This window comes from Zingiber officinale, chromosome 3A (genome assembly GCF_018446385.1).
Source record: "Zingiber officinale cultivar Zhangliang chromosome 3A, Zo_v1.1, whole genome shotgun sequence".
In the NCBI taxonomy this organism is placed as follows: domain Eukaryota; kingdom Viridiplantae; phylum Streptophyta; class Magnoliopsida; order Zingiberales; family Zingiberaceae; genus Zingiber; species Zingiber officinale.
The window spans coordinates 159,446,983-159,519,071 of NC_055990.1; the positions used below are offsets into that span (position 1 = coordinate 159,446,983).

General features: G+C 38.7%; 5 protein-coding genes and 1 pseudogene across 9 annotated transcripts; 3 read left to right on the forward strand and 3 right to left on the reverse strand.

Annotated features, from left to right (window-relative positions):
• The first annotated feature begins 2,741 nt into the window (after positions 1-2,741).
• Positions 2,742-5,156, forward strand: LOC122050828. Its single transcript, XM_042611702.1, has 3 exons — positions 2,742-2,745; positions 3,110-4,110; positions 4,624-5,156. Exons 1-3 carry the CDS (start codon positions 2,742-2,744, stop codon positions 4,756-4,758), a joined length of 1,140 nt encoding a protein of 379 aa, XP_042467636.1. The 3' UTR covers positions 4,759-5,156.
• A 154-nt stretch (positions 5,157-5,310) lies between these two features.
• On the reverse strand, positions 5,311-18,368 carry LOC122053064 (bromodomain-containing factor 2-like). 4 transcript variants are annotated; one of them, XM_042614937.1, is made up of 8 exons: positions 18,239-18,368; positions 15,498-16,398; positions 15,327-15,404; positions 14,383-14,614; positions 13,172-13,226; positions 7,373-7,514; positions 5,874-6,248; positions 5,311-5,785 (listed from the first exon to the last, which is right to left on the reverse strand). In XM_042614937.1, exons 2-8 carry the CDS (start codon positions 16,356-16,358, stop codon positions 5,585-5,587), a joined length of 1,944 nt encoding a protein of 647 aa, XP_042470871.1. In that variant the 5' UTR covers positions 16,359-16,398; positions 18,239-18,368; the 3' UTR covers positions 5,311-5,584. The 4 variants fall into 4 exon arrangements, with proteins under 4 accessions (XP_042470871.1, XP_042470870.1, XP_042470868.1 ...); XM_042614936.1 differs by having other exon boundaries at positions 5,874-6,236; positions 13,172-13,268; XM_042614934.1 differs by having other exon boundaries at positions 13,172-13,268.
• Positions 18,369-18,836: 468 nt separating this feature from the next.
• LOC122053065 (TOM1-like protein 5) lies at positions 18,837-24,917 on the reverse strand. Of its 2 annotated transcripts, none has more exons than XM_042614938.1 (10): positions 24,750-24,917; positions 24,178-24,285; positions 23,837-23,915; positions 23,600-23,698; positions 23,372-23,485; positions 22,636-22,793; positions 21,987-22,062; positions 21,610-21,695; positions 20,173-20,334; positions 18,837-19,377 (listed from the first exon to the last, which is right to left on the reverse strand). In XM_042614938.1, the coding sequence occupies exons 1-10, from the start codon at positions 24,764-24,766 to the stop codon at positions 19,002-19,004; spliced, it is 1,275 nt and encodes a 424-aa protein (XP_042470872.1). In that variant the 5' UTR covers positions 24,767-24,917; the 3' UTR covers positions 18,837-19,001. The 2 variants fall into 2 exon arrangements, with proteins under 2 accessions (XP_042470872.1, XP_042470873.1); XM_042614939.1 differs by having other exon boundaries at positions 24,693-24,913.
• An 807-nt stretch (positions 24,918-25,724) lies between these two features.
• Positions 25,725-26,282, reverse strand: LOC122050829 (dirigent protein 1-like). The gene has a single exon (XM_042611703.1). It carries the CDS (start codon positions 26,280-26,282, stop codon positions 25,725-25,727), a length of 558 nt encoding a protein of 185 aa, XP_042467637.1.
• Positions 26,283-40,442: 14,160 nt separating this feature from the next.
• LOC122050830 (transcription factor HEC3-like) lies at positions 40,443-56,470 on the forward strand. The gene is made up of 3 exons (XM_042611704.1): positions 40,443-40,549; positions 51,250-51,280; positions 56,003-56,470. Exons 1-3 carry the CDS (start codon positions 40,443-40,445, stop codon positions 56,468-56,470), a joined length of 606 nt encoding a protein of 201 aa, XP_042467638.1.
• A 4,489-nt stretch (positions 56,471-60,959) lies between these two features.
• LOC122050831 lies at positions 60,960-61,789 on the forward strand (annotated as a pseudogene).
• Positions 61,790-72,089: the final 10,300 nt, after the last annotated feature.

Sequence of the window (72,089 nt, forward strand, 5' to 3'; positions counted from 1 at the left end):
TTCATCTAATTTCAACTTTGAAAGGTTCCTTGAAACCTTATAAGCATCTACGATTGATGCCCACAGTGCAGTTTGAGGAAATGAGTTTAGAGTGTACTTGGTAATGTCCCGTTTCTCGAGTTGACATCCGATCATGTGTAGGCTGTTGAGGATATCCTTGATCCACACATGTAGTTGGCTTGCAATTTCTCCGTCCTGCATTTTGATATTAAATAAAGAATTTAGAAGTAGGCCTCGTATAGTTACCTTGGCATCATTGGTTTCTTCGTGTAATTCGATGAGCTTATCCCATAACTCCTTTGAGTTCTCGTGTGAGCTGACTTGGTTAAGTTCTTATTTCGTGAGTCTGCACTAGATCATGTTCAACGCCTTCGAGTCAATATGGGCCTTCTTTTTATCTTCTGGATTCCACCTTTTTAGATCGAGGGGTACTTTAGTTGCTTCGTCTACAGGTGTCCTGTATCCTCGTCGAATGGTGAACCACTACTCTATGTCCATCGTTAAGTAGACCTCTATTCTCTTCTTTCAATATGGAAAATCGTTTCCATTGAAGATGAGAAGGCAAGCAGTACTGTCTCCTCGAGTTGGGTCATTTGAATTGTCTTACAAAAGAAAGAGAGAGAAAAAATATCTTAAGACTAGGTCTTGGATTAGCAGAATTTGAAAAAATATATATCGTCGACTCGAGTTGTGTTGTACCAACTTCGAGTGAAAATAGAACGGAAAAAATTATTTGAAGAAGTAAACTTTACCAATTAAAATAAAATACAAAAAACTGAAATCTGAAAAAATAAAATAAAATAACTCCCTCGGCTTGATTGGTGGTTGCACAAATTTAGAGCAGAACTTAGTTCTAATACCACTTGTTGGATCGAGACGCATGTGAGAAGGGGAGGTGAATTACATGATTTTAAAAACTTTTCTTTTTCTTTTTAAAACAAAGTACGAATGCAGCGGAATAACGAGAAAACGGGAAAAAACACACATTTATTTTTTACTTAGTTCGAAGCCTTCATCGACTCCTACTCTAAAACCCAGGTCCCGCGGACCTATCGACGGATAATCCACTAATAACTTCTTCCGAAACCGACAGAAGAGGGGATCGAGACAAAGAAAAGTTAGGATAAGTATAACATGTTACACTTTCCTTTATCCAGAAATTAAATACAATATGACATGTTTGTATCCCAACACCTTCGACGATGATCGGAATAGGTTCGGTGTTGGACAGCTCCTTAGCAATAGTCAGGCATAGCAATGTTGTAGCAGAGCAGTAGCAGCAAGCTGGAGCAGTCGAAACACCAAACGGACGCGTAGAATAAGTTTGTAGAAGAGTTGTTGTAAAAGGCTTGGTCGAATGTCTCTTTTATAAGGGATGGAAGGCGCCTTCAACACCACTAAAGGCACCTTCAACCACAAAACCTATCCCTTAAAAATCGACTCATATCGTCATCGAGGTCTTCTGTGTTATCCAATTGAAGGTGCCTTCTAAGCTCCCGAAGGCGCCTTCTGTCACTTAGAAGGCGCCTTGAGTATTGTTCACCCGATGCAACTTGTATTCCTTTTGCCCTGCAAGTTCATGTTAGCCCAAAACAAATAATAATCTGCAAAACAGAGTCAATAAAAATAGTGTTAATTAGTAATTTAGACTTCGCCAATCGGAAATCAAACATCCCGACCTCTTACCAGAATCGCACATTCGGACTTCAACCTATCGAAAATTAAACATCCCGACCTCCTGCCAAAATCCCACATCTGGACTTTTTGTCTGGTTTCAAGTCCTCTTGACCCGTCAAGTTAGTCAACCCTACGCACTCGGTAAAAAGATTAGATCAAAAACATATCTAACTGTAATCCACTTGTTATTAATCAAAACTTAGGTTTGATCATTGGTGTCAACTGCACTAACAACTAAATGTGTAGGAGAATGCGCAGGTAGCCTCGGGGTAGATAGGTGTGGTTGATGGGACATTGAGGGAATCTGCTCGCGACCACCACAATAGTTTCAATACTGATTACGAGAATTCCCTATTGGAGCCACAAGAGTAGTCATTGGCATCAAAGATGGAGATGCTGTCGAGATTTTTAACTGGGCCTCATAGCTGAGGAGTTGCTCGAATAACTCATCAAAGGTAATAGGATGTCACGAACTTGCAGAGCATGTGAAATATTTCAGTAGTCTTGGCTAAGATCATTCAGGACATGAATAGAGAGCTCATCAAAGTCAACTTTGACATTCATAAGCGTAAGAACATCAATATTTCTTTTGATGTTTTTCACATAATCAATGATAGATCTGTTGTCCTGGTGAGGGCTGGCAAAATTTTGATGATATCATAATCCTGCCACTTGAGGGAGCAACGTAGGTTCTCTTCAGCGTCTGCCACGTGTCTCTGGTTGAAGTTGATGAATAAATAAATTGCACAAGAGCAGGAGACATCAAACCTATAATAGCGTTGAGGAGAAGTTAATCCTGACAAAGCTAGAGAATATGATCAGGATTCGCCTGAAGGAGCGTGGTGCTTGTAGGCGTTATCTACGCAGGGGGTAGGGACGTGAACCATCAACAAATCCCAGTAACTCATATCTGAATAGAAGAGACATGAACTGCAGGGTGGTGAGTTTCAACGGTGTCTAAGCATTGACATTTAAAACCACAAGGTCGAAAGGTGAATCAGCAACATTTGTGAGAGATAGTCGACGAGGGATGGCATCAATGATACCATTGTAGAACGTGGTCGATGGGTATTATGGAGAAAAAAAGTTATTATTGAGCTTAACGCTTTGATACTATGTTGATGATAGAATTCATATATTTCATTAATGATAATATGTGTTCTATAAATATCATTATAAGTATAAAATACTGAAAAATAAAATAAATATTTTCTAATAATAAATATTTTCTAATAATACATAAAATATTAAAAAATAAATAAATATTCTTTAATAATAATTATTTCTAGTAACATTTTAATTTTTTATCTTTTATTTTATTTTAATTTTATTTGCTCGTTTAAATTGATGCTTCCATTTTCTTATCGGTAAATTAATTTAATAATATAGAAAATGCTTTTTATTTTCTTTATCAGACTGGACCCACGCACAGGTGGCCAGCTCCTCTGTCGAACAACATGCTCCGCTTGGAATCTGTATTTTCTGTGTGCGCTTCTTCCTGAATTGGCATCGAATCCGCAGCATCCCTTCTCCCTTGGCACCAAGAAAGGTTGCAAAAGGAAACGTCCCGTCTTCACTTTATCTGATTCCATCCTCGCCTTCCTCTCTCGATTGCGAGTGCTGTTCTCCCCGTCTCCCTTTCGCTCCTTCTCGCGTGTCATGGGGGACTATGCCGAGTTCCGCGACTGGGAGGTCCTCGACTTCGACGCCGGTGAGGACCATATGAAAATCTTGCACGAACGCGCCTGCGGCGGCTCCATCTTGTCCGATTACTTCGCGCTCGGTGCTCAAGAGCGGTGCCGTAAAGGAGCCACCTTTAACGGAAATGCCCACGAGGAGGAGATGATCGAAGCAGCTGCGCTGGTCGATTCGAAAAGCCCTAACTGGGTCGACCCGGAGCCCAATTCCCAGTTTCTCGACAAGGCGAAAGAGGATGTTGGTTTTCGTGGAACTGAGTTCTCTCCCGGCGATTTTGGCGGGTTGCGTTCCCATGAGTCGTCAGACGAGCAAAGATCGGATTTTGGCGGTGAAAAGGGCGAGCTTGGTGGCGCCGAAGCGTTCGAGGTTGGAGATATTGTCCATGGAGATGATGGGGCTGATAAAGAAGTGGTTTCCTTGGGAATCGGGGAGAAGCCTGTGGAAGAAGCTCCTCAAGAACTTGTAAAGAACATTGAGTGTTTAAATTCATCGGTCGAAATGACCGATAACGACGGCGGAGCGCAGAAAAAATTGCTTTTGGGAACACATAAGAGAGTGATGGTTTGGTGGAAGTTTCCATTTGAACTCATAAGGTTTTGTGCTTTCAGAGTGAAGCCATTTTGGTCCTTCTCCATTGCTGCGGCTGTCTTGGGGGTTTGGATGCTTGGAAAGAGGCTGTCCGACAGGAAACACAAAACTAGAAGCATTCCTCTAAATGTTCCTTTGGATGTAAAGGTAACAGAATCAGTGTACTGTTTTCTGTTTGCATCTTTTATTTGTTCTTAGGTTCTGTCTTAGAGCACATATTTCTATTATTGCATACATCAAATTCTACAACTACAACTTGCTGAATGCTTGCAGAGTTTCCCCATGAGCTATTAAATTTCCTTGTTTTATATAAAATCATGTAAAGAATTTGTTGCTATATGATTCTTAGCTATACACCTCTTCCATTAGTATAATTCCAAAGTGTAATAAAAGATTTGTTTACGATGTAAAAAAGATATACAGCACAGTCTTGTTCTAAATGAAGTTGTTCCTGATTTGTGCATTATCATGGCTCACATCAACATAAGTTTGATGCTCCATTGCTACTGTGCATGTTTGGTATAAAATGGCATATATGGACTATGATTCATCAGTTACAAATGTCTGGTAGATTACCACAAACACTCTTCGTGTGGTTTAGCAGATTGCATACAGACCTCTGAATACCTTTTCCCTGAGATTTTTAATTCCTTACTGCAGAGAGGATCCCAGATGAAGATACAAGCAACCCGTCTCAATGAAGCCTTCTCGGTCTTGAGGCAGAGTCCTATTTTAAGAGCTCCACTCCACCCTACCAGTGGCTTGACCTCATGGTCTGTTGTGTCCCTTCAGTGAGATGCTTCGTTGATCAATACTAGGAGTCAGTTCGAATAAAGTCATGGGAGAGCTTTCTCTATTACCCTTTATGGCAGCTCAGAAACACCTATTCATATGCGATATTTGTTATGGAAGCTCTGAATGTTATGCATGACGTATCAGCTCTAGTTCAAACTTGTATGTCACTAAATTTGGTGTCTGGGCATGTTTGTCATCCTTGTGTTATTAAGTCTTACTCATAAGCAGGCCGATGTCTGTCAGCTTTCGAGATAAGTGATCAAAGCCATGTATATTCTGCCATAACTATAGTCCCTTTTGTAGATATCTAAAGAAAGTTGGTTCTCGTCTTACAAACTTTGGATGTATTTATAACATCTGCAGAGTAATAAGATTGTTAGTGATATTGCAATTAGTCATATGGTGATAAGATCCTCGTCCTTTATTTCTTTCGCTCTTTTTTTTTGGAAAATATATACCACAACATATCATGTGATTTCTTATGCTGTTTTGAAACATTCCCATTGTTTCACTGTTGCAATTTTCCATTTTTCCTATATTGAAAAGGCTCAGTGAAGACAATCATATTGTGCACCCTTAATAGGAAGTTCTTTTCCAATCTACCTCAGTATACATTGAGAATAAGCTCTAGTGGCAATCTTGAGTATGAATTGAGAATAAGCTCCTGTGACAATCTTGAGCATAAATTGTCTACAAATCAAATGAAAGGTATGTACAAATATCAAATTCTCGAATCAGTTCTACCAATGATACCTCGGCAGACATGATACATACACTAGGATTTGACCTCTAGACATGGTCATGAACAATGAGCAAAAGGAAATATTTACTTCATCAAACTTTCGAGTGCATCATGGATGGCGCTGTTCCTAAAGGAAAGACTTCCTCGATTCAAAGAATGAGGGCCATTCCACACGGACCTGCGATCACTTGGGAAAAGGCTTTTGCACAATTGCAACATCAATTTGTTCTCTTGTAATTGAGGGAATTTTTGCGTCTTAGTGAGATGATCCTGTCCATGTGATTCCTGCAGTTGCCATTCGCATATCAACTTACGTATATTCATATCCTTTACTGCAATGTGCAAATTTCAAGCAAAAATCAACTTAACCAACCTCTTGATTTTGGTTCATATGTGAATAGTGGTATGATGCTTCAACGTTGAGAGTTGTATCATCTTTCTGCTCTCCGGGTTGCATGACTTCTCTAAATTGTCCCTGGAATTCTGATTTAGAATTCTTTCTTCCATTCTCAAAAGAATGCTGTGATGATTGATTATTCCCACCACTATCATTTTGCTCAAACCCCAATTCAATATCCATTTCCTGCTTCTCCATCTGGGCAGAGTTCACTCGGCTAGGTGTAGCAAATTTTTCTTCATTGTCATCTTCTCCATTTGCATTTGTATCAATCTCAGGCAAGCGGTCCATACTAGAGGTTGCATCCTCACTACAAGGAATATCTTGAGCAGAGCTCTCCTGCGTTGCAAACTTTTGTCAATTATAGTTACTGATGTGAAGCTGAGAGAATGTTAAGAACAAATAAAGTGCTGAGCTCTCCTGCATTGCAATCTTTGCTAACCAAGTTATTTATTCAAAGCTGGGAGTATTTTAAGAACAAACAAGGATGGCACTTATGATGAAAAAGCAACGCATAAATCATAATATTGGATGAAAACAGCACAAGAAAGATGATAAGTTTTTTAAGTGATTTAGATATTTTCTTTGGTCCCCATCTACCCCTTACAGCTCCACTCTAATACATTAAAATCATCCAATAAAATTTATCCGTAGCCTTTGAAGACAGACACTATCTCAATATATTTCTCTCTCTGTATCATCTATTAGTGTTGCACCTAGTTGATCAGTAATTCCACAGGTTCATTTTAGCATTCTCAACTCTGCTATCCTTAAAGTATCGTGAGTCATATAACAGCCAGAGAAAATTCACTTTTAGCCTATAGTAGTAAGCAACACAAAAGAATTCAAAAGCTTTCAATTGCTACCATACCATTAATGACTGCCTCAACCATATCCTGATGAATATAATTGAAAATACAGGATATTGTTAGAATAAGAAAGTTCAGAAAGACAGCTGAATAGTTACTGAAAATTGCATGTAAGAGGATATAAGGCATAACTAGGGCCCAACAACCTCCTAGAAAAGAAGATTGCTTACAGAGAATTGACCAGTGTGGAATCCGGACTATTTGAGTTGGGCTTTGAAACCAAAGCAAAAAACCCAAGCCAAGTGATTCAAATCATATCAAATGATTCTTTGTATTCCAATCATGTCAAAACTGACCTAACTGAATATGGCCTCCAAAGTTTCCAATATCACCATAGGAGGCTCTTCAAAATGACAAGCTGATGCATCCAGCACTTTTAATTTTCCTTTATAAATTGGGAAGTAATGATGACATAATTCCATGTATAAGTCAGAAAACAGTCCAAATAATATACTTATGAAACCTATGTCAAATAAATTTCAAATGTTTGAGTACCTTTAGAAAGTTACATTATGTAAATTATTTCAAAATAGTAGCTCATGTTAAAATAAAGAAAGATATCTTTAACTAAAAGATATAGCATCATACGGTAGTTCATGTACCAACCTCTATCTTTAACTCTCGTGACATATTATGATCACTTGTTTCTGCTTGATTCTCAACAGCTATTGAATTTTCTTCTCTCTCCTTTCTGCGTCGCCTAACAGCACACACAGCACAAAGGCAATCACTTTTGTGCTGATCGATCCTGCAAAAGCACAATAAGAGATATGAGAAATTCCATACAACAGGGCCCTAATATCAATTGAAAAGCATAGTTCATAGCATTAACACGCATGCAAAACAAGGTAACTGCAGACTTTATGCAGATGAAGCAGAATGCATCTTATCAGAAGAGCAGGACAAAATCAGAATATAAACATACATATAAAAGTGTAATGGTTATAAACGATAGTAATTTAACTGTTGTAGAAGATTTTAAATTTTTTGCATGTGACGTTTGAAGCACGCATATCAAACGAGGAAGAGGAAGACCAAAAAAGACTTGGTTAACAACAATAAAATAAGATAAAATTTATTTAAATATAGATGATGATATAGTAAGAGATAGAGCTCAATGACGTAAAAGAATTCATACAGCCGACTCCACCTAGTGGGAAAAGACTTTGTTGTTGTTGACGTTTGAAGCATGGGTTTTCTAATATAACAACTTTAAATTGTTTTTAAGGACTTATTATTTTGATTAAGCTTTAATCTGTTGTTTAGATAAATTTATGGCTAATCAACATTAAGTGTTTCTTAATAGGAACAAATATGAGCTGCATAAGTGGCTGAAAAACTGCACCGACACATGCACAGAGAGAACTAGGAATTCAGCGACCTTAGAGCCTAGACACAAGAACATGCCTATGAAAAGTGAGACAGTACACCATCCTAGTGACAAAATCACACTAATATACCATCTAAAATCATCTATTAGTAAGCATCATAATTGTCGGAATCATATTGATTCACAACTCATCTCATAAGATATGATTCACATATAGTGTGATTCAAAGATTCAATACGAATTGATATGAAGGTTGTCAAAAATCAAGGTTCATATAATGAATCATTTTGATAAATTATCATGAATCATATCAAACAGTGTGAGTTGTATTGTAAGATTTAGATTAAAAAAATTATAAATACAAAAAATAATTCTACTTTAATCAGAATAGTTGTGGTATCTAGAAGTCTAGAAAATAATACAATATTTCATTTAATAGTATAAAATAGATGGACTAATATAATGTTGTTTCGTAACAAAAATATATAAGTTCATATCTTTCATTAATAATAATGCAGAAATTATTGTTTATTTCATTTTGGAATTGAAACCAGCTACCAATACAAAATTTTCTTGTCAGATACATAGAAAAATCATTATTGTCAAATGTACAACAATTTAGACATGACACAATTTCTATCGATTTTTCCTTTATTATCATTTTACGTATGGATATCACAAGACTTATTTTTGTTAGGTATTGAGTCCACAAAAGAATAATAAATTCAGTAACAAGCAGAAAATGATTTCCTGAAGTGCATGCCACATCCTTTTTTCCATTCCTCTCCAGCTTATTCTCTCAGATGTTTTAAAGAACAAGAAATTAAAAAATGGAAGTATTGTTCTTTAATATGTAAAATTACATACCATGAACATGACCCAGAAATCAAGGAACAACAGGAGAGATGCTGAATTAATAAGGATCATGGATACAAAATGAATTTGAGAGAGAGAAAGAGTGCAAGGTCAGTTTTTATCGAGGTTTAAAATTTGGACCCGCGCCGAGGTTTCAGTCTTGAACTGGAACGATACGATTTCGGTACCGTATCTTGCCGTGCCGATATAGTTTCAGTATTTTTTTAAAATATAAAATATACAACAACAACAACAACAATAACAACAACCAAGCCTTTTCCCACTAGGTGGGATCGGCTGTATGAATCCTTTTACGTCATTGAACTCTATCTCCTATTATATCATCATCTATATTTAAATAAATTTTATCTTGTTTTATTATTGCTAACCAAGTCTTTTTTGGTCTTCCTCTTCCTCGTTTGATATGCATGTTTATCATAGTTTCACATCGCCTAACTGGAGCATTTATTGATCGTCTAAGTACATGTCCGTACCATCTTCAACGTGTCTCTCGGAGTTTGTCCTCAATAGATGCAACTCCGACTTTCTTTATAATGTTCTCATTCCTTATTTTGTCCATCTTCGTATGTCCACGCATCCACCTTAACATCCTCATCTCTGCAACTCTCATCTTATGCTCATGTGCTCAAGTCATAGCCCAACATTCAGCTCCATATAATATAGCAGGTCTAACAGTGGTTTTATAGAACTTACCTTTAAGTTTAAGAGGTACTTTACGGTCACATAAAACACCCGACGCTCCCCTCCATTTCACCCATCCTGCTTGTATTCTATGTAAGACGTCTCTCTCAATCCCTCCATCATTTTGTAAAAATGATCCTAAATATTTAAATCTCTTGGTTCCGGACAACTCGTACTCTCCTATCTTAACAATTGTTTCATTACTTCTAATATTGCTAAACTTAAATTCCATATATTCTGTCTTTAATCTACTAAGCTTAAAACTTTTCCCTTCTAGTGTTTCCCTCCAAGATTCTAGCTTAGCATTTATTCCTTCACGGGTCTCATCTACCAAAATAATATCATCTGCAAACAACATGCACCACGGTACTGTGTCTTGAATGTGCGCAGTGAGTTCGTCCATAATTAGTGTAAAAAAATAGAGACTTAGGGTCGATCCTTGATGTAACCCTATCTTTATTGAAAATGCTTCAGTTACTCCGCCTGAAGTCTTTAGGTCGTTACATCCTCATACATATCCTTAATTAGTTCAATATATGTTATGCTAACACCTCTCTTTTCTAAAATTCTCCATATAATTTCTCTGACTCTATCATGTCTTTTTTAAGTCAATGAAACCATGTAGATCTTGTTTTTGCTCCCGATATTTTCAATTAATTGTCTAAAGGAGATGTATAGCTTCTATCGTCGATCTTCCGTAACCCAAATTGATTTATACGCTCCTTCCTTAATCTTTTTTCTATTACTTTTTCCCAAAGTTTCATAGTATGACTCATTAGTTTAACACCCCTATAGTTTGCACAATTTTGTATGTCTCCCTTGTTCTTATATAAGGGAACTAGAGTACTTATCCTCCATTGATCAGGCATTCTTTTCGTTTTCAATATCATGTTAAATAATTTTGTAAGTCATTCAATACCTTGTTTCCCTAAACACTTCCATACCTCTATCGGAATATCACCTGATCCAACGGCTTTTCCATTGTGCATCTTATTTAAAGTTTGTTTTACTTCTGAAGTTTGAATTCTACGATAAAAATTAAAATTTCTATGCTCATTTGACCTAATTAAATTACCTAAGTTAAGTTAGTCACCTAAACCTTCATTAAAAAGTTGATGAAAATACCTCTTCCACCGCTCTTTTATTTCTCCATCATTTACTAATAACCTATTACATTCATCTTTAATACATTCTATTTGGCTAAGATCTCTTGTTTTCCTTTCTCTCACTTTAGTTATTCTATAAATGTCTCTTTCCCCTTCTTTTGTATCCAATTTTTGATATAACCGTTCAAAAGTTTTATTTTTTGCTTCACTCACTACTTTCTTAGCTTCTTTCTTGGCTATTGTATATTTTTTTAAGTTTTCCTCGTTCGTACAAATATATAATTCCTTATAAGCTATTCGTTTTTCCTTCACTTTCTCTTGTACTTTCTCATTCCACCACTAAGATTCTTTACTTAATAGAGCATGTCCCTTTGACTCACCGAGTGCACTCTTAGCTACTATTTTCAACTTTGATACCATCTTATCCCATGTTGTATTAAAGTCATCGTATATTTCACCTAATGCTTGTACTTCTACCTTCTCCTTAAATATATTTTGTTTCTCATCCTTTAACTTCTACCACTTAATTTTAGGAATTGTATATATTTTCTTTCTATTGATACTATGTTTGAGGCGTATATCCAACACTACTACCCTATGTTGGGTAGTTAAGCTTTCTACAGGGATGACTTTGCAATCTTTACAAATTTTTCTATCCTTCTTCCTAACCATAAGAAAGTCAATTTGTGATTTATTATTCTCACTTTTGAATGTGACTAAGTGTTCTTCTCTTTTCTTAAAAAATGTATTAGCTAATATAAGGTCATATGCTATCGCAAAATCTACTATAGTTTTCCCTTCCTCATTCCTCGTTCCAAACCCATAACTCCCATGTACTCTCTCATATTCCTCATTTTTCACTCCGACATGCCCATTTAGATCACCTCCTATTAAAATCATTTCATTTGGTGGAATATTATGTAATATTTTTTCTAAGTCCTCCCAAAACCTTGATTTGGTAGCTTCATCTAATCCTACTTGTGGTGCATATACACTAATTATGTTCATAGTTTCTTTCGCCACAATTATCTTAAGGGCTATAATTCTATCCCCTTTTCTAACTATTCCTACAACTTCATCCTTTAACAAATTATCTACAATGATACCCACTCCATTTCTTGCTTTACTCTTTCCAGTGTACCATAACTTAAAACCCGAGTTCTCTATCATCTTTGCCTTCTCGCCTATCCATTTTGTCTCTTGTACACACAAAATGCTAATTTTTCTCCTAATCATCATATCTACTACCTCCATTGATTTACCAGTGAGAGTTCCTATATTCCATGTTTCAAATCTTAGATTATTAGTTTTCCTATCATATTTGTTCTTATCTAACCTATGGTGTGAGAATTTTTGCCTATTTAGCACTACACCCAAATTCTCATGGAGATGTAGCGGTCCTTGCTGAGACGTTACAGTCGGACCCTGTAACGCGAACTCTTGCATATTTATCACTACACCCGAGTTCTGGAGATGTAGCGGTCCTTGCCGAGACGTTACAGTCGGACCCTGCAACGCGTTCCTTCCAGGGAACAACCTAGCATTAACACAATAGTTTAATGGATTCATTCATTGAATATTTGCCATAGTTTGGCGTTGGCTGGCAACCTAACGCAACCCTCCTCCTTTATCCGGGCTTGGGACCGGCCACGGCCGGTATAAAATATATTAATTAAAAAAATATTTAACATAAATATTTAAAACATAAACAAAATAAACAATATAAAAAGTAATCTTTTAAAAAAGGAAAAGATATGAAAATAGATAGATAAATAAATAAAAAAAATTATTATAATTTTAAAATTAAAATAAATTAAATATAAGATTAATTAGATAATTTTATTAGGATTTAATAAAGTCTCTTTAGATTATCTCCATCATAGCTAGGAGTTGATTAAATAATGAGCGTAAGTTTAATTAAAAAAAATCCGAAATCCGACTCTACTCGCGAGCTCGCGCGACTTCGGCGCTGCTGCAAGGTTACACGACCCCTCAGCCATGGCCACGATGATCGCGTGACTCCTCCGGCACAATCGCGGTGGTCATGCGACCCCTCTGCAGCAGCTGCAGGGTCACACGACGCCTCCGCGGTGGCAGTGGAAGAGTTATGTGACCCCTCCATTGTTGTTGCGGGGTCGAGTGACCCCTCCGCTGCGGTCATGGGGCCGCACAACACATTGCAACTGTCATGGGTCTGGTGCCGGGGTCATGTCGGTGCCGGTCATCGGGAGGAACGAGATGTTTTGCCCGTTTCGATTGTCTCGACACGACATTTAAACCATGATTTTTATTATCTAATAATCTACCAATAACACAACAATGTAATATTTTCTTTATTATCCAATAATCTCCAATCAACAAAAAGATGAAGTCTTCAATACAGTTTATGTTAATGCTAGAAAGTTAACCTACCCATAACGCCTGCGTTTATGCTTTGATTTGCTTTTTGAATACTGCTTGTCCTGACCTGATCGTGAAATATCCTCAGTTTGAGTTTCATCAACTATTCCTACATAAGTATAGATGATAAAGAATCCAACAAAAATAAGTTATCAATTCCTGTAAAATAATTAAATAAAAATCTTCCAATGCATCATGATAAGAGTTCACAATTGGTTGTCAAAATTTATGCTTCACATGAATCAACCTTGAATTTAACTCATAAAATTACCTCAGTGTGGATATATTGAACTTAGTGCCAACATATCTGGAAAGTCTTGCTAAAGAAAGAGTGTAGCAATCAAACATGACTTATAACATCAAATAAGGCATAAAGTACATAACATGAACTTTTCAATGTTCAGCACCAATAGCAAATGCTCAGCTAAGCCTCATAATGGATTCCTTCAACCATGAATCTAATATAACTAGAGCACCAGAATGCCTTGATGACCGTATGACCCTACTGAAGAATATAGTGCCAGATAAAGAGAAGTTGGTGGGCGTAAAGAACCATCCATATCCTCATGCAAATCTTTGGATTACAAACAAATAAGTGATAACAGTGAATTTTGAGAAAATTTTAATTTGGCCTTAAAACTTCAAGAATGCTAGCTTAGCCTTGCTCAGAGATTGCTGAATCAACTCAACTTCATCAAAGTTGTCCTAAATTATCTGATATTACATTAATCAAATTTGGAATTTCGGAATGATTTGGATAAATTGAAAATGTTCACTAAATTTTGGGCTAAATAAATTTAAGGAACCATAATGAGACAAACTAAGGTTAAACAATCATTTTTCATTGTTTTTTTTTTTAATTCTCCACACATCACGGTACTTGCATGTATAAGTCTAATCCCAAACACCATACAAACAGCTAAGATGGTTAATACTAGGACCCAAAACACAAATATGAAAGAAGACTTCCTGGTGCCTTCTGTAATTGACAAATATGAAACAAACTGAGCTAAATTCAGTGTATCCCATCCCATAAGGTCCAGCAATGATCCATGTGTTGTGGAACTAGAAAGGTTTCAGAAGATTTACCAACATGAGCAAAATAAAAGGCATGTTAATTTCTGACCTGATGACATTCTGAAGGCAGCAAAAAATAACATTACCTCACCTCCTATCTAGAATCAAATTTCAAGAGCATGCTCTTAGACAAAAATGACTATTACCAGAAATATCAGAATATAAACCAGAAGCCAGCCAGTACTTCATGAAATTCTTTTTCACTCGTTTCATAAGGTCAACAACATAATCACCCTTGTTGTTGTATTTGTAACAATTATCCCAGATATATTGTACATCCTTGAAAACGCCCTCAGAGTTCAGGTACTTGAATCTACTCTCAAGGTTTTGGACTATTGTGCCAAAATCCATAGGAGTGTCAATTATATCAAAATAATCCTGCAAAAATAATCAAGAAAGATTGGCAAAGCAACATGATAGAATAAATTATGTAATATAAATTAAATAGGAGGTACTGTAAATTGTTTACTCAAAGATACAACTCGCAGAGTAAATGAAAGCATAAGTCAAGCCAAACATGACTAATGACCAGGGTCCAACAAGAAGAGCTAAGTTATCCACCTGGTATGATCATAGCATAGCAAATCATCTGAATTTCAAAAAGCATATAACCTTTAAATAAAATTCTCGATAGAAATTTTAGGTCCTAAATGAATGCATAAAACTTCCTTAAATCATTGATATCGTAAAGCACCTGGATTTTAATCATGTATGTAATCATAGGGAAAGGGCTAATACTAGAGATTCCAATGGGTCATGATCAGACTCAGGGAGCTCAAGTTGGTCAGGCTCTAGGTGTGTCATGGCGGCCTAGAAAGGCTTCATCAAGTCATGCCCAACAGAGGCCTATGGCAACTAGGCAGGTCAAGCCAGATATGTCAGGTTTATGCCCACCCCAACATCCATAAAGTATTTCATGGAAGTGAGGTTAGCCCTTTTGAAGCCAAATGACAAATAAGAGCCTTAGTTATAAATAACTGCAGTATTTAAAGGTAGCGACACAGAAACATTAAGATGAGAGCAATGGCTCGATGAGTAACATTGACATGTCCAATACTTGTGTAATGATTATATCTCGTGATATACTCACAGGTATTCCCAAAGCAACCGGATCCACTGGAGTGTTAAAGGGATCAGCTGCTTCCATTTTCATTACTTTCTTTATCACCTGAACAATAAACAGATCAGAGAATATATGTATTTTCTGCCTCACATAGAAAGAAGTGATGATACAGAACTCAAATGTTTATTATCTACTTACAACCAAGGCAGCATTCAACTCTTTTTCACTGTAACGAGGGTCATTAGAAGGAAGTGTTCTTTCTCTTTGTATCTTGTTCCTAGGGACAGAGGTATCCACTGTTCTTGCAGTTTCTGCAACAACTGATTTTTTCTTGCTCGGCAGCTCTGAAGAAATGACAAGCTTACTAGGATTTCTGTCTTGCTTAATCTCACTTGGAAAACCTAAACCAAGTGAAGATTTTATCTTAATGCTTCCTTTTTTTTTACATAATTTATCAGAAATTGTATTGTTCATATCTGATGTCTGCCCATCCGAGAAAGTACTCTCCTCCTTTTCAGCAGCAGATTCAACCACACTTGGAGCAACTTGTGGATTGCTCTTCTCTGTTTCACTTGGTGTTTGTGCATCTGAACCACTTTTATAAGGCTCAGATACTCTTGCAGACTTCAGTTTTACTTTAACTCGAGGATGGCCCTTTTTATCAGATATTCTACCAATAGGTGCCTCAGTATCAGTATTTGACATAACACTGGGTGTATTAGATCCATTATGGGGTTCAGGCTTAACTTCAGAACCATGCTGGTTATCATCAGAAGGTTCTAAATTTAAGTTATCTTTTGTGTCAGAAGACACCAGGTCGGAAGATAGATCTTTGGTCAATTTAGCCTGTTTCCCTTTCCTCTGATATGTTTTGTGACCACGCTTCCTTTTCATGTTTTTCCTGTTACTTTGAGGAATATATTCTTCAGAAGATGAAGTTATCTCAGTGACTGCAGTGTCCTTAACAATTAACGTGGCATTGCCGATATCAAGAGGACTATTGATTGTTAATGGATTCCCAGGAGCTTTTAGCTTGATTCTCAGAATACACTTCTCCATAACCAAGTGCCCAAATATGATGGATCCATGAGAATTCGACCTTCTCAAACACCAAAAGGAAAGTATTTCTGAATAGCATTAATGTCAATATAATAAAGAAACTACAACTTAACTGTCAAACAACATTAAAAAAAATAAAATCATCCACATACAGAGGATAAAACATCAAGAGTCCTATAAGTAAACATCTAACTAAGATGCTGAACTTTTGTAATTCTGTTTAATAGCACAAATAAGTATAAATAAGAGCACTAAAAACTTAGAAATAAGTTAGCAAGTAACAAGATGGATCACTGACGATAAAGAGCTCTGAGCCTCGCATGGTGGATACGCAAACAGTGTGCTTTATTTATAACCATACCAGTGGGAAGAAGAAAGAAACACACACACACATAATGACTAGAAAGGGAAATATAAGGAGAAATGTGCAGGCATACACAAGTTGGATATGAAAATATACGTTGTTAAAAGTATCCAGATAGGGCATCCAACAAAAGTGTAGTAAGGTGGTAATGTAGGTAGTAAATTTACAAGAAAAGGATATCCAAATATAGTACGGAAGAGGGCATCTGCTGATATTATATTGCTCAATGTTTGCAATACCAACTAGCATAACAAGTGCTGTTGAGAATGAACAGATAAGATTGACATCTGCGGACAAGGCAACAAGTTACCTAAATTCTATGATACGTGCAGAATTTTATTTATAGTAACTCAACCTCCCAATCTAGGAACTGATAATGAAATGTTATGAATAGCAATAATATTCACAGATACTGCAATGATTAAATTGGTACAAAATAAATCATTACACTTCTTTTCCTTGTCAATAAGCACTAAGATGCAAGTCAAATTTAATCAGAAATGTGACAACATCAAAGATGTTCATATATTATCACGATTCATCATAATCTTTTTGATTAAACAACAAAAAACATAGCAAATCAAACCCTCTATGAAACATATTGAACCCAGATCTAGTCTCTTTATAATCACAATGAGGCATTTCAGCAATCTACTACATTAAAGAAAAAAAATCCTAATCAAATGAAAGAACAATTGTGATATAAAAGTAATCTACTACATTGTTAAGAAAAAAATATCTGTGCAGCTAAACATGCACTTTATAACTCGCACGCTAACAATTCTGTACACAACAAAAAAAGCCAAACACAATGATACTAAATCAGGATTCAGAGTAAAAGTAGGAAACTCAGGATGCATGACATAATTTGAAGTGTTTGATACTGCCATGTTTTTTTTCCTTCTTAATTCATAAAATTATAGTATTATACGGAAGTCAGGAAAGCCAAAATAAATAATATTTCAACGCTCAGTATTGAGGAAATGACTGTATGACTTCATTATAGAACAATGGAACATTGTACCACTTCTACAGTAGATAGAGCCGTAAGGATGGAATCTAAAAATCTGAATGAAGTACCAAAAAGATGATACCACACAAAGACTGTAATCGCATGAAAACAACATCAAGAAACAGTAAAGACAATTCAAGGATTTAATTAAAAAAAAATCTTGAGGATGTGAATTTAGCGACTGCGCGATCTAGTTGATTAAATAAAACGACGAATTTTATACCAAATCGGAACCATGGGTTCAAAGAAGCCTCGCTTTTGAACCCCAGTCCCCTTTTGGTCTTCCCAGGGCTTAGAGCCCTTTTTTTTTGTTGATAGGTAGCATAGAACCCTATTATTTAGATAGAGAGTGCGGAGATAAGATGATACAAACACTGCAGCCAGATGCATCGACCGAGGGTTTTTTTCCCCGGAGGGACGAAGATTCCAGAAACTCTCACTCCTCCCACAATCTACGGATGAGAATAACAAAAGATAGTGTGAAGATTAGAGGAGACAAATTACCTGAGGGATCGATAGCGAAGGCGGAGGCGGCACCGGCGACAAGCTGCCGACTGCGGTGACTGTGGCCGGAATTAGGGTTCGAAGTTCGAACTATGAAAGGGAACAATTTAAAATAAATTTAAAAAAATGGAGAGTCAAAAATCCAGACAGGTCCATGATTAAATAACGGCAAGCCGAACCTATCTCACGTCATCAAGTCTGAACCGAAAAGGTGCGACCCGGGAATTGAACCGCGATCCATATTATGAACGACGACCAAATTGTAAGCTCGTCGCTTGGATAGGACACACATTAAACTTACACAACTAAATATCATTAGAAATATTTTAAATCGAATTTATATAGAATTTGAAGTTCCAATGTTTTAATAAGATAAATAAATCTTATAAAAATTCATTATCACCCATATGTTATACAATTCTTACACAAATGTAAATTAACTTAATTCGTACAATTTAAGAATATTAAATCAAGAGACCGATTATGAAAAATTTTGCAAGTTTATGTAATACATAAAAGAGTTTGAATTAACAAAGCAACATGCTCCCAACATTCTATCTGAACGTCAAGGTCTGTGAGAGAGCTCGAAAAATGCACATGAGATGGTAACCTGATAAAATAGCCATTGATTTTCCTGCCATGTTATATACAGCACTCACTTCTCCAAACCAAAGAGAAGATAAATTACAATGAATGGAATGGTCAGCATGGTCTAGGGGAAAACAATTGCAATTTATCATAAGCATTAGTCTTCTAACGGCCATCAATCACGAAAACCAAATACATCTCTTTCACTAGAATCAGTGCTGCAACTTCCAGAGCTGTTGCTGTCGTGGTTGTGCAACGATAAACCCCTGACATGAGCTGCGAGACCTGAACTGTCCATGGCTTTGTTGTTAAAGAAGCTCTCCCTCTCTCTGTGTTGAGACGGTGGAGGTGGTAAATCGGCTCTCGAATGTTGTTTGCTTCCTAAACCAATAGACTGATTGTCAGGTGGGCAAGGTTTACCATCTAGTTCAGATGGTTGAATGAATAGTGGTCTGATGATAGGTCGGCTCATCTTTTCCTTGGGAACGGATCTGAAAATATTTACCGACTCATCTGAATCCTCCTCAGCACATGCTTTTCCTTTCCTTATTCTGTAAAAAAACCAATAAAAAAAAAAGTGAAGCAAATATTGCACCCAAGATTGCCAGGACAATAAAAAAAAATATGCGTTCAACTGAAATTGGCTAGGATGATTTAACCAAATTAACCTCTAACATACTTAGAGAACATCAATAATAAATCGAGTTATTTGGTGCCTGTGCAATTCAATGAGTAACCAAAATAATCCAATTAACTTCATAGCTTCAAAGGATATTCCTAGGTTTCACTTAACTGTTCTTACAACACCAACTTGTGCAACACATTCCCTCTATTCTGGCCACCCCACGCAACCATTTGAAAAATAACACCGCCTTAATAACATAGAAATTTACACAAGTTTAGGGATTAGGATCATGTGTATTTCACTTACCCTTTTCACCTCATGGTAATAAAAGGAATAAGGGTTAATGTTTGACATTGTACAAACCAAACTATCCTAGTAGTTAAAAAATCAGTTCAGAAACACTTCGTAACTTAATTTATCAACAACAATTTTTAAGCTGAGACAAGCAACATGACCGCACCAGATATAGCCAAGACCTATTGCCGTGAGTGTCTTTATTGCCGTCATCGTCATCATCATAAAGAATTTATGATCATTATGGCAACAACATACAAGCAAACCTATTTTACTAGATGAAGAACTCTATTCGGAAATACTAGGGTCTTCCAATATCAACATCAATCAAATTTATAACAAGATAGTGCCAACTACAGCTGACACATATTATCTTCAGGATGTTTTCAGCATATGCACACAAAAAAATGAAGCTAATTAACATTACCTTCGCCATAGGCTTTCGGCATCCTCTTCCTCCTCCCCTTCCCCATGGGCATCACAAGCTGGAGTAGCTGTAGCATTAACTGAGAGAAGTCTATCATGGTGACATAATACCTGATGTAACTGCTCGTTCAACTCAATGGCTTGAGTAACCAACTTCTCATCCCTGAAGTTAAAAAAACACCAGCTTATATTTGAGGTAGCAACATGTAATTTCTTTTACAGAACAAACTCTAGAGTCAGATGGCAGCAAGCACTCTCTAAATTAAAAAGCACTATCATTGAAGAATTAAATCCTCTAACTGGGGGTCATTAGATAGTAAATAAGAGGATTCATTATGTCAGATGATAAGATGGTTGTTGCTTTAACCATAATATGAACCATGTATTTGGTAAAATGTTTGATTCTGGAGAACAATTATTGATTGTGGTAATAAGACTAAGAGATATAAGTCTCCACCTACTTGAGAAATTCTACTATTTCTCTAGCTTGAATCTTGTTACACAAATATCCACCTACCCTTCCTCCTACTAATGATATATTCACTAATATATTTTCCTTGAAGAAATTCAAGATAGCTAAATCACTAACATGCAAGGATTTCCTGTTCATCCAAATTAAATATTCCCTTTGATTTGCAAATAACGTATGGCAACGAAAATTATATGGAATCTAACTAGTAATTTCATCTGCTACTAGCCTGAAAAGAAGCTTAGTAGTTTTAGCACTAGCAATTGTATAACAATATATGTTAATAAAAATCAGTCATATCTTTATTCTTTAATCGATATTACTCCAATAGTTTTCTTATTAAATAAATAAGATCGATTGTAGAGTTCCAGACACAAAACCAAATTAATTTTATAAGTTTTTTGTTTCATCATTTATTCTTCTCTTGATTACATTTCTCAAAAATTCTATGGCACAACTCAACTAACAAATTCTTCCATCATAAGAATAACCTTAATTAGAATAAACATATATTTACCTAGTTTCCAATTATTAGTCACCTTAATTCTCAGTTTAGTTAAACAAATTATAAATGGACGTTACATATTTTTACAGGTAGACTAGCAAGGTATAAGGTTTCATCCCATGTGCCAACTGGCACACAAAATGGCACTAGACAAGGCTGCTAGCTGTGTTTTGCAGGCACTAGAAACATATGAAATATTGTGTTTCACCCCATATGAAATATTATTCATGAAGGAACAAGAAGCATCCAAACAATGAATAAAAGAAGTGATCAAAAGAGAAAAATCATATTACTCCACTGTGTTTTGCATTTCATATCTATTTTGATTTTTTTTCACAAAGACAAAAAGGTGAAAATTGTTTGTAAGCTTTGAAAGAGCAAACAAAATAACCTTGTCCAAGGAAAAAGTTATGAAAACGTCTGTCTAAATAGATTTTTTAAAAAAAAAAGGATTGGCATTTTACCGTGAGGTCATCACTAGCTGCATGATTCGTTGCTTCTGAAATGAGCATTGTTCCACTAGATCCAATATAAATTCATCAGATGCACCCTGATCACATAGCACAATTTTATATGCGAATATATATAAAAAATTCACTAATGCAAAATCTTCCCATATTTCAACAATCATATTGTCACCTAAATTCCTAATTTTTCAAAATCATAATTTAGTGATCTAGTCATGATCGAAAATGTCACACTTATTGATACACAAACCAAATTATGAATACTAGTGACTTCAAAGTAATGACCAACTTAAACCACTTGACATGTTGAACTAAGAAAATCATACATTATTATATAAGAGATGCACAAGGAAAGCAAGTAATTTAAATGATACCAGTGGAAGCTTGGGATCTAGAGCATTCAACACATCACGCAGTACTTCCAAGACGCTAGAAGCTTTATGTATTACGCTGAGAAAACAAGCAAGGAAAAGAAGAAATAAGCATGCCACATCAGTTGAACATTGTAATCCTTTGTTGGAAGAGTAAGAATAATGATCATTGATGTTCCAAGAAAAACAGTGCTTTAAAAAAGTCTGTTGAATGATTTCAAGCTCCAATATAGCATGAAATGTTTGATAAAAAAATGTGTAAGCTTCATGCTGTGTGAAAACCAATGCTTCGTCACTTCAAATAATATTTTAACTACATACTTTCCAACCATGAACATCTCAATTATTTGTTCTCAAACTTACAGATTCCAGTTACCATTTACAGCTTTCGTCTTTTAAACGACCAAAGAATACCAAACAAGCAATACATTGCATACAACATATGATGTCCCAGTGTTATAGATTTATGTGGTTCTATATAAACATTGAGATAACATCATGTGGAAACTTCTAAATTAATGGAATAAAGCTTAAAACATTCACTCATCCACTTTATGACTTTAACCATGCAGGTAAACAACTGCCGTAGTCTCCAGCTGCTAATGGCACAATAAGCTAAATTATCCGAAGTAAAATTACCAGCTCACTGTACCTCGAGTCAGGTATGGACTGAGTGGTTAGCTGTTTCACAACATTCCCTAGTTTCTGAGACGGGAATTCTTGAGATTGAAAATTGTTTGCTTGCTTTTGGGGAGAAGATTTTTGAGGTATGACAACATGAGGCTGCTGAGAAAATTGTACTCCAGAAGACTTGTTGAGGAAGAGAAACCAAATTTCAGTAATGAATCAACTAAACAATCATACTGAATAAGCTAGATGGATTGATCAAACTAAGCAAGCACACTACTACAACAACAACAACCAAGTTTTACCCCACTAAGTGTGGTCGGCTAGGCACAGTATATATATATAAAAAAGAAGGGGATGAGACAAAGGGAATGTAAATATCCAACAATAGCCAGTTCTGCTGTCTTGTCTTAACTGTCTTATTCATCTACCTGGAGGTTAGGAAATGCTATAAAATAAATACTTCTAATAAATTTTGATTTTAGTAAAAATAAAAGTTAAATTATGTCAAAATGTAATCTATATTGCATCTCAATTATAATTAGCAGCAAACTACTAAAACTTGGACCTTCGAAGAGATTTAGCATCTCACCGAAAAAAAGAGACAAAGTCTAATCACAGTGCAATTATATAGGATTGATTTAGATAAAAGTTCAAACATACACTAGCATCTTTGAACAAAATCACTGGGTAATTGATTTATAAGATTTCTTGATGAGAATCACTTGCAAATGGATAAAGTTTGAGCTTGCATTACTTACAACAAGTTCAAAGTATGCAGCATAGTACTGTGGGTATTTTCCAGAGGCTCCTCCAAGGGCTGTTTGGGTTGCATCAAGAAGAAGAAATATTCTTTCTCGAACAGGCAAGTCAGACTGACACCAAATGAGTCAAATTAGTTATTAGTTATTTGTTTGTCCAAAATGACAAAAATATATTATCAGCATTTAGTAGAAGATATATACACAGACAAAATATTAAGAAACAACCTTTTTCTTCACGATCTTTACTAGAATTGACAAAATTTCATTATCAATCACTTGTTTGTGAACTTGCTCTCCACAGTTATTCATTACCATTTCCAGCAACTGCAATAACAATCAAGTAATATAGACATATAATTCATCCTCTTGAAGAAAAGAAAAGCAATTACTGACATTCATAATGTAGATAAATTATTATTTGGAAGAAATTATATTTCAAAAAGGAATATAAAGGGGACTTACCATAACAGAGAAATATTGCGTATTAACATTTTTATTCTTTAACTGTTTTTTTATTGACTTGATGACAGCGTTGGATTGCCTGCAAAAACAACCAATTGTAGTAATAACACATGAGGATGGTGCTTTAAGATTGAGAGTGTAATGGACAAACAAAACACATGCACAAAATGGAAAAAACATCGGGGAAAAGAAGTTTTAATCTTTTACAATTTCATATGAATATTGACATTATAGTGAGAAATACTTTGCACCTAAAATAGATAGTCCATAGATATACAAAGGCAATAGGAGAGTTGTAACTTGTAAATGGCAATCACAATGATTTAAGAAAAATGGTATACAATGGATCATGTGTAATAAGTTCACAAATCTCGATATTCTTGGCCCAATCCATCTCTTTTAATTTCTCACTTGTTGCCGAATTTACCATATCAGCAGCCATTGATGTCCTGCAAGCCAACAAATGATACGCGTGAACACAAAGTAAATATCAAATCTATTCCAAAATAAGATATGCACCTCCGTGCATAAGTTAAGGAACAGGTACAAAAAGGACATGAAATTGAGCAACAATTTTCACTTAAAATACAACGATTTGACGTAAAAGTAAATAAAATTATCAACTCAGCGTCACAATAAAAAACGATTCTTTTCAACGAAAGCAACTTGATCCGCCATACGAAGATATCTTTTCATCCCAAAAACCTAAAATGAGGAAGAACGGGGAAAATAAGCCAACTTAGAGGAGCGCAACCGCTAGTAAAACAACGTAAAGCTCCCAGAGAAGATATCTTTCACATACTAACTAGATAACAGGAAGAACGTAAAGGAAGAAGATTTAGGACACCCAAAATACCCTCACAAACGAGAACCAAGTCAAACGACAATTAGGGTGAAGGTCGGAAAATAAAACCGCAATAATCCCCGCATTTCGCCACTATTACTGCTCGATCCAACAACTCCTCGCCTCAAGCCTTTCTGATTTTCCGATCTCTGGCCAGGGGAATCACGGGCTAGGAAGAGAACCAGAGAGTGAACTGTGGAGGTCGAGAGCGAGAGAGAGAGAGAGAGAGAGGAGAGGGCGAAGAAGGCACTGACAGCTATAAGACAGGGTGCGACCGGTGAGGCCGAGGGCCCAGCTCAACAGTTGCACTGCTCCTTCTCCCTTGCCCGTCTGATACGACGGTGAAGTATCCATCGAGACCGTCCGATGGAGCCGGTAGGGTCCACCGAGGTGGAACCAGGAAAATACCACCATTGCAAGAGTCCACATTCCCTGGACCGTGCCGCCGGCGTGAACGGGCGACACGTAGAATCAGAGCTGGAGCGACACCAGACGTGGAGCGCACATGGGATTGGCGGCTGCCCGGGACCGACCCAGTTGGCTGGCGCCGACTTGAGGGCCCCGCGACAGCTTTAGGATTCGTGCCCCCCTTGCAATAAACCCGGAAAGGGAAGGACGGAACGCTTTTTATGATCGTTCATTCACTACTTGCAAAATTGGCCACAAAAAGTTTACACTTCTAAAAAATATTTTATTTTAATTAACTACTTGGAAATTCTGCGGGTATATTTTATTTAATGTTGAGGTTGGCAGTTGGCACATGGTCAGCAGGTGTTTCTTTATGAATTAAAAACACGCGTAGGTACGGCCTTGAATAATCTAATTGGTTAGCAGGACACTTGTCAGTTCTTTCTCCGTATAATCCAACTCCAACTTTGATCCTTCGTTGGAAAATATAGCTGTATAAGCCATTAGATTAATATGAACAGGGAACTATTATATATATAGACTGATCTCCAGTTTCCATCCTCAAGAATTATTGAATAATTTATTTAATATTCTGGGAACATATATCATAGAAGATAAACTGATTAACGAACATCATCAACGGAATGTGACGTAGGCATCGAGTTGCGCGGTGAGTGTCGTGTTGGTGCTACGAATTTCTCGTGTCAAGAGATACCCTCTCGCCGATCGGAACCGGCCGGTGCCGCCGGTGATCGCTCGTTCGAATAGGGTCCCAAGCGGAGCCACCGGGAACAGCCCCTGCACGGCCAGTGAGCTCCCGTCGTACTCGCCGGCCGTGAACACCAACTGGAAGTTGGTAAGACCAGAATCCTCGGCGGTGCTCGAGCCGACTCCCATGCCCTGGTTCCGGCCTATGATCGGTGAGTCGGGGTCGACACTCTCCCTCAGGAGATTGTCATAGACGATGACGTTGCCGAAGCCGGCGCCCGAAGTGGAGGTGCGGCGCTCGACGGCGTACACGACGGTGGCGTCGGGGCCTGATCCGAGGACCCTCTCGTGGTTGTAGAAGCGCAAGTGCAAGTAGACGTCGGGGAAGATGGAGCGGGAGGAAAAGGCATCGACGGATGCCAAGAGAGCGACGGAGAAGAGGAGGAGGAGGAAGAAAGAGTTAGAAGGTGCCGAGGCAGGTGCCATTTGCAGGGAGACGATGAAGTAATTAACTGAATAATGTGTGCCAATTCTGGATGTTTAGGCGGATGGATGTTCGAGTATATAAAGAGAGAGAGGTCTTCCTGTCAAATCGTGTCGTCGGAGAAGGAACCATCGTCGTCTCCGGCGTTGCTTGCTTGCCTTAGCAGTATCACATGAGTGACTTCATCGTTCATCAAGTTAATTAATTATCTGTTAGATTAGAAGCCACACGCTGCAGGAAAATTAAAAGAACTTGAAATCAACTTTGCATCTCTATTTATCAGTATGACTAAAAACTGATTCTATTATATAATTTGCATGTATTGACACATAATTTTATTATGATATTTGTGCTTTATAATGACTAATTCTGTTTTTCCCATTTATTCTCTCCGCATGGTTGATTTTATTATTTTTTTTAACGAAAATACAGAATTATGATATTTATCTATTTTTAGGGGAATATATGAGAAAAATTCTCTTTCCTTTTTCTTCTTTTCAGAATTAATGTCATATGAAACCTACAACCTCGAAGACAGTAAGGATCGATCTAGAAATCTTCCTAGCGGTCTCCGGATGCATTGCACCAAAAGATTTCTTTAAATAACAAGAACATCCAACAGAAAAACCAAAAATACACCATTCGTCCATTCTGCTTCTTCCTTGTATCATCATCATCTTCATGTCTCCCAATTTAGCCAATTAATGATCAGCAGCCATCGACCTTGACAGAGTATGTTCGATAATTCTTATTTCTAAACTCTCCCGTTTCCTCTTTACCTAGTATAAAAGGATAATTTGTGATGCAGATATATCTGCATCACCCAAAGGAAATTATGGAGAAGTAGGAGGGTATTTTGATCTTTGCACAAGGAAAGGGTTTTCGTTTTGATTTTGCTCTCCGCCGGAGTAGGTGTTGGTTTTGGTTTTGCTCTCCGTCAAAGGAGGTTTTAAGAGGGAGGCCGCCGCGGAGAAGAGAGGTCTTTTTGGGCATTTTGGCTTCCGCCGCCACAAAGAAGGGGAGCCTTCGCATTTTTCGCCACGATCACAACCACGAGGCAGGCATGTCGCTATCCTCGCTCAGTACCACCTCGCTAGAGGCTCTCGCCGCCACCTCTCCAGAAACCTCGTACGCCTCTCTCTCTCTCTCTCTCTCTCTCTCTCTTCTTCGCGTTTTTCCAGCGCTGTCGCCTCACGTTGAAGATTGCCTCACTCTCGCGAGCGTCGCCTTCAACGTCATCCGCCGTCGATGCCTGCTGCCTCCATGACCAAATTAAACTACTCCTCCTCTCTTCCTCTCTCCCTAGCGGCAGCCATCGCATCCAGCAACCAAACGTCACTCCCCGCCTCACCTCCTTCATCGTATACCCCTCGCGCCGCCTTTGCCGTCGATCGGACCACACAACCCATGCACCGCCCTCCGGTGCACATCCAGTAGTTTCTGTCGATCACCCAGGGGCCTCTCCAATGTTGTCGTCTCTAGCGTTGTCGTCAGAGGCTTCCCACCTCCAGCGACTGCCTCCTCCAGTGGCTGTCCGCCTCCAGCGGCTACTGTTGAAATCAATAAGTAGAGGAAAGAAATAATATAAAGTTTTTTGATAATCTTATTACTAAAACCAATAGGCTTATTTATACAAATTATCCAACACAATAATAGAAAGATTAAATAAAGCATACAATCATAATAATTATAAACATAGTAATATAATAGACTTGGAAATATTATTTTTCATATTTAATTCATGTCGATCTTGATTGTGTGTCAAATATAATAAATCTCAATTGATTGAAATCAATTAGAGATTATTTCCACTATTATCATTACCTCCCGACAAACCCAACAGGAGTGCCTGAACGTTGAGTTTGAATGCTAACTTGGTGAAACGTTGTCTGTATAATGACTTAGTAAATATATAAGTAATTTGATCTTTCGTAGAGATATAAGAAATCGAAAGTTGTCGAATCGCCACACGCTCACAAACAAATTAAAAACAATCTCTACATGCTTGGTACGAGCATGAAAAACAAGATTTGCCACAAGATAAGTTGCTCCAATATTATCACACCATATTTTAGGTGTAGCAGTTGGGAAAAAGTGTAATTCTGAAAGAATAGATTGTAGCCAAATAATTTCTGACGTTGCATTAGCAATAACTTTATATTCAGCTTCAGTACTCGAGCGAGAGACTATAGGTTGCTTCTTTGAAAGTCAGGAAATAAGATTTCACTCAAGAAATATAGCATATTCACTAGTAGAACGTCTATCTTTGTGAGATCCAGCCCAATTTGTATCACTGTAGGCACTCAACTCTCGTGAAGACTGACGATATAAAAGAATACCATGTAGAATAGTGTCTTTGAGATATCGAAGAATTCACTTAACACCTTCCCAATGATATTCAGTAGGAGCATGCATAAATTGGCAGACACGATTCACAGCGAAAGCAATATCAGATCGTGTAATTGAGACATATTGTAGGGCATCAACAATACTACAGTAGATCTGGAGGTCAGACATCAAAAAAGAGGATGAAGGTGCAGTGAAACCACTCTCAACGATTGGTGTGGAGATAGGACATACATCATCCATTTTAGCTCGTTGTAGGAGTCCAGTAATGTATTTGTTGTAAGAGAGAAGGCAACCTTCAGAATGTGAGAGAACCTCTATGTCAAGGAAAAAACGAGCATTGGTAAGATCTCGAGTAGGAAACTCTTGACGAAGAAGATGTAGTAAAGTAGTAATGTCATTTTGATCACTACCAGTTATTAATATATCATCCACATAAATCAGAACAAATATTGAAAATTCCTCATTACATTTGTAGAATATGGAAGAGTCTGTTTTTGAGTCAGAAAATCCCTGAGTATGAAACCAGGTAGATAGACAATAAAACCATACACAAGGTGCTTGTCGAAGACCATATATAAACTTCTGAAGTTGACACACATGTGTTGAAAGTTGCGGATAGATGAATCCAGGAGGTTGCTCTATATAAACAGTTTCTTCAAGATGTCCATGAAGGAAAACATTGGAAACATCTAATTGGCGTATTGGTCAATTGAAGCTTACAGCTATAGATAGTAGCAATCTAATAGTTGTAATTTTGACGACTAGACTAAAAGTATCATTGAAGTCAATACCTGGTTGTTGATTAAAGCCTTTAGCAACAAAGCGAGTTTTATAACGTTCAATAGAACCATCTGCATGATACTTAATTCGGTAAACTCATTTAGAGTCCACAATATTCATAGATGGGGTACGAGAGACTAAGCTCCAAGTTGCATTACGAAGAATAGCATCAAATTTTGTAGCTATCACAGCACGCCAATTTGGATCTTTGACTGCCTGTGTAAAACTAGAAGGTTCAACAAAATTTGAAGAAGCAATAAGAGCACGTGGAAGAGGATAACGAGTGGAAACTGGATGACATCGTGTATAAATATCGCTTAGAGGAAGCATCCGTCGAGAAATTCAAAGAACACACTATTATCAAGAGCAAACTAACGGACAAAAAGTACATTTTTAGTAATAGAAGGAACATGAAGAGTGTTGCACATGCGAAAAGTACGACCGCATGAGTGAAAAGATGTGTTTCCAATGTGGATAATTTGTAAACCTGAGTCATTACCTATCTGTACCATGTCGGGTCCATCATAAGGCGAAGCTTCTGTGATCATATTATATTCCGGTATAACATGATGAGTTGCTCCAGAATCCGGATGACATCCTGGGTTCTCAAGAGTCGATGAAACTATATTAGGAGAAATAGAATATGAGAATGCTCCAGAATGAGATAATTGGGTTATAGAATGCCAAGAAGGTGGTGGTCGATTTGAAGATGCGTGCTCTCCTTGTGAAATAGTTGGTTGTCCCAATGCTGCAGGACCACCAGTAAAATTTGAGTTAAATCTTTTAGGATATTGAATACCAATATGTCTAATTCTGAGATAAATTTGACACCCTCTCCGACTATAAGACCAATCAAATCTTTTAGAACAATGAATACCAATATAACCAACGATGTGATAAATTTGGCATCGGTCTAAACTTTGCTTTTGACCACCTTGATGTTGTTGAGTATCTGACATCGAAAATAAATAACTCATCCCTTGATAGTAATAGATTTTACTGGAAGAATTTTCGGTGGTCGGAAATAATACTTGGCACCGGAACCTTGTTGTCCAACGGAAGCGATAAATTAGAAGCTTGGTGGATGGTGACGACCACTTATTGTGGGTGGTAGAGTAACTTTTTATCGACGGCGATAAGAAAGCATAGGGCTTTTCTGCGTTGGCTTAGGCAACTATCGATGGTGAATAAAAGCACTTGTTTGTCATGCTACGATTAATGTTGTCGAAGTTGCTACTGTCGATAAAAAAGAGTTATTGATGAAAGGAGAAGAAAAGTTGTGTTGGATCGTAGACGTTCGATAGAGGGGGTGAATATCGAAAAACGTTCGAATAGGAGTAAACACAGCGGAAAAGTAAAACAATGCTAACACAATTCACTTTACTTGGTTCGTAGCCTGTGTCGACTCCTACTCCAAGGCCCGCGGTCGTTGATCGCTTTCGGTGGACAATCACTATCAATTCGAATATTATAGAGTTTAAGTACAAGAATTGACAGAGAAAGAAAATACCGACAACATAATGAAAATAAAACCAGCACTGAGTCGGAAAGCTTTTCGCGGCGTCGCGAGAGCACAGAGGAGCAGATCTTGGATTCTTAGTTGTTGTTGAAGCTCTATCTCTGCCCCTTCTTTTGTAAGAGGCTCGGGGCGCCCCGGATCCCTTCTGGGCGCCCTGGTAAGACGTGGCAGGTCCAACCAGCGAGCTCCACGTGGCGACGGCGCGATCAGGATAAAGTTGCCTCCCGGGCACCCGGATCTCCTCCAGGCGCCCGGACCACCTTTTTCCAAGGAACACCTTTCCTGCAAAACAAGGTTAGTCCGAGGTAAATAGATAATGTATATCCTGCAAAATAAAGTGTTAGTTCAGTTTATAGTTTAACAAAAAGAGTATGACTTAGATTCCGTCTTTCCGAGACCGGAATCTAATCACGATCTCAACTTAGATATCCGAAATGGATCTAAGCCGAATCGACGCCTAATGTTCCCTTCCCGGGAACGCGTCCTCACAGTCACTCCCTTCCAGTGACTTACCTTTACTCACCTGTCAGACGTCTGGTCAGCCCTTCGACCCGTCTGGACTTCTCGCCAAGCGTCCGGTCAGCCCGTCAACCCGCTTGGACTTCTCGCCAGCTATCCGATTAGCCCGTCGACCTAGCTGGACTTCTCGCCAAGCGTCCGGTCAGCCCGTCGAGCCGCTTGGACTTCGTGACAAACATCCGGTCAGCCCGTCGACCTATCTGGACTTCGTCTGTACACTCGGTCAGAGTGTTAAATGACGACAAACCTAACTTAACCTGATTTGTCATTCATCAAAACCTGAGTTAGACCGTTAGTGCTAACCGCACCAACAAGTTGTTATTACCGAAGTTGCCAAGGTTATCGCACTGTAGACGATGATTTCAAACCTCGATGTAGAAATTCCTGTAGTTGCTGTAATACAAATTCGGAAGAGGAAAATTAAGAAGAAGAGAAGATGCCTCTTATACCATGTTGAAATCAATAGGTAAAAGAAAGAAATAATATAAAATTTTTTGATAATCTTATTACTAAAGTCAATATACTTATTTATACAAATTGTCCAACAAAATAATGGAAAGATTAAATAAGATATACAATCATAATAATTATAAACATAGTAATATAATAGACTTGGAAATATTATTTTTCCTATTTAATTTATGTCGATCTTGATTGTGTGCCCAATATAATAAATCTCAATTAATTGAAATCAATTAGAGATTATTTCCATTATTATCATTAGCTGCAGCCTCCACCTCCTCCACAGCCACCGCCCTCCGAGCAGCCGCCTCCTCCGGCGGTTGCCTCCTCCAACGGATATCGCCTCCGGCGATCACCACCTCCACCTCCTCCACAGTCGTCGCCCTCCAGGCAGCCGTCGCTTGGGTTCTTAGACTTGTCCACTATCCCTATTCCATTTCGGTGCTATACCACTTGGTTCACTTCGACTTTGTATCGCCTATTTCCGTTCCGTGTTGTTTATTTGCTCCGGCCTTCAAGTCGATGTGGTGTCCGGCCGATGAGCCGATGTGGTTCAGGCCTTTAAGTCATTGATATGTTCCAGCTCATTGGCTCCACATGACCTTTGGCCCTGTATTGCCCCGGGCTTCGCGTCGACTCCGTTCTCCATCCAGCCCGACCCTTCAGGCTATATAAAGTCCCGCCCCTGCGAGCCAATATATAGGGAGACTACTGCTTCCCTTTTCATATATGACATTTATATTCATCATTATATTTTTATATCAAAGGAGGCTAACATGAGATGGCTCATCATCTCTGTTTGCTCCTGCGGGCTGAGCATTACGATCAGTTCATCAGTCTACCAGAGGGCGTCCCTCAGATCAGGGTACGCCACCGTACTCATTTTTTATTCATATTATTGCTCTACTATTATTCCGTTGCTTATATATTTTTAGGACATGCCTCGAGCATCAAGGTACCAGGGGCTGAGATAATTCGGTCGCTGGCTACAGGTAGAGTTGACCAGAGGTCTCCTGATTATTTGATCAACATAGAAGACAGTTCATCATACCCTCTACCTCCGAGGCATGGCGACTTGGTCAGCATTGCAACCACATTATCACCGACAGTTCCATCTTCTCAGATTCCCGAAAGGATAAATCTGATTCTTCAATCTTGATTCAGGGGTGACATAGGGAAAACTAGACCTCGAAGATTTAAGGTCGACAAGTTTAGAACGTTATTTGCAATGAGGTGTTCAAGGAGCGAGTTTTGGCTTTTGAAGCTTGCGGTGTTTGTTATTATATGTTGCCTAGCTTTAACACTCGCTTACTCATCAAGTATTTACATTGAACAACCATGGCATTCGAGTTACATGGTACATGTGTTTTTTGTCGACTAAACTTGTATGTCATGAAATTATAACATCAAAACTTCTCCATGCGAACTTTTAGTTTGAACTCATTATTGATCAAAAATTGAACTCACTATTGCTGCTTTGTCGGCATCAACCTGCAAATGTGTCACACCTTTGGAGAAAAACATTTGCAGATCCACGATATGCATTGGACTCGGTTGTAAATTGGGAAAAGATTTCTCAAATTCCAGAGATATTGTTAGAGGAGGAAACCGAGAAACGACTTAGTAAATTTCAACTTATCGGAAGTTAGACTATGGCACCAAACACTACAACAAACAAAGTTTTCTTGAGGTAGATGAATCCAAAGATTTTTATTATTATTGATACGGTGCATAAAGATGGTGTATGGTAGGACCAGATAGTTAGAAGTCAAGGGGACTTAGCAATCAGAAGTCAAGGGGGTGTGACAGTCAGTAGTTAGGGAAAGAAGGAGTTGTACCGCCTGACGTCATCAACCGCATAATTCCTGATCGGGTGTTTATAGATCGGGATTCCAGATCAGAGACATAAGGCATAACTTGGAGCAAGGCATGACCTTCCTCGACTGGTCTGGTTCCTTCAACCCGATCTGCATAGACAGGCATGGTACTTTCAGTAAGACAACCCCCAACCGACCTTCCAGTACTCCAAGCATGGAGGAGGGGACCCTAGTCACAGCTTGTCTCTCTCATCAAGACTTGAGCTAGGTACCACATCCTAACAGTCATCCCGAGCTGTCCGTAGCTAAACTCGGGAGGGACAGAAGGCACTAGGCGACAACAATATTAGGGAATCATAACCGTCTGTCAGAGAATAGTTGTCAAATGTCAGGGAGTATTCCAATGGTATGTTGTCATCTACGAATGGAACCTTCTTTCAGACCATAGGAGGGTGCCACACTCCCTCCATCACCCTGACAGACCTTAACACTCTACATTCTCTGACATCGGTCAGTCTCCAGAGGTACACGCGATCATATAAAAAGTGAGGTCCTCTCCCTTGAGTAGGTACGCTTTCTCGCACATTTACACTTGTGTTCTACAATTCTCTTTCCTTCGTACACTATTCTTCTGGGAAAAAGTACTTGACTTGAGCATAGAAGGGCCTGCGTCGGGGACTTTTTCCCTGGTTTCTGGTCTCAAACGTTTCGTGTGCTTGTCTGAGTATGCGTAGAGCCTAAGTATCGCCAGGTAGGTCACCACCATCCTTCAGTTCCATGTGGGGGTTTGTTTTCTGGTGCATACATGCCAGGTACCCCTGAGTCGCCTCTCCATCAACACCGATGACACCTCAACCGACCTTCATCTGACTTAGATTCCGGACAAGATTAATTTGGCACCGCCCGTGGAAACTTCCTTCACCTGTTCTGGAGTGTGAAGACGGAGGATACCGGAAAGATCAACGTCACCATGACAGTAGGAGACTATGAACTATTCAAGGAGGCCAAGAGGCAGGCGACTTCCGAAAAATAGATTACTGCTTCACACTCACACAAGATGCCAGCAGTTTCCAAGGATCCGACTCGTGTCTCAGATAGGGGATGTAAAAGAAAACAGTCTGAGGATTTCTCTCGAGCCTTTTATTGAGAGCTCTGCCCAGACTATTATAATAAGAAAGAGTAACCACAGGCCTCCATAGCCGAGAGTTCCCCGCCTAGAGATTCAAAGAAAAGGAAAGTCATAGTCCTCCAAGAGGAGCCGAGGGAGCTGCCTAAGGAGCAAGTGCCCTTCTCTCTAAGGGTACTCGAGGAAAAGCTACTGAAAGGGTACAAGCCCTCAGCTATTGGGGAATATAATGGTAGCAAGGACCCGGAGGATCACCTCTGAAAATTTTGGAACGGTGCATTGCTACATCAATACAGCGAAGCCATCAAGTGTCGCGTGTTCTTAAACACTTTATTCAGCTCGGCACAAAAATGGTTTGATGGATTGCCGAACGGGTCCATCACCTGCTTCCAAGACTTCAAGACCGTTTTCCTGTGTCATTTCGCTAGTAGCAGGAAGTATCAGAAGACACTATTGTCTATTTAACCTCAAGCTGTTAGAGTGTATACTGAAAGCCTAAGCTTTTGTAGACATTTATTTTGAATAAAGAATCACATTTGGTCAAATTATCTACATTTATATGTAGTTGTTCAATTAATTTATATTGTAGATAACATAGTATGTGGTGTTACATATAGAAGATAATGTTATCAGCACCTTATAAATTATAAATAGTAGCTCACGACCAAGATGGAAAGGAACAAACCATTGGAAGGTCGTAGTGTAATTAGGTATTAGTTTATCTTAACTATATAATTACACTAGTATACTTAGAGTGTATTGAGTAGGACCATTAGAGGTCGTTTCTTTTATACTGACTTTATAAATGAACAAAGACCTCAGTTATTATGGAAGTATGTGCTCTTAATTCTAATATAATAACAAGCACATATATTTGATATTTATTTCTTTAATTTATCAATGGGTAAGATTTAGTTTGATAAATCAATAAGCCCGATAAGTTGGGAGATGATATCACTTATAGCGTGTGTTGTTGATTATAAAAGGAAACTGTGTCCTAGAAATTTAGGTTGAGAATGCCCCCAAAAGGAGCTCATAAGGATTGTCATGTTAAGCCTTGCAGGTGGACTTAGTCCGACATGATAATAAGGTTGAGTAGTACTACTCTTGGACTAAGATATTAATTAAATAAGTTGTCAGTAATTCATTTAATTAGTGGACATTCATTATCTTAAACACAAGGAGACTAACACACTCATAATAAGAAGGAGCCCAAAAATATAATTTGGGATTGGTGCGGTAGTTCAATAATAGTTCTCTAGTGGAATGAATTATTATTGATAAAATTAAGTTGTGTGTTCGGGGCGAACACGGGATGCTTAATTTTATCAAGAGACCAAAACCAATTCCTCCTCTCGGTCCCTATCGTAGCCTCTTAGTTATAGATGTTGGTGCAATATCCCTCAGGTCAAGGTTGACCTGGGTAACCAAGCTGAGTCTTGGTTTGGATTTAGATGTTTGACAATAAGATATTGATTGAAGAAGAGTCAAGTAGGTCAAGGTTGACTGGATACTTGACTGGGAAGTCCTAACTGGGATGTTAGGCAAAATGAAAGTCCTGGTGAGTGAAGCCAGGCAGAAGAAAAGTCCTGGTGAGTGAAGCCAGGCAGAAGAAAAGTCCTGGTGAGTGAAGCCAGGCAGATGGAAGTCCTGGTGAGTGAAGCCAGGCAGATGAAAGTCCTGGTGAGTGAAGCCAGGTGAAAGTCCTAGTGAGTGAAGCTAGGCAGATGGAAATCCTGGTGAGTGAAGCCAGGTGAAAGTCCTAGTGAGTGAAGTTAGGCAGATGAAAGTCCTGGTGAGTGAAGCCAGGTGAAAGTCCTAGTGAGTGAAGCTAGGCAGATGGAAATCCTGGTGAGTGAAGCCAGGTGAAAGTCCTAGTGAGTGAAGCTAGGCAGATGGAAAACCCTAGTGAGTAAAGCTAGGTGAAAGCCCTGGTGAGTGAAGCCAGGTGAAAGTCCTAGTGAGTGAAGCTAGGCAGATGGAAATCCTGGTGAGTGAAGCCAGGTGAAAGTCCTAGTGAGTGAAGCTAGGCAGATGGAAAACCCTAGTGAGTAAAGCTAGGTGAAAGCCCTGGTGAGTGAAGCCAGGCAAGGGAAAATCCAGATGGATCAAGGATGACCAAACATCTGGTGGAAGTCCAAGTAGGTCAATGGAGTGACCGGATACTTGGCACGACGAGTAAAAGTCTAAGTGGGTCAAAGGGATTGACCGGACACTTGGTGGGGAGTCCTGGCAGGTCAAGGGAGTGACCAAATGCGAGGCATGATGTACCAACAGGTCAAGGTTGACCGGATGTTGGTTAGGGAGGTTTGGAACTTGGTTTTGGGCAAAAACCAAGTGCTGGATCGATCCGTGGATCGATCCAGGCTGTGGATCGATCAGTGGATCGATCTAGATTCTTCCCAGCGAACAGAAAGCTTCTGGATCGATCCGTGGATCGATCCAGAGGTCCCGATCGATCAGCCGATCGATCGGGACGATGCTGCTTCGCGCGATAAGCGCTGGATCGATCCGTGGATCGATCGGCAGCGATAAGCGCCGGATCGATCCAAATCCTCCCCGATCGATTCGGAACATTCGAATCGATCGGGATCCGACCGTTGCGTCGGGTTTAAAGCCGCAGGCGAGCGTGGTCTTCGGCATCTCTTCACGAGCTCTTCTCAGATTCATTCCAGCTCCTCCACAGCTCTCTACAAGCACGTGATCGCCAGTTCTTGAAGGTTCTTGGAGGCTTTCCAAGTCAAGAGGCGGATCTATTGCAAGAGGAAGAAGTTAGGGTTAGGGTTTTTACGGCACATCTTGTAAGCTTTTGCTTAACTTGTATTTCCCTTTCTTCTTCTTGTATTGAGAGTGTTGTAGGGCTTCTCCGCCTTTGGTAGTTACCATAAAGGAGTGTTATTCATAGTGGAGGGTGCGTGCGTGGTGTGGATCCTTGGACTAGTCACCTCTTGTGAGGTGGATACCAAGTAAACTTCTAGTGTTAGCGTGTTTGTGTTTGTTTATGTATTTTCCGCTGCGCATTCTTGAAGAAACAAGCAACAACAAGCAACACCGAGCACCGAGCGAACACGACAAGCTATTCACCCCCCCCTCTAGCTACTTTTGGTCCTAACAATAGAGTACTATACCCACCTTTATACCCATGTTATAGGGACCGACCAAGCTAGCTTGGGGATCAAGCTAGGGTCGGCCAAGCCTTGGTCCATGGGTGGTCGACCCTAGCTTGAACCCAAGCCTAGGTGGCCAGCCATTAAAAATACAAAAGGAATTTTAATTTTTAAATTTTTTTCTTATGTGGAATACATGATTTAAAAGAGAGTTTAAAAATTAAAATATTTCCTTTTATAAGATTCTACAAAAGATTAAGAGAAGAGTTAAATCTCTTTCCTTATTTGTAGATTAAAAGGTTGATTTTAATTTTGGTAAAAACTTTCCTTGTTTATAAATCATCCACAGGTTGAAAAGATAAATTTTAAAATTAAAGAAATTTCCTTTTATAGCATCAATCATGAAGGAATTATTAAAGAGAAATTTTATTTTTAAATTTTTCCAGAAGCAAATTAGGAAACTTTAATTTTTCTAGCGAAAAATTTCCTTGTTTGCTTGTTTGATGTGGCCGGCTATAAGCATGTAGAAAAGGATTTTAATTTTAATTAATTAAAATTTTCTTTTTCAATGGAAAAAAGAATTAAGGAAGGTTTTATTAAATTTTCCTTATTTGCCAAGACTAAGGAATATAAAAGAGGGGTTTGGGTGCCTTCATGGACACAACCTCTATTCTATTTCTCCCTCTTTTCTTCCTTAGTGTGGTTGGCCCCTTTAAGTTCTCTCCTCTCCTTGGTGTGGCCGAACCTCTCTTCTTTCTTGGAGATCAAGTGGTGGCTGGATCCAAAGAAGGAGAGAAAGCTTGCATCCCTTGGAGCTTGGTTGGTGGAAAAAGTTCTTCATCCTTTGGAAGTTTTGTGCTTGGCCGAAACTTGAAGGAAGGAGAAGAAGGTGCTAGGTGGTTCTCGTCTCGGAAGATAGTTGCTCACACAACGTCCGAGGTTAGAAGAGAAATACGGTAGAAGATCAAGAGGTCATTATTCTCAAAGAAAGGTATAACTAATAATTGTTTTCCACATTATGTTAGTTTTGTTTCTTTGTAAAACTACCAAATACAAGAGGCATGCGATTCTAGTTTTTTGAATTATTTTTCGAAGTTGTGTTCTTTTGTTTTTTCTTTTCCTTGTGATTTGATTGTTCTTAGCGGTTAACCTAGGGCTACTATAGGAAGGTTAAATATTTAATTTCCTTAAAAGGCTTTGTCTAATCGGTGGTGGTTGCTCCCATATCCAAGAAGGCCAAGTGTCTCGCCATGCAGTACTGGAAGCCGATTTTGGAAATAGATATTTAATTGTCTTCGTGACCTAGGTAATTTGGATCGAACGTGTTAAGTTCCGCAGGAGATCCAAATCTAAACCTAAAAGAACAAATAAATTAAACTTAGGATCAAACGTGTTAAGTTCCGCAGGCGATCCAATTTTAATTTAAAAGAACACATGGTAGCTAGGAAAAGGTTCAGACCTTTGTACAAAATTTTTGTACAGTGGAACCATTAGGTTTTCCGAGTAGCAACCAACACAAGCAAGGGTATGCCGAACCCTTGAGAAGCTATATTAAATGCTTCAACTAGATAGCTCAGAACGTCCCATCCGCTACCTCAAAGATATTGATAGGCGTCTTCTCCCATGGTCTAGTAGAGGGGGAGTTCTTCATGGGCATGTCTTCTTCTAATAAAGGTTGGAAGTCCCATTTTTTTTATGTGCAGCTACTCGCCCCTGTGGCTTGGCCCATTGAGTGACTCTCTGGTCTTCCTCCTCTTTCTGAATTGAGTGACTATCAGCACCATCCAAATTGCTTTGCTGCTTCTGAAAAACTGGACAGGGTGCAACTCCAACTCCCTTCCTTACTACGGGAGAGTGTGCTATATACCTTTGGGCTGAGTCCCATCCGAGCGCCCTTGACTGCACCTTTTGGTAAGATCAACCAACTCTTCCGTTATATCTTCACTAACTGAGGTATTTTCTTTTACCCGCAGAAGTCATCATGTTCAAAGCTTTCGCCCTCGACTCCTCCACTCTGTCTAGCGACATTCTACAGAAATGCAAAAGAGAGATCACTTCTAGCCAGGAGGTTCCCCAAGCCTCTCAACAAATGGGAGAACAGGAGGTCCTGGAAGAAGAATCTCGCCCTTCAGTGGAATCTCCTATCGTCACTGCTGCTAGTGGGAAGACTGCCTCTCTAACTTCGGAGCGTCCCTTATGCCTTTAACGCAAGAGGTGTCGTGTCACTCCTTCAGTCCAGTCATCCCCCAGGAGACCGCCCATGTTGCGGGTGTCTGCCTAGGACAAGACTCCTTCTCGGGGTAGCACTCCAGTCTCCTCAGAGGTTACAACCTCTTCTCCTAGCCCTGCTCAGGTCACGGAGCAGACGCCCTCCCGACCGGGAGGCCCGCCCACGATTTCCACGCCTTCCTTGCCTCCCACATCCATGGCTCAGCCTTCTTTTGTAGCTCTTGCGCTTTCTTCCCTCTCTAAGGACCACTCGAATGGGTGTTATGCATTCACTTCCTGCTTCCAACTACCGTCCCTCCAGGTGCCCGGGCAACCCCTTCTTCCAGCGCTTCCCCCAACTGTGGTCAGGGGCAACTGCATGGTGCCCTGGTCGATTCATGGAAGAACACCGCTAACCAGATTTTAGAGAGCCCCCAGTTTAATATGTCAGATACCTTCTCCCAACAAATGGTATCGGTAACTTCAAGTTCTAGTTGTACCCTCTCCATCTCCACTAAGCACTGCTGATATGACGTTCTTTGCAGACCTGTGTCATGGGACTGAGCATTTCTCAGTTTGTAGCCAGCATTTGTTGAGAGAATGAGTCCTTAAGGGCTCACATTCAAGAACTAGCGTCTCCTACGATCGCTAGTCGCATTTTTGATTGGACATCACCAGCGAGTTTACTACACTCCCACCTGCAAACGGTAGAGGACCAAACTTGTATCGCCAGGGACTTAACCTGTGTTGAGTCTGACAAGGTGAAATCCTTGGAGTTCGCTCTAAAGATCAGTGTGGCTAAGCTTAAGTCCGAGGGTCTGAGACGCGTCAAATCCTGGCCGACTTGGACGCGAAGCAAACGAAGGTTACCAACCTCTCCTCTCAACTTCAAGACCTGCAAGAGGCTCAAGCCTTCCTATGGACTGACTTGGCCACCAAAACGATTGAACTGTCTGCCAGTGCCGATCAGGAGGCGACTCTTCAGAAACAAGTGGATGCAACCCAGGCCACTATCAAGTCGATGTAGGTGGAGCTTCTGGTAGCCTAGACCGAGGCAACGTCAACACGCTAGGAACTAACATGGGCTCTAGCTGATTTAAGCAAGATACAGGAAGAGTTGAAGGAGTACCGAGCAAGGGAGGGCTCTCGTCTGACAACTCACAAAACCTCTTTCTTAGCTTCCAAGGACTTTGGGGCTAAGGTGGGCCACCTAATCTACCAGATGCTCTACTACGGTGGAAAAGGTGCTCTGGTGCAGCTATGAGAGAATGGTCTCTTGCGATTAACTCCTCCTGAAGATTTCTTAGATCGCACCTGCCTACTCAACGAATTCCCCGAAGAAGCTTTCCCCATTTTTGAATAGTCTGGCACTTCCTGTAGCTATCTTCCTTTGTTTTCCTTAACAATGATATGTTGTCCTAAATTTTCTCTTGAACCTTAGCATTATGGTCGTTCTATTGCGCAAGTGTATATGTTGAACTGTGTTGTCTGAATGTCCGCCAGACCTACGTAGGACCCTTCATCATCTCTCCTTTTTTGGATAAGTGATAGGCCCAACACCTAACCACTTGGTATATGCCCGATTAATCCATCCATCCGGGCAGGTACCATTACAGGGGAGGTAACCATCCATCCGGGCAGGTACCATTACAGGGGAGGATCACTCCCCTTAGTTATGTTGTACCAGTCATTCTCTTCTCCTAGGCGAGTCACCCTATGTCACTATCTACTGCCTACTTGGCTATGAGTGATCGTGATTTTGGAGTCACCCACTTGCCTGAGCAAAACTACTATAACCTCGCTTATTCCCGATGTCATAAAGGCTTCCCTCCCTTTCTACCATGTGCCCCTCTGATCCCTCTTTTTCCAGACAAAGCAAACCCCAGTGCGATTTTCTATGATGATCCAACGGCTGACGCAACCACCTTTTTCTACGAATAACATGATTGGTGTTGATGTCGAGGCTACACGCATGGTGTCCTTTCTACTAGCTATAAATAGTCCACTTCAACTTCTTTCTTGGACTTGTCGCTGATAGCCAGAGGCGTCTTCCCTTCCCTCTTCTCCTTTTGTTTTTTCCTTCCTGGCCTCCTTCTGCAACTTCTCCATGGATCCTTCAGAGTCAGGGTACACTCCTGGAGTTTCAACTTTTAGCGGTGTGGATCTAGACGATCTTCATTTCAAGTACGAAGTGTCCACCACTATGCACATTATCATACTCTCCGAGATCCATCACTTTCACCAACCCCCTCAAGGATATGTGACTTTCTTTAAGGAGCAGATTGTAGTAGGTCTTTCTTTTCCTATCCACTATTTTTTCTCCGACGTGAGTTGCTATTTCCGCCTTTCCCTTTCTTACCTTACCCTTAATTCCATCCGGATTTTGTGCGAGTTCGTCTTCATTTATAACTTGTGTGACATTCGCTCGACTCCTCGCCTATTTCATTATTTTTTTTATCCCTCGTCGCTATAATGAGAGTCTCTTTTGCTTCCAGACTCGCACCAGGACTTCCTTTTTTTACTACGCCACCCTCTTCAGAACTAGAATGGAAGACAAATATTTCTTCCTCCGCTTTCCTTATGTTGTAGTGTGGCCCATCGGTCAATTCTTCATTTTGCGCCTTTTTTGGGATATTATCATTCAAACCCTGCATTTATGGAGGCGTCGACGCAACTAGCGGGCTGGCGCTCTGATTTGTGCGTGCTATTGACAAAAAAATGTTCTGTATTTATTTGGACTAAGTTTCGTTCCTTCAAAGTAACCCCACTCTCTAGGTAAGTACTATTTCTACCCTATCTTATTTTTTTCCTTCCTATTCTGACCCTTACTTTATTGCAGCGGACACTATCGCCTGGACATCTATGATTATGCCTCTTCCGCTGAGTGCCTTGGAAATAAATCACCAAGGGCGAATAATCTTGAGTGATCGAGGTGTCTTGCCTTCCACTCCGACTACTCCCCGGATGGCCACAGATGTTTCTGCCTCTCGTCTTTCCGCCCCTCAAGGGACGTGGCCTATTCGTTCTTTTCCTGGTTCTACTCAACGAACTCCACTCGCTTCCCGCGCTCGTTGCCCCCGAACTCCGGAAGAGGGGTCAGACTCAGACAAGCAGTCGCTTGTGCACCGACCGAGGTGCAGGTCTTCTAGAGCCTCCCCAAAGACTCAAATACTCAAGCTGGCTCCAACCTCATCTCCAGAGTCCCGACCCTTGAGCGGCCATACTGTTCCTCCGGAAGATAAAACACGGCCTGACCGAGGGAAAGCCCCGGCCGATCAGGAAGAGAGTGTAGGGGATTTTGCGGCTGGCTAGAAGGGGGTTGGATAGACGACGCCCCCAAATAAATCGCTTCCTATGTATTTCTTAGTTGCGTAGCGGAAATCTAATACTAAATACAAATACGAAAGCTAAAAACTAAAGGAAAGAACAAACAAACTGACACGCCGATTTACGTGGTTCGGAGATAAGACTCCTACTCCACGGCTGTCCGTAAGGTAGACGATCCCTATCCGTCTGTGGATTATTCCCCGGAAGATCTCCGGCCAGCTCACGTAACTCGTTGTGGGTGGAGAAATCTCACCACAACTCTCACAAGAACTCTTGAGAAACTAGGACACTGGTATACTACTAATAGGGGTTAATCACCTCTATTTCATCAGCCTTAACCAAGCTCCAAAACCTTGATTATATAGGCCACGGTTTGGAAAATCCCGCCTACCAGTCGATTGCCAAAAATCATCAGTTGTCTGTCCTCTGTGCAGATTCAACCGTTACATCCCAATGGCTCGATACCAGTTAATTGGTAAAAGTACCAGTCGACTGTTCTACACTAGTCGAGCGAACATAAGCATTCTGTTCACTTCCAGTCGACTAGACCAGTCGACTGATGTAACTATCGACTGGTACCCGAGTACAATCTCTCAGCACTCACCCTTACTCTTACGACTCACTTTGATTCTTCGTTGCAGCTTTAACCTCTTGCCTTCAAGCCTACTTCCTTTAACTCTCGTCCCTCGGATGCACCCAAGCCCGCGGCTCATCCCAATGTCATCATTCGTATATGCCTCGAAGTCACTTCCCTCGGTCCTTGTCCTTGCTGCCTTGTCTACGGTCCCTCAGATACTCCATCCTTCACCGGACCCGAAGCCATCAACCTGAGTTATATGTGTATCCTACAAACCTGTATACTTATATACACATATCAAATACAAGAGTGAACCTAACTTAAACTCTTTGCTCAAACATTAAAACACATGGTCTCACGGACCATTGGGATTGCTCAAACAATGTCCCACTTTTTGATATTTGGCAATACATTTAAATTAGGAAAAAAATAGTAAATAAACATGCTAAAAACAATGGACTTACATTGTCAAGGCTATACAATAGGACTTACACTGCCGAATGGACTTACGTTGCCAAGACTACACACTTGGACTTACACCGCCGAATAGACTTACGTTGCTCAGGCTACACACTTGGACTTCACCGCCGAATGGACTTACATTGTCAAAGCTACACACTTGGACTTACACCGCCAAATGGACTTACATTGTCAAAGCTACACACTTGGACTTACACCGCCGAATGGGTATGCAAACATGCATTGGAACCTATCACGAGGCTTCCCCTACGCAAAGACACTAAAGTTTTCCCAACTAAACCTTACTTCTCCCCCTTTGCCTAACATCCAAAAAGCTTTCCAATAATATCCCAATTGTTGAAAATTTATCATCCAACTGATCCTAAACTCGTGTATTTATCCTCCTAGGATCTCATACACCTATACGAGCTGACCCAGTCAGAATCCAATGCTGAAAATAGTTTCAGGCTGGTATCAGTGAACTGCCAGAATTAGGGTTGTAAACAAGTCGAGTCAAGCCGAGTTTTAGGGTATTCAAGCTTGTTTGATAAGGTAACCAAGCCGAACCGAGCTAAACTTAAAATGAACCAAGCTTTTGAAATGAGTATTCAAGCTTCGCTTGGTTTATTTTTTATGAGCTTGAACTTATTTGAAGCTTGGCTTGAGCTTGGTTCGTTTAGATGTTATCAAGCTCTCAATTCAAGCTTGGTTTGAGATTACTTTCGAGCTTGGCTTGAGCTTGGTTCAAGCTTGGTTCGTTTAGATATTATCAAGCTCTGAATTCAAGTTTGTTTGATTGTTTGAAACTTTTGGTTATTTGATTAGTTATTGAGTTTGATAATTTAAATTTATTTATTTATTTTATTTTATTTTATTATTTATTTAGCATATTGAAAATAGTTTTATTAATGAATATGGTTCACGAACATTGTTCATGAACGTTGTTCACGAACGTTAACGAGCTGAACACATATGTGTTCAAGCTTGTTTATTTAGCTTAACGAGCTATTCAAGCTTGTTTGTTTAATTAATCTTATGTATATTGAACGAACATAAACAAGCTCTTACCAAGCCGAACACCAAGCTTGTTCACGAATGCTTGATTCATTTACAATCCTAGCTAGAATCACCAGTCGACTGCTCCTATCGAATTCAACACACATAACCATTCTGTGTTCGAAATACACTGTTACCAGTCGATTGGTAATTGTACCAGTCGACTGACACACTGATTTCAACCTATTCTATATTTCTGACCGGATTTCAAAAATGCACCAATAATTCCACAGACATCCAAAAATCTCTAAATTTTGTGGAGATGTCTGTTTTACCCATGTCTACTTTAGAAAAATACATTATAAAATGTATCTATCACCAATCCTAAGATTTACACAAAATCCAAAACTAGCTAAATGGTTCAATTGAACCTTGATCTAAAATCCTAGTTTTGGCTTCCTCTTAATATATTTGCTCATACTAACCCACAATGCATCCCTAACATTGGTTTATATGGCATCTATACATCCAAAACTAATTATCATGCAATATGCCCCCCAATGTTATATTCCTAAGCATGAAACACAACCCAATTGTATCAATTTCTTTACCATGGGTCCTAACTTGACTCTTAGAGCTCCCCCTAGAGCTCTTAACCTTATTCATCTCCCTAGGTGACTCATCCACAATTACTATGTCATATCGGTGCACCTCCGGTGACACTTGGCCTATAAATCTGACCTTTTTAACCTTGGACACCTTGTCCTTGGTTAATTTAACCTTACCTTTAAATGACATTCTCTTGCCATTTATTGGTTTCTCCTTGCTATAGTCATATGCAACCCTAGTATAAGACTTTCCCTTAGCATTGGAGACAGTAGATCGGTATCCTAGACCCGATCTATCATTGTTGGGTCTTTGACTACCCAACACCATACCTAAAGCCTTAGATCCAACATTGAATCTTTCTAGGGGTTTCTCCAACTTGTCAAGCTTTGCCTTCAAAGCTTGATTTTCTCTTTCTAGGTTCATAACCCTAGAATTGACTTGTCCATATTGGAGATTCCTAGACCTACCCTTTCTAGGCATGCGTCTCCCCTTCTTGGGATTAATGCTTTGGTTCTCCTTAGGTCTATCATTTCTAGATTTGTAATGAATGGTTCTCCTAGAGTTATGATATACAATTACCCTATTCCTATCATGATATCTAAATCCAAAGTTATGCATGGGTAAATAATGAAAATTATTTCTAGCATGTATGGAGGAATTTAAATTTGACTTCAAATTTAAACTCGGGTTTACCTTACCCTTTACCTTTGGAGCTCTCCCTTGACATGAGCCTCCATTCTTCCTCCACTTCTTCTCCCACTTCTTCAAATGTGCCAAGTTCTTGAACTCTTTCTTCTTTGGGCATTTGGTGTGGTAATGACTCATCTCACCACATGTAAAATATGTAATGTGCTTCTTTTCCTTCTTCTTCCTACAACTCAAATTAGGTTCTAAAGAAATTGAATTGAGTTTAGGAGATACCTCTTTCTTACCTAATGGGCACCTACTCTTGTAGTGCCCCTTCTCATTGCACCCAAAGCATATTATGTGTCCTTTAACTTCACTTCGGTGGAGGTGCTTGCTAGGTTGACTTCTTCCTGTTGGATCGATGAGTTTCGCTAGGCGGGGCTGAATAGCGATTAAAAAAATCGAGTAAGAGTACGCAGCGGAAAAGAATAAACGAAAAGACAGAGCAACGCTAACACAAGTTGTTTTACTTGGTTCGGAGCCTTCGGCGACTCCTACTTTAAGGCTCACACTCGTTGAGTGCTTTCGTTGGGCAATCACTAATAATTCGAAGAATAATTACAGAATTGAGGTACAGGAATTATATATAGAAAACAAAAACTGACAATAAAAGAGACGGAAAAGAGATAACACTTTATCGGAGAGTTTTCGCAGCTTCGCAGGAGCACTGGAGAGCATATTGTTCGTTATATCATGACTCCAGCCTTTACCCTCCTTATATAGGAGGTTTGGGGTGCCTGGATCCCTTCGGACGCCCTGAATATGACATAGCCGAGCCAACCAGGGATCTCCACGTGGCGAGGTGACGTTGAGGATAGATTTTGCATTCCGGACGCCCGAACTCCATTTTCCAACAACTTCATTTTTCTGCAAGAAAATGTTAGTCCGTTGCATAAATGCAAAATATCCAACAAAACAGAGTGTTAGCACAGTTTATGATCAAAATAGGATAGTAATTAGATTCCGTCTCCTCGAGACCAGAATTTAGTCACGATCTCGACTTACATATCCGAAATGGATGTAAGTCGGATCGACGCCTAATGTTCCCTTCCGGGGAATGGGTCCTTGTTGGTTGCTACTCGAAAAACCTATCTGTTCCACTGTACAAAAATTTTGTACAAAGGTCTGAACCTTTTCCTAGCCACCATGTGTTCTTTTAAATTAAACTTGGATCGCCTGCGGAACTTAACACGTTTGATCCTAAGTTTAATTTATTTGTTCTTTTAGGTTTAGACTTGGATCTCCTGCGAAACTCAACACGTTCGATCCAAATCACTTAGGTCATGAAGACAATTAAATATCTATTTCCAAAATCGGCTTCTAGTACTGCATGACGAGACACATGACCTTCTTGGATATGGGAGTAACCACCACCGACTAGACAAAGTCTTTTAAGGAAATTAAATATTTAACCTTCCCATAGTAACCCTAGGTTAACCTCTAAGAACAATCAAATCACAAGGAAAAGAAAAAACAAAAGAACACAATTTCGAAAACTAATTCGAAAAAACTAGAATCGCATGCCTCTTATATTTGGTATTTTTACATGAAGATAAAACTAACATGATGCGGAAAACAATATTAGTTATACCTTTCTTAGTAGATAATGACCTCTTGATCTTCTACCATATTCCTCTTCTAATCTCAGACGTTGTGTGGGCAAGGATCTTCCGAGACGAGAACCACCTAGCACCTTTTTCTTCTTCCTTCAAGTTTCGGCCAAGCAAGACTTCTAAAGGATGAAGATCTTTTTCCACCAACCAGACTCCAAGGGATGCAAGCTTTCTCTCCTTCTTCTCCAAGCTAAGATCCGGCCACCAAATAAGACTCCAAGAGCATGAAGAGGTTCGGCTACAAAGATGGAGAGAAGAGAAAGGGAAGAGGCCGGCCACACCAAGGAAGAAAAGAGGGAGAAAAATAATAGAGGTTGTTACCACAAAGGCACCCAAAACCCCCTCTTTTATAATCCTTTAGCCTTGGCAAATAAGGAAAATTTAATAAAACCTTCCTTTGCCATTGAAAAGGAAAATTTTAATTAATTAAAATTAAAATTCTTTTCTTAGTGTATATGGTCGGCCACAACAAATAACCAAACAAGGAAACTTTTCGCTAGAAAAATTAAAGCTTCCTAATTTGCTTCCGGTGAAATTTTAAAATAAAATTTCTCTTTAATAATCCCTTCATGATTGATGCTATAAAAGGAAATTTCTATATTTTAAAATTTAACTTTTCAACATGTGGATGATAAATAAGTAAAGTTTTTACCAAAATTAAAATCAACCTTTTAATCTACAAATAAGGAAAGAGATTTAGCTCTTCTCTTAATCTTGTGTAGAATCTTATAAAAGGAAATATTTTAATTTTTAAACTCTCTTTTAAATCATGTATTCCACATAAGAAAAAATTTAAAACTAAAATTCCTTTTGTATTTTTTAATGGTCGGCCACCTAGACTTGGGTTCAAGCTAGGGCCGGCCACCCATGGACCAAGGCTTGGCCGGCCCTAGCTTGGTCCCCAAGCTAGCTTAGCTGACCCCTATAACATGGGTATGAAGGTGGGTATAGTACTCTATAACTAAGAGGCTACGATAGGGATCGAGAGGAGGAATTGGTTTTGGTCTCCCGATAAAATTAAGCATCCCGTGTTCGCCCCGAACACACAACTTAATTTTATCAATAATAATTCATTCCACTAGAGAACTATTATTGAACTACCGCACCAATCCCAAATTACATTTTTGGACTCCTACTTATTATGAGTGTGTTAGTCTCCCTGTGTTTAAGATGTCGAATGTCCACTAATTAAGTGAGTTACTGATAACTCATTTAATTAATATCTTAGTCTAAGAGTAGTACCACTCAACCTTATCGTCATATCAGACTAAGTTCACCTGCAGGGTTTAACATGACAATCCTTATGAGCTCCTCTTGGGGACATTATCAACCTAGATCACTAGGACACAGTTTCCTTCTATAATCAACAACACACACTATAAGTGATATCATTTCCCAACTTATCGGGCTTATTGATTTATCGAACTAAATCTCACCCATTAATAAATTAAAGAAATAAATATCAAATATATGTCTTGTTATTATATTAGGATTAAGAGTACACACTTCCATAATAACTGAGGTCTTTGTTCCTTTATAAAGTCAGTATAAAAGAAACGACCTCTAATGATCCTACTCAATACACTTTTAGTGTACTAGTGTAATTATATAGTTAAGATAAACTAATTCCTAATTACACTACGACCTTCCAATGGTTTGTTCCTTTCCATCTTGGTCGTGAGCTACTGTTTATAATTTATAAGGTACTGATAACATTATCTTCTGTATGTGACACCACATACTATGTTATCTACAATATAAATTAATTGAACAACTACAAATAAATGTAGATAATTTGACCAAATGTGATTTTTTATTCAAAATAAATGTCTACAAAAGCTTAGGCTTTCAGTATACACTCTAACAATCCTCACAGTCATTCCCCTTCAATGACTTACCTCCACTTACCTGTTAGACATCCGGTTAGCCCTTCGACCCGTCTGGACTTCGTGTCAGCTACCTGGTCAGCCCATCGACCTAGTTGAACTTCCCTGCAACACTAAGTTAACACAAAAACCAGTGCTAACATAAATTCAAGTATAGCCTAGGGTTACCTCCCTAGGGTTGCCTAGCTTCACTCACTAGGACTTCCATTGCCTGGCTTCACTCACTAGGACTTCCTCCACCTAGCTTCACCCACTAGGGCCTGACTTCACTCACTAGGACTTCTACCACCTACCTTCACTCACTAGGGTCTGACTTCACTCACCGGAACTTCCACCACCTAGCTTCACTCACTAGGGTCCGACTTCACTCACCGGAACTTCCACTTTTCCTAATCTTTGGTTAGGACTTACCTTTGCTAGTCATCTAGTCCTGACTAGACTTCTCTCTCTCAAACATCAAGTCTTATTTGGGTTAACTCTTGGTCATATTGTCAAACATCGAAACCCTAGAGGTCGATTGCACCAACACTTCCAAGACTTCTTCTCTTTCTTTACTTGTCTTGGATTCTTCTTCAACCCTTGAAGATGTCTCCTCATCCACACTTGTGGATGACATTTCTTCATCTTTCTTCTCCTCCTTGGAAGTTGAGTATGAATAGACTTCCGGTTGCTCCTCCTCTACTTGAGTCACTTCTTCCTTTTATTCGGATTTTCTTTCTTCTCGTGTAGGCATGAGTTCTTCTCCTAGAACCATCTTTATCTTGCTCCACAACTCATGGACATTCTTGTATTCACCTACATGACTTATCACATTAGAAGGCAAAATTTCAATCAAAATTGATATTACCTTTGAATTTACCTCCGATTGTGTGGTTTGCTCTTCCGTCCAATGTCGTGGTCGGAGTCTCTTTCCTTTCTTGTCTCTTAGGACTTCAAATGATTCCTCGACGACCATGATTGTGTCCCAATCCATCTCGAGGAAGTTCTTCATTTTCACCAACCAAAAGATGATGTCACATAAGCTTCCTCCTTCGAACTTTGGTGGTTCTATCAAGTCGGTCATCCTTGCTTCCTTGGCGGTTAGTCCAATGGAGAGCGGCCTCGCTCTGATACCATTTGTAGGAGATCTTGCGGCTGGCTAAAAGGGGGGTTGGATAGACGGCGCCCCCAAATAAATCGCTTCCTACATATTTGTTAGTTGCGTAACGAAAATCTAATACTAAATGCAAATACGAAAGCAAAAAAACTAAAGGAAAGAACAAACAAACAAACAAACAAACAAACAAACCGACATGCCGATTTACGTGGTTCGGAGATAAGACTCCTACTCTACGGCTGTCGGTAAGGTGGATGATCCCTATCTGTCGGTGGATTACTCTCCGGAAGATCTCCGGCTAGCTCACGTAGCTCCTTGTGGATGGAGAAACCTCACCACAACTCTCACAATAACTCTTGAGAAACTAGGGTATTGGTATACTACTAATAGGGGTTAATCACCTCTATTTCGTCAGCCTTAACCAAGCTCTAAAGCCTTGGTTATATAGGCCATGGTTTAGAAAATCATGTCTGCCAGTTGACTGCCAAAACCATCAGTCGACTGTCCTCTGTAGAGATTCAACCGTTACATCCCAAATGCTCGATACCAATTGATTGGTAAAAGTACCAGTCGACTGCTCCACACTGGTCGAACGAATAGAAGCATTCTGTTCTCTCCCAGTTGATTGCTCAATCGACTGATGTAACTACTAGTCGATTGGTACCTAAGTACAATCTCTCAGCACTCGTACCCTCACCCTTATGACTCACTTTGACTCTTCGTTGTAGCTTTGAACTTTTACCTTCAAGCCTACTTCCTTTGGCTCTCGTCCCTCGGATGCACCCAAGCCCGCAGCTCGTTCCCATGTCATCCTTCGCGTATACCTCGAAGTCGCTTCCCTCGACCCTTGTCCTTGCTGCCTTATCCACGGTCCCTCGGATGCTCCATCCTTCACTGGACTTGAAGCCATCAACCTGAGTCATACGTGTATCCTGTAAACTTGCATACTCATATACACATATCAAATACAAGGGTGAATATAACTTAAACCCTTTGCCCAAATATCAAAACACATGATCTCACGACCATTGGGATTGCTCCAACAAAGAGCGATCTGAAGAGACAATCTCCGCCAGCTACCCCTGCCGGACCTTCGTCTGCTCGACCTTCCACTTCCACCCATCCCGCTACCAGCAGGACTGCTACCGGATCAACCAGGTTATGGTTGTTCCGTTTTCATGCCACTGCACCTTCCCAACGGGGGATACATCATGAGCCCCTTCATGCTGGTAGAGTTTTGCTATGGGAAAAACTAGCAGGGGCTTGGATGGACTTTATGAAGCAGATAGATGCCACTACACTTCCCGCCCAATTAGACGTGTTTTCTAAAGATGCTACTGCCATAAGCCTTCTCCCTCCTCTATTGTTCTTCCGTTCTATTTGATTTTGACTAACCTTCTTTATGGCTAGTTCTTACCGTGAGGTTACGCCTGAGCCAGATGTCCCTAGACATGTATCAACCGAATAAAATCTTGAAAGATCGCATTGAGGACCTGGAATCCCATTCTTCTGACTCTGCTCCAGCAGTGAACCAACTCAAGGCGGAGGTGGAGTCTTTAAAGAAGATAAATGCAACTCAGGAACAAACCCTTAGTGAGGCCTTACTAGCGATCAATCTTTTATGGGAAGAAAAGAAAAAACTTGAAGCCCTCCACCAAACAGATGATGCTAAGTACCATGAGGAGCTGGCCCTCCAGGAGAAGGCATTGTCAGAGTTGGCTCGGCAAACCAAGGCTTGGATAACTGCAAGCTTGCGCATAAGCAGGAGATGGACCACTGGACTAATGAACTTAATTCCAAAGACTTGCCCCTTATGGACTATCGAAAAGATTTGGAATCCTAGACCATTGAATTGGGTTTCTTATAGATGAAGTTATCTCAGGTCTAATCTGTCCTATCTAACTCGGCCATTGCCCTGGAAGCTTACAAGGTGGAGGAAAGCGATCTCCTTCAGACCGATCGAGAAGAGTACATGTGCTCTCTAGAATTCGACTCCCAAGTGGGAGATCGCTTCGTCCAATCGCTTGCCTATGGGGCAATAGGAGCAATCCAGCAACTTAAGGAAGGAGGATATCTATCATCTGACCCTCCGGGGGACTTCCTAGACCATTATCGGATTATTAAAGAAATGTACGATGATGTTTTCAGAATCAAATGATTCATTGTCTAGTACTTTTATCGTTCTATAAAAGTTTTACTTTTAGCTCTTTAATCCTTGCTCTTTGCTAGTTCTTCACGACTTTTCCCTAGGCTAGCCCCCGTTGTGGGAGGGATACAAGGGTTGATTGTTAACGAATTCAAACACTTACCTGACCTAGCTTGGGTAGGGGTTTGCACAAAGAGAGAGTACTAGGACCCGACCATGACTTGTGCATTGAGGACTTTAAGGGTGCCTCAGTCTTTATGACTCTCCGAAAGACTTAAGCATGATCCTGGCTGGTTTCTCCCGACCTAACACTTTATTCATATGCCAGTAATGGTAATGCTTACTTCCCAACCTGGGATCTTTCTCTCAAATAAATGTTAGTACAAGGAATACCAAACTCAAGTACGATAAGGTTGAAGGTAGTTAGCACTCCATGGGTGGTCCAACTTTCTACCCCGAGTGTCTTTCAGGTAATAGACATCTGACGCTAGATTTTAATGATTTTATATGGACTGTTCCACTGAGATACTAATTTAGTTATCTCTTTTACCGACTTGATCTTTTTCATACTAAATCTCTCTATGAAAAAACTTAATAAACTTAACTCAATTACTTAATAAATTTCTACACCAAAAAACTTCATGTTATTTGAGTTATTTATGACTCTATCTCAATTATTATTTTTATCAATGTAAAATCATATAAAAAAATAAATTATATTTACTTATAAAATCATCCATCAAGAATGATTAAGCAAACTTTTTGAATTTATAGGATTAACAAATATTACAGTTAGGTAAATAAAGATTTTTTTAGTTAACTCTTTTAACAGATTAATCTTGAAATAATCAATTTTATCCTATAAAAATTTTTCATCCGCCATTAAAATAATTCAAGAAGAACTGCAGAGATCCTTATGTATTGGAGGACCTAACTATTGTGATTTTTTTTTCTTTAAACCTTGATTGTGAAGACCGATCACATATATTAATGGATGATAACAAAGTAATAATTCTATTATATCAAAACCCATCTCTATAAATTTATATTTAGCAATCTAAAATGTACAATAATCTCTATGTAAATCTTTATCTTCTCGTAGGAGATAGAATTTTCCAAACATATAAAGAAAAAAAAATAATTTAAAATAGTTTGACATAAGACTAGGAATATTAAGTATATATAATATGAGAACAAATGTATAATAAAAATCAAGTAAATAGATATTTACACTTTATGCACAAGCTTTTTCAATTTATCCTAGATTGTATATATAAACCAATGGATAAACAATGGAAAAACCTCATATAGCATTCTCTAAATGCTAAATGTCTACTTTGAAAAAAATATGCATCTCTTTGTCTGTCACCATATGCATATTTTAAATGCCTCTTAGGCTTTAAAATCACCTACTATAAATAATTTGTCCCATAGCATAACGTATATAATGGGTGCATGATATTTTTAATATAATTAATAATCAGAGATCGAATCTAGTAGAAACTCATGACTTAGAATTCACTCTATCATGTATTTTTCAATAATATACCTAAATTTATTTCACTTCATATCCATGGAGTCAACTCTAGGGGCGGCTGAGATGGCAAATCCACCCTATTTTATTATAAATAATTTTTAAATAATAAATGCATGCATGAATTTAAATGCTCTATTTATTTAAAAATGCATATCCTTTTTTCTATTTATCTATTATAAAATAATAAATAGACAAATTAAAAAAAATCATCCATGAATATAATAACAATAATTTTTTATCTATCTAAAATCATCCCCCATAGTTCCCTTCTTCTAGGGATGTGCAAAAGCGTGCAATCCTTCTTTTTGAGTTGATCATACTTAATTCTTATCTTCTTCTCCCCATTTGTCGTTTCCACACCTTGCTAATAAACACAAGGCCAAACGCAGCAGTCATTGTGACAAATTAAAATTTTCATTATAATATTTTTTTCCCCAGCATATTATATGCATACAAGCAGAACGGGATATAAATTTCTTGTATTCACATTGATCATTTAGGTAACCAATTTCTTGTAGCATTACTTTTGAAACTTTGATATCAAGATAACAGAGTACGTTAGAATGAAAATTCACAAAAATAATATAAAATATGAAATATAAATATAACAAAGTTATTATTATTTATTTCTTACAGCTTGACATATAGAAGAATCTCTAGTCCTGTCTCTCTCTTTCTTTCTGTTTTTCTTCTCTGCCCATCACCGATCTTTCCGATTCCTCTTCGCCCATACTCATCGCCTTTTTCTTTTCTTTATGGCTGATAACATCAGCAGCGGCTCGTGGGATCTCGAGATGATGATGAGCGTGGGGAATCAGTTCGCTCTTGATCACGCCTCCCAATTCTTTCATCCCCTCGATCCACGCCCCTTCATAACAGAGCACCAGCAGGGCGCCATGGAGTCCGGCCGGGAAGACGAGGATGAGGAAGAGGCGGCGGCGGCGGAGGAGGAGGAGGAGGAGGAGACGAGTTTGGGCGCGATGAAGGAAATGATGTACCGGATCGCGGCGATGCAGCCGGTGGACATCGACCCGGCCACCATCAGGAAGCCGAGTCGCCGCAACGTGCGCATCAGCGACGACCCGCAGAGCGTGGCGGCGCGGATCCGGCGGGAGCGCATCAGCGAGCGGATCCGCATCCTGCAGCACCTCGTCCCTGGCGGCACCAAGATGGACACCGCCTCCATGCTCGACGAGGCCATTCGCTACGTCAAGTTTCTCAAACGACAGGTCCATCGTCTGCAGTCTTTTAGTAGCAATAACCAACCTCCGCCGTCTCCGTTCGCCGGCGCCGCTGCTTCGTCCTCCGCCATGGCAGTGCCTCCTCCTCCTCCCGGGTTATGCTTTGGCTTTCGTGATTCCACGCACTAATTAAGGATATTATGCGTTACTAATTATGTGATTTCCATGAAGAAGAGAGTATAAATTAAGAATATTTAACACATGGAATAAGGGTTGCTAATTAACTAGTTCTAGAGAAGATTAGATGTGTATATATAAATATATATAATATTGCATGAATATGCATGTGTTCGATCCTGACTTTTTTATTTTATGAACATATAATATTAATATATTTTTATTTATTGCTCAGAAGATATACTAAAATATATAAATATAATTTTTAATATATTTTAGCACAGTGCTTTACTTGGTTTTTTTTCCCATTAAGCCTTGAATTGAGAAAACAATAACCATACTATAGTAATATAGCATTTACTGATCTATGTGAGTGATGATATATGTTATTTACATTGTTTAATGTGACAACACATGATTAATTATATTGGTTATTCTTTGGGAAAAACAAGAACCGGATGTAATTTTTAGTAATTTAATTATCTAAATGATCATGAGAATTCTTTTTTATTGTTGGAAAGTATACAAAATGAATCAACGGACGTAAGGAGAAACAGAAAGGTGCATTATTTAGCTTGAGCTTTATGTTTGTGTAAAAATTAAATGTTTGCGTGCATGAGAAATTAGTTGTATCTCATCTCTGAACACGATTACTTTTCTTTTTTTGGCAGTGAGACTGCAAAAAATTAAAGAATGTTATCTGTAATGTAGTTATTAATTATTATTATTTTCTTTCATCTGGCATTCTGGCCGCCTGATTTCATTATCATTCTGAAGAAGGTTAAATCCTGTCTTACAACAAATATACAAGAAACAATTATATGAAACAGGAAATACTCAGTTCAATCTTCTGTAGACGTAGCCAATGTCAGTAATATTTTATTAGTGTCAGAAGTTTTTACGAGCCATACAATATAATCTAATTTTCTGAAAAACCTTATCTTCTCCGGAAAATAATTTTGGTTACTTTAGTCTATTAACATATGCAAATGGATTAGAGTTGAAACCAACGTAATGAGTGGTATTAATTAGTCAGTACTGAGAGGAAATGATGGAGCTCTACCTCATTGCACAAAGATGGAAGCTCATCATCATCGATCTTTCAGTAGGTAAAAGAAAAAGAAATGCATTCCTAAACTATATGAGATTAATTCCAGGAAAAGACCAACGGCTAGCTGCAATCGAGTGTGGTAGGAGAAGGGTGGCTTCAAGTCCCAAAGTAAACGTCAATTCTATAAATGCAGCCATCAACAAAAGGCTGACGACATTAACAACAAGTGTCAGGATTGCAACTGCTTTATGTCATCGTATATATCAGCAAGATCTATCATTCCTTATCGTTAACTTTGGCCTCAGGAACAGGCTTTGCAGGTTCATCCTTACTGACGTCCGGTCTGTGGAGCCACTGAGAAGACAAGTAAAACGTTGTGAGTGAGTAGATAGGTTTCTTTTATTTAAAATAAACCGGAGGTTGGATACTCTCATCCGTTAGATCCTTGTTTTGATGGTAATGATGAAATAGGTTGACATGATGATTATTATGATGATAAACTTGTGTTTTTCTAAGAATCTAGAATTAAAAAATGTATTATGTTTGACTAATGAAGCTTCACAGAATACATTTTGTTTTTGTTGGAATAGCCACTTGGGGTAATTCGGTAGTATAAGAGAGTCATCAAAGAACTCCAGAATAGGACTTAGGATACTATCACTTCTAATATATTAGCATCTTTTATGGTCGAACAAATCAGGTGTCTATGATTTGGTATAATGTTAGGTAGTATCAAGAAGATATCACCTGTTTCTAGATGAGAGATTGAAAAATATGTTGAAAAAGAAAATAACACTTATCAAAAGTAAGATATCATGAAATATGTATTCCCTCAGTTGGTGTATACAAGTAATGATTCCATGATACATATTATTATAACCAAGGAAAATACATAGTAATGAATGAGAGTCAAATTTGTATTTAGAATATGGGTGTAACTATAGATAATATGTGCAACTAAAAATTTGAAGAAAAGTACAGTCAGGAGTTTGATTATAAAATTTTTCTAAAAGACATTTATGATGAATAATGGGATAGAAAGTTGATTTACGAGATATATTGCAATACAAACAACTTCATCCTAAAATTTGCACATAACTGATGTATAATGGAGAAGAGTTAAGATAGTTTCAATTATATATCTATGTTTTCTCTTAGCAGAGTCATGTTACTCTGGAGTGTGAGGACAAGAGACTCGATGAACAATTTCACAAGAGACAAGATGACGATAATGAACTTGATGTTCATCTCCCCAATCAGAATACAGAGAGAATATTTTACGATTAAAATATCATTCAATTTGTTTTTGAATATGACATAATATGTCTAATAAATCATATTTGTTTTTTTTAGTATAGAACTAAGTATATTTACTAAAATGATTAATGAAGGTAACATAATATAGGAAACCTCAATTAGACATGATAAGTGCAGGACCCTAAATATCCAAATGAATTATTTTAAGTAGAAAATTTGAAATACGATCAAATGAAGAGAAAGGTAACTTATAATTTTTAGATTCCATACAAGCCTTACATGAATGAGATGGAGAAAAGTAAAAAAAAAAAAATAGATAAATCATACTTATTTATGGTTGACTGAACAATTTGAATGGAAATATGATCAAGTCGGGCATATCAAACTAATTTATTTGTGCATTTACTAATAAAAACTTTTAATGAAGATCTCTAAAGATAGTAATGATCATTTTTATTCTTTCATGAAATATGATAGTATATATTCATCTATCTTTTATAAGATAATGATTATAATGGAATTCAAAAAAAATATTGTTATCAAGATAAAATTGATGTGTAAAAAATAATTTTTTAGTAATAAATGAAACATAAAAAATATTGCACATGTTAAAGATACAATGGGATAAATGAATATAACAGGTGCTTTCAAAATTAATAATTTGTAAATCTAAGTCATGGTCTACTTACACATTATCCAAAACATAATACGATAATACTTCTATAAAGATATTATAGTTTAATATGATATAATAAATTGCTCTAATATCAATATATCTCGGATGATTTACTAAGAATAGATATAGACAAGACTATTTTAGGATATATTCATAAAACCGTTGATTATCTTAATGTTGAAGGACATAGATCGATGAATGTAATTGCATCGAATGTTTAGGTTATTGATTAATGATATCCAATTTAAAAATAGATTTGACATCTTAGAAAGGAAGAGCCATGATAGAGAAAAAAATTAATTAATTAACTAATTAAACAAAGGCTAGTATTTTGTTTTTTTCCTCGCTGGAAAAGTAAAAAAAACAACGAAGCAGAAGGAAAAAAAAAATCGGAAATAAAAAGTAGTTCAGATCTTCTGTCCCCGTATCTCATTATCGATCGAACGATTTAAATTACATCTCAAAGATGTCTTGCATATCTGTACACATTTTAAAGATGTCATGATGTCTTGAGAAGTAATCTGAACTGTTCAATTGATAATGGGATATGGGAACAGAAAGAAACGGGGACAGAGGATATGAACTAAATAAAGGGGGCTGTCGTGCAATGAGGATGCGGTGAGAAAAAAAAGGTGCCAATGAGGTGGTCGGCGCGAGAAAAAAAGAAAGCTCAGAGGGAATGATAATGAGAACGAACCCGGGTCCATATTCATCAACCGTAGAGAGATCCGACGAGGAGAAAGGTTGTCAAGGAAGTGAGAGTTTCAAACATCCAATAGCGAGGAGAGTGCGCCGACGGAGGAGGAGGCCGATCGAATCTGATATCTCAGCAACACGAAAATTGAAGGAAGAGAAAAAAAAAATCCGAAATCACTCCAACAGTTTCAGAGAGAGGACAACAACGTCCAGTGCACCCGTGCCTGCCACAGTTTGTTTCCTTGTCACAAGACTTGTTCGTTCACCAATAAAAGCTCCACCGGCCGGCGGGGCCACACATTGCTGCTAAGTAGCGGAATAGCAAGAACGTTGAGAGAAGAAGAAGAGAGGAGGAGCAACAAGGAAGTTGAGAAAAGAAGAAGAGAGGAGATTAAGCGCTTGTGGAGCAGTAACCATCTCTTTAAAATATTAATATTGAGCTTTGTAAAATAGTAAACATCTTCAGGGAACGAACCATTGATATATATCTCTTTACAATAGAACATTTTGTAAAATAATAATTGTTGATCAAGACAATAACTTAGGATCAATCGAAGCTAACTAACAACAATATTATGACATTTCTCAACATTAATTAACTGGCTAATTTAATCGAGCCGGCTTCTGATATGATATAAAATCTGCCGTGTTGAAGTTCTTTCCCAGTTCACAAGCTAGTGGCCTAAGCCATGTTCGAAGCCAAGATCAAATTGCGTCTTTATTTTCTTGCTATAAATATTCTCTTCTACAAAATTTGTGGTAAATTCTTATTTTATTTATTCATATGTATATTCAGCTGTTATAATTTGTCATCATTAATCATGGCAGAAGCGAAAGTGATCATGGAGTACATTGGAGCCACCGGAAAACCGGTGACATTTTCCCACGTGCCGGTCGACCCCAACATCGATTTCCACTTCATTCTGAGCTTTGCCATCGACGCCGGCCACTCCGGCGCCGCCCGACACGGCGTCTTCTCACCCTACTGGGCCTCCACCCTCACTCCGGCCGCCGTCCGGACCGTGAAAGCCCGGCACCCGAACGTCAAGGTCCTTGCCAGTCTCTCCGGGTGGAGCCTCGGCAACAAAGTCCTCCGGTGGCACGACCCCGCCGACCCATCTCTGTGGATCGCCACCCGGCTGCCTCCCTGAAGTCCCTGGCAGCCGAGTACCACCTCGACGGCGTCGACGCGGACTACGAGAGTTTCGAGAGAAACGCGACCGACTTCGCCTTCTGCATCGGGAAGCTCATCGCTGGGCTCAAGGCGGAGGGCGCGATCGCGGTGGCCACCGTGGCGCCGTTCGACGATACCGCGGGGAGGTACGCGGAGCTCCTCTGGAGGTACGGCGGCGTCATCGACTACGTGAACTACCAGTTCTACACGGACGGGGTTTCGACGCCGCGGGCGTACGCGGAGGCGTTCGAGCTGCGGGCGGCGCAGTTCGGGGCGCCGGCGAAGCTGCTGCCGAGCTATGAGGTGGACGGAAGGGGAATTCAAGGGGAGGCGTTCTTCGAGGCGATGAGGGTGATCCAGAGCAGAGGATTCGAGGTGAATGGCGTGATGATTTACTCGGCGGACGCGTCGTCGTCCCACGGCTACTACTACGAGAGGAAGTCCCAAGAGTTCTTGCTCAATGGCACAAGTTCATGAAAATGCAAGATCGATTTGCTTTCTTAAGATTTACAATATGTTTGGAAATTTTAGCACAATTTTCAATCAATTTGATTTTTCACCAACAATTTGCCGTTTCTAATTATTCTTGTTGCTTTATTATTATTATTATTATTATTATTATTATATAAAAAATACATTAATGGTAGGAAAAGTTAATTATGTTTATCTCATACACTCATTGTAATCTATTCTCGGATTATATGAAGGGAAGTAAATAACGAGGACGACTTAATTATGTGTTAGATATATGTCAGCTTCTAATCACATATGTTACTAACCATACTGATGGATCCCTAGTTGATCCTATCTGAGATTGTTGATGAATGAGTCATGAGTTATCTTCAATGTTGACTTAGTCGTTGAGCATTGTTGGAAGTTGAATGTCGAATGTGAACACCAGGTGATCTCACTAAGCCAGGAATAGAGACAAATGAAGAAGGAGAGTTAGAAGGAAGGTCGGGGTGCCTTCGCTAAACCACTCAAACACTCAAGTTGGTCTCCGGTGGGGAAGAAAGATGAACAATAGTATACGAAGAGAGTGTACTTTTTCAAGTGTGTGTACCTTGGCTTGTAGACACGAGCTCTTTTTATAATTTAAATCACTAAGAGCATCCATATCAGCTACCTTATCTAAAGATTTTATTCTAAATTTTGGATAGAGTAGCTAAAAACTTTTGTATTAGCTACCCTATCAATTTACTAAATTTAGATTTGATAAATAATAATTTTCTAAATTTAGAAAATGAAACCTCTATCTAAAAATAAAATAAAATTTATTTTTAATTTTTCACATTCCACTCATTCTTTTTAATCTCTCTCCTTCTACCCATTCCATAAATATAATAATGAAAAAATAAGAGAAAGAGAAGAAAATAATAAAAAATTAAGGATGGTGGAAATTTTAGGGTAGTTGATGGAGTATGGTGAAAAGTAATTGTCTAAATTTAATAAAGTGAGTTATTTACATTAAATTTTAGATATAGTAATAGAGATATTAATGTGGATACTCTAAGATTGTATTCTCTCTTCATTAATTGACTGTTATGTCACATTTAAAAAAACGATCCATTGTTGTATCTCTACTATATATGGTATGATGCATATTGTATAATTATACCATACTATGCGCTCTGACAATCTGCGTGGGATAACATTTATGGCTCTTAATTATAGGATGAGGATTCTTGATTATGCTAATCCTAAGCGCCGCTTGTAGTTCGTCCTCAGATTATGTGAAAGGAGTTAAATCACAAGAACGATTCAATTATGTGTCAGGTATGTACCAGCTTCTCATCACATATTTTACTAGCCATATTGATGGATCCCTAGTTGATCCTATTTGAGATTGTCGATGAGTGAGTCATGAGTTATCTTCGATGTTAAGTCGGTCGTTAAGCATTGTTGGAAGTGGAACGTCGGATGTGAACACTTGGTGACCTCACCAAGCCAGTAATAGAGACAAAGGAAGAAAGAGCGTTAGAAGGAAGGCCAAGGTGCCCTCGCTAAACCACTTCAACACTCAACTTAGTCTCCAACAAAGAAGGAAGATAAACAATACTATACGAAGAGAGTGTACTTTTTCAAGTGTGAGTACCTTGCCCCGTAGACATAAGCTCCTTTTATAATTAAGACCGCTAAGATAGTATTCTCTCTTCATTAATTGATTGTCACATCACATTAAAAAAACATTCCATTGTTATATCTCTACTATATATATGGTACGATGCATATCCTATATCTTGTATAATCATACTGCACTATGCGCTTTGACAATCTGCATGGGGTAGCATTTATGACTCTTAATTATAGTATGAGGATTCATTGAGCCTAAGGGTCTAGCCCATTGAGTCTAGGGAGGATCAAGCTTGAGGAGCCCGTCTTGGAGAGGCCAAAGGAAGCTAACCCCCGAGATCAGTTGGCGAGGCCAATCGAGGTCGATTAGGGCATGCAGTTGGGTGAAGTCGAGTAGAGCACTGAATCGTGGAGCTGGCCCCTGGAGTTGAGGAGATCTGATCAGAGCGTAGAGTTGGGTGGCTAGACTGGAGATGAGCAAACTACTAAATTAGGGAGCTAGACCCCTAGAGTCGAGCAGTTGAGTTGATCAGAGTGTAGAGTCGGGTGATCCGGCTAGAGATGAGCAGAGCACTGAATCGGGAAGCTTACCCCTAGAATTGAGGAGAGCTAATCATAGTGTAGAGTTGGGTGGCCTGGCTAGAGATGAGCAAAGCACTGAATCGGGGAGCTAGACCCTTGGCATCGAGGAGAGCTTATCAGAACGTAGAGCCAGGTGGGCCGACAAGAGATGAGCAGAGCACTAAATTAGGGAGTTGGGTGTCTAGAGTTGAGGAGAGTTGATCATAACGTAGAGTCGGGTGGCCTGATTGGAGATGAGCAGAGCATTGAATAGGGGAGTTGGGCCCTGGAGTTGAGGAGAGCTTAGCAGAGCATAAAGTCGGGTGACTTGGTTGTAGATGAGTAGAGAACTGAAATGGGAAGCTGGGACCCTAGAGTCAAGGAGAGATGAGCAAAGTGTAGAGTCGGGTGGGGCAATCGGGTGTTGAATCCCCCTAGACAAATTGAACAAGGACACCATTATTAACCACAATTGACCTTTGACTCTTCACTTCAGCAGGATTATTGATCGTCTCCTCCTATGGAAACCTCCCACGTCACTAGCATTTATATATAATATTTTATATATTTTAATAAATATAAAATAAGGAGTCTTAGGGTATTTTACTAATGAGATTCTTGCATTTAAAAGAAAAGCAAATTACATTTTTAATCACATAAGTTACACTTTTTCCAAGTTTGATCATGTTATTTATTTTCCAAGTTTGATCATGTTATCTACAAATTCAGATTCTTAGTACATTAACTTGTATTTTTTTTTCCTAATTTTAATCCTTTTTGCCTTAAATTCGAATTGACCATCAGTAATTTCCTAGCTGACAATGGAGATCATGACATGAAAAATTAATTTGAGCATTTTTTTCTTTTGGTGGACAAATTACCTACGTGGCAAATTTTTCAAGTCCACTTGGGTATTAAAATAAATAAGGAATACAAAATCAAGTCATATCACCTTAAAAATAAAATCAATAAAATAAAATTCTTAAAAAAAAATATTACACCCATCATATATCTTCCCTGCCTCAAACCAATGATCCCCCATTCTTTCTTTTCCACCCTAAACTCCAGATTTAGAAATCCTATAACTTGACCCAAGCCTCTGAATCTAGTTTTCTCACAGAAGTAGGAAGATAATAAAGCAAGATTCATGTTTGGATTTGTAATTTATTTGAAAGATCAAGATGTCTTCATCTTCCAGAAATGTATTCATGTTCTGTAAACGCATGAAATGGTCAGTGTTGCAAACTTCTTCGACAAATAATTGTAGGACCGAAAAACGCAATAGAAGGGGGTGTTGAATATCACTTGTCAAAAAAATTTCTTTTTATGAAAATCGAGATAGGCAGCAAAATAAAAAATAAGATGACACATTCAGTTTATTTGGTTCGTAGTCCAGTGACTACTACTCTAAGGCCCGTGATCTTTGATTGCTTTTGAGTGAGCAATACACTAAAGATCTCCTCTCCGAAAACTTTCAGAGGAGTAAAACTTGTAGAGAATATGAGGTGAATACTAACAAGCAACTATCACCTTAAATGAATGCAAGGAATACAAAATATACTAGCAATCAAAGAAGTAAAAGATGAGCGTAGATTGTCGGAGAGCCTCTCGGCATCGTAGTATTAACACTTGCACGTTTTGAGTAGTAGGAAGAGTATGAGATGATGAGAGAATTGTATCTACAATCTTGAACCTCGTGACTTCTTTTATAATTTTTTTTATTCAATCGATTGATACTTTTTCTGTCAACCAACATTCAGAATCTTTCTAGCTTCGTGTCCAGGTTCACAATCTACCCAATCGTATCTTCTATGAAATCAACCTGTATCGATCGACTGACTACCTGTTCAATCGACCAAACACCAAGAACTTCCTTATGTTGCTTGATTTGATTTGATCAGACCAGATCCAATCTCTGCTTACCAAATGTGTTTAGTCGATTGATCACATGTTCAGTCGACTAAACTCTATTATTTCCTTCCTCGTGTGATTCGATTTTATTTGATCTTTGATTAGCAAAAATGTTTGATCGACTAGTCATGCTTTTGGTCGATTGAACTAATATTTTCTTCTTCGACTCAATTTAAATATAATCTGATCTCATCATTGGGCATTGGTCAATTGAACCATTTGATCATGTCAGACTTCATTTTTCTGCAAAACAAAGTTAGCACAGTATAATAATAGTGATCCTGTAAAACAAAGTTAGAACTAGATAAATATACATGAATTAATATGACAGTGAAGACTATCTGATCTTGACTTAAAAACCTCTGTTTGTTTCTTGAGTTGAATCAAAGGTTGTCCCAACTGGGATACGTCTTCACCACTTCACTCCAAAAGCTTATCTCAACTTATTCGTCAAATATCTGGTCCTTCAAACATATTTAAACTTTTTCTTGTCTTGCTTAGTATTTGATCAACCTGATCGACTAATTCTTTTTGCAACACTGAGTTAACACAATAGATATAAAATAGTAAAGAAAAGCAGTGTTAGCAATATTCAAGATTTGCTAGTCCGGTCGACTGTCCACGTTGACCAAAAACCTTTTAGTCATACTTACTTGGAGTTTGTTCCTCTAAGACTTCTCACTACCTATGGTCCACTTCCGTAGGGTTTTTTTGTTAAGCCTCTAGTCCTCCAGACCACTTGAACTTGCTAGTCACTCGGTAGACTACTTACTGCTGCCAAGCCTTCCGTCACTTTGTCCACTTGGACTTGTTAGTCGTTCGATAGACTACTCACCACTACCAAATCTCTAGCCACCTTGACCACTTGGACTTATTAGTCACTCAGTAGACTACTCACCACTGCCAAGTCTCCAGTCACTTTGACCACTTGGACTTGCTAGTTGCTTAGTAGGCTACTCACCACTGCCAAGTGTTTAGTCATCTATACCACTTGGACTTACTAATTACTCGGTAGATTACTCACGACTGCCAAGTCTCCAGATACTTTGACCACTTAGACTTGCTAGTCACTCAGCAGACTACCCACCACTGTCAAGCCTTCAGTCACCTTGATCATTTGGACTTCATTAAATATATTATCAAACAAACATCAAAACTCTGGAGGTTGATTGCAACAATAATGATAACCTCGGTAGGAGGTTTCATGGCTACATTGACGGGAAGATGATTCTTTTTTTTTCATTTACTCTTAATCATTATTGATGTTATTGTGAATGTTAATGTCTCACACTCTCGTTCTTGACATAAGGATGGTTGTGACTTTTTTGTTTGGGAAGATCAATCAATGTGCTATAGAGTTGTGACTATAATTTCATGATTAAAATAGAAGTTAATTGTGCTTGAAGAAGAAAATTGAAAAATGGATAGGGAGAATAAAGCTTTGAAGTTACTAGCTGTGATGCCTGAAGGATCGAAGAATGCGATAGAGAGGGGGGGGGATGAATATCGCACTTTAAAAACTTTTCTTTTGCTTGTAAAACAAATCAGAATAAGCGGCGGAAATCAAAATGAAAGCAACATAGATGACACAAGTTGGTTACTTGGTTCGGAGTCTAGGTCGATTCCTACTCCAAGACCCGCGATCCTTGATCACACCATTGGATAATTCACTAAAACTCTTCTTTCTGAAACCTTCGGAAAGAAGCAATTTGTACAATGAAATGTGTAAGATAGTAACAATCTACTATCTTACTTGAAATAAAGTACAAAACAAGCTAAATAAAAATATACTAAGCATGCATAGTAGATCAAGTTGGTCGAACCAATTTTCTATTTGCTCCCCCTTAGTTATAGCTTAGATATGATTTATCTAAGTAACGAATTTGACTCTTAAGGATCAAATATTTGTTTAATTTGATTGGTTTAGTTAAGCATTTTTTAGGGACCCATGCTTGGACTTGATTTCTAACATTTTGACTGATTAGAAATAGATACGGTTTGTTGGTTTTGTTAGGGTTATAGCCAAGTTCTGATTTATTGTACACGGCTCGTTGCGACCCAAGTACCATATTTAGACATTTGGATCCCAGTTTAAACTTTTCTAGCGTTTTCTTGAGTCTCTCGACTTAACCTTTCAAGTTAGAATTTTCTTCCTCAAGTTTTACAACTTGAGTTGAAGTTTCAACTTGAACTTGGTTAGCTGAGTTACTCAAGTTAATTTGCTCCTTAAGGTGATCAATTTCCTTAAATAGTAAGTTATTTTATTTTTCAGTTTTCATTAATTTTTTAAACAGACATTTAACTACTTTAAGTAAATTCGACTTGGAATAAAATGTTATCATATCGAGACATTCGGAAACGAATACAGATCCATGACTTCTCTTAGACTCAGTATCAGTTTTGGACTCGTACTCTTCCTCGGACTCAGAATCTTCGTTTCTTGCCATAAGGGCAAGATGACTCGAGTGCTTCGATTCTTCCGCATCAGACTCTTCGGAAGATGACTCGTCCCACGTCACTTTGAAGACCTTCTTTCTTCTTGTTGACTTTGAATTTTCCTCCCTCCGGTTAGGACATTTCTTTTTGAGATGCCCCTTTTTGTTGCATTCATAACAAATCATTTTTGATTTGTTATGTATCTGGTTGACTGGTGTCTTCATGGTGCTCCTTTTGAATTTCTTCTTTGTTAGTAGTTTTCTAACCATGTTGACCAGCTCCTCTTCATTGGTTGAGTCTGAGTCAGTCTCACTTTCTGGTTCCTTCTTGGCCCTGATCTTGGTTTCTTTTCTTGATCCTGCATATAAATTAATTCCTTTCTCGACTTGACTCAAGTTAGACTATTCATGTAATTTTAATACACAAAATAGTTCATCTAATTTAAGATTTGAAAGATCCCTTGAAACTTTGTATGCATCTACTATTGATGCCCACAAAGCATTTCTCGGGAAAATATTTAATGCGTACCTTATTATGTCGCAGTTCTCCAGGTTGTGCCCGATTAGATGTAGGCCATTGAGAATGTCTTTTAGTCGAGCGTGTAGTTGCGTGGCCATCTCTCCGGGAAGTATTTTAATATTAAACAAATTATTCAATAACAAATCCCTTTTGTTTACCTTAGATTCGTCGGTTCCTTCATGCAACTTTACCAGATGTTCCCAAAGTTCTTTTGCATTTTCATAGGGCCCGACTCGATTCAGTTCCTCCATTGTTAGGCCATATAGAATAGTGTTGATTGCTTTGTAGTTCAGTTGCGCCTTCTTGATCATCGGAGGAGTCCAATCTTCTAGCTCTATCGATTTCCCGTCTACCATCGGGGGAGTGTATCCTTTGAGTATGGTGAACCAGAGTTCAATGTCGGATTTGAGATATCACTCCATTCTATTCTTCCAGTATCTAAAGTTTTCTCCTTTGAACAATGGAGGGCAGACTGTGCTATACCCTTCTTGGTAGGAGTTTGTCATTCTTGCTATCAAAGAAAAAGGAAAGAAAGATTTCCAAGACTCTCGTCTTGGGATTAGTAGTGCGGGATAAAAAGATTAAGAACGAAAAGAAAAAAAATCTTTTTAAGAAGAATAGAAAAGTTTTTTTTTAAATTGCTTTGAAAAATAATTAAGTATTTCCAGAGTTGTCATGCTCTGATACCAATTGAAGGATAAAAGAATGCAATAGAGGAAAGGTGAATATCGCATTTTAAAAACTTTTCTTTTGCTTGTAAAACAAATCAGAATAAGCAGCGGAAATCAAAACGAAGCAACACAGATGACACAAGTGTTGGTTGCTACTGGGAATATCTTACCGGTTCCCCTGTACAAAAAATTTGTACAAGTCCTGAACCATTCCTAACAACCTATTGTGTTCTTTAGAAATTAAATTAGGAATCACAAATGGAACTTAACATTATTGATTCCAAATTTAACTTATTTGTTCTTAGAGGTTTAGACTTGGATCACAAACGATACTTAACATTATTGATCCAAATCTACCCATGTTACAAATTCAATTAAATATTAATTTCAGAGATTGGCTTCCAGGTTAAACATGGTGAGGCACTAGGCCTTCTTGGGTATGAGAGCATCCACCACTTCCTAGACAAAGCCTTTCAACGAAATTTAATATCTAATTTCCTTATAGTAACCCTAGGTTTAACCAAAAGGAACAATCAAATCACAAGATTGAAGAAAAATAAAAGAACACAAATTCAAATCACAAATTCGAAACCTAAAATCATATGCCTCTTGTGTTTGGTATTTCAAAATCCATACAAAGAAAACTAGTATGATGCAGAATAGAATTATTATTTATACCTTTCTTTGTAAGCAACAACCTCTTAATCTTCTATCGTATTCCTCTTCTTATCTCGGACGTCGTGTGGGCGACGATCTACCGAGATAAGAACCACCCAAGCTTCCTTCTTCTCCAAGCAAGTTTCGGCCACCATAAGAACTCCAAGAGAAGATGAGGTTCGGCCACCACCAAGCTCCAAGGGATGCTAAGAAACAAAGCCTCCTATCTCTCCTTCTTCCTCTAACAAAATTCGGCCACCAACCAAAACCCTTGAGATGAAGATGCCGCCGACCAAGGAAGAAGAATAGGAGATGAAGAGGAAGAGAGGGGTCGGCCACCAACCAAGGAAGAGAGGAACTAAAGAAGATATCTTGTTATGAGGTGAGACACCTCTACCCTCTCTTTTATATTCCTTGGTCTTGGCAAATAAGGTAAGTTTTATTAAAACTTCCTTATTCTCTTTGCCAATGAAAGGAAAGTTTAATAAAATTCCCTTTCAAACTATATATGGCCGACCACCTTAATCCCTCCAAACAAGAAAAGTTTTAAACACAAAATTAAAACTTCCTAATTTGTTTCCGGAAATTTTTAAATAAAAATTTCTCTTTTGAAAATTCCCTTCATGGTTGGTCATAAAAGGAAACTTTTATAAATTAAAATCTCTCTATTAAAACATGTGGATAATTTTTAAAAAGGAAAGTTTTCTCTAAAATTAAAATATTTCTTTCAATCTATAAATAAGGAAAGATATCAAATTTTTTCTTAATCTTTTGTAGAAACTATAAAAGGAAAGATTTAATTTTAAAACTCTCTTTTAAATCATGAGGATGATTACAAAAAAGGAAAGTTTTATAAAAAATTAAAAGCTTCCTTCTAACTACAAATAGGGAAAAATATCAAACCTTTCACTTAATCTTTTGTAGAAAACTATAAAAGAAAAAAATTTAAATTTTAAACTCTCTTTTAAAACCATGGCTTCCACATAAGCAAGATTTTAAAAAAATAAAAACCTTTTAATTTATTGTGGTCGGCCACACCAAGCTTGGGTTCAAACTAGGGTCGGCCACCTAATGAAACCAACTCACCTTGGTTTGGCCGGCCCTAGCATGGGCTCCAAGCTAGGCTTGGCTAGCCACCTTAAGGTGGGTTAGAAGGTGGGTATAGGTGGATATAATACTTTATAAATAAGAGGCTACGATAGGGACCGAGAGGAGGAATTTGTTTTAGTATCCCGATGAAATTAAGCTTCCCATGTTCGCCCCAAACATCTAACTTAATTTCATCAATAATAATTCATACCACTAAAGAATTATTATTGAACTACCGCACCAATCCCAAATTACATTTTGGGCTCCTTCTTATTATGAGTGTGTTAGTCTCCCTGTGTTTAAGATATAGAATGTCCACTAATTAAATGAGTTACTGACAACTCACTTAATTAATATCTAGCTCCAAGATTAGTACCACTCAACCTTATCGTCATGTCGGATTAAGTCCACCTGCAGGGTTTACATGACAATTCTTATGAGCTCCTCTTGGGGACATCATCAACCTAGATTACTAGGACACAGTTTCCTTCTATAATCAACAACACACACTATAAATAATATCATTTCCCAATTTATTTGGCCTATTGATTTATCGAACTAAATCACACCATTTGATAAGTCAAAGAAATAAATACTAGATATATGTGTTTGTTATTGTATCAGGATTAAGAGCACACACTTCCATAATAACAAAAGTCTTGTTCTTTTATGCAGTCAGTATAAAAAAAACTTACCTTAAATTATCCTACTCAATACACTCAGAGTGTACTAGTGTAATTTTATAGTCAAGATAAACTAATACTAAATTACACTACGACTATTCTAATGGTTTGTTCCTATCCATCTTAGTCGTGAGCTACTGTTTATAATTTATAAGGAATTGATAACATGATCTTCTG

Coding starts and splice junctions, on each gene's coding strand:
- LOC122053064 (XM_042614934.1), bottom strand. CDS start 16,358: ATGGAGAAGTGTATTCTGAGAATCAAGCTAAAAGCTCCTGGGAATCCA. Junction 15,405..15,497: donor AGTTGAATGCTGCCTTGGTT/GTAAGTAGATAA, acceptor TTTATTGTTCAG/GTGATAAAGAAAGTAATGAA. Junction 13,269..14,382: donor TTTATATTCTGATATTTCTG/GTAATAGTCATT, acceptor ATACTTATGTAG/GAATAGTTGATGAAACTCAA.
- LOC122050830 (XM_042611704.1), top strand. CDS start 40,443: ATGGGTGTTATGCATTCACTTCCTGCTTCCAACTACCGTCCCTCCAGG. Junction 40,550..51,249: donor TGGTCAGGGGCAACTGCATG/GTGCCCTGGTCG, acceptor CTTGTCTCTTAG/GACTTCAAATGATTCCTCGA. Junction 51,281..56,002: donor ATTCCTCGACGACCATGATT/GTGTCCCAATCC, acceptor GGCGCCATGGAG/TCCGGCCGGGAAGACGAGGA.
- LOC122053065 (XM_042614938.1), bottom strand. Junction 23,699..23,836: donor CGCAATATTTCTCTGTTATG/GTAAGTCCCCTT, acceptor TTGTTATTGCAG/TTGCTGGAAATGGTAATGAA. Junction 22,063..22,635: donor CAGTCCATACCTGACTCGAG/GTACAGTGAGCT, acceptor TTGTTTTCTCAG/CGTAATACATAAAGCTTCTA.
- LOC122050829 (XM_042611703.1), bottom strand. CDS start 26,282: ATGGCACCTGCCTCGGCACCTTCTAACTCTTTCTTCCTCCTCCTCCTC.
- LOC122050828 (XM_042611702.1), top strand. Junction 4,111..4,623: donor ATGTTCCTTTGGATGTAAAG/GTAACAGAATCA, acceptor TCCTTACTGCAG/AGAGGATCCCAGATGAAGAT.